We start from the raw sequence: 68513 nt of genomic DNA, 5'->3' as shown, positions 1-68513 counted from the left end.
ACATAACCCACAAAACGGAAGGAAACGGGAAATTTCTGTTTGGTGAAGAGGGAGCGCCAGCGAAGCAGAGGCCTGGAGGGAGAGAAATGGAGAAGCAGAGAGAGCTTTGCAAAGTGTCGCAGCTTTCGGGAGAATCACGTTTAGCAGCGCGTGGAGACCGGTGCAGCCGATGCACACGGGAACGCGCTGGTCTAATGAACGTCTGCTTTGCGGTTCCTTACCTTGGATTGACTTCTATACAGCCCAAATTCAGACTGGGAGAAGTAGGTAGGCACAGACCTGAGGCAGAGCTTTTTTTTTCTGAGGCTAGACCTCAAACAATATTTAATTTTAACCTGCTGTCTTGAAGTATTTTCTTTCTCTTCCTGCTGTTCTCTTAATGACCCTTCTTGAACTGCCTGATCTGACGCAATTTTCTAGGCTTGTTACCCTGAGAAGTGATATGGCAAGTGGTTGGGCCTCGAAATCTGCCTCAGGTCTTGCACGTCGGCAGTCTGCCTGTCTTGTACCAGAGGCGTGGGGCACCGTGGCCTCAGGAGAGGAAGGGTTGCTCAGCCTTCGACCCTCTTCAGAACACGCGATCCTTCCGTTGAATTTAGGAATCTGTCAAAATCAGCGTGCAAGGAACAGTTTTCTTTTAAAGGCGAGACCTGCAGTACGCTTCTGGGAGCTGGAGCTTTTACCCTACGTGTTTTATTACACAAAGGGACTGATTACTTCCCCCGATGCGGTCCTTCCGGTGTTTACTAATTGCTTTCTTGAGTATAATGGCCTGAAACTTGAGCAGAAGTCGCCTGCAAGGGGTTAACTTCCACATCAGTGGTTCTACTGAACCCGATTGATGAACATAGCTCCACATGAATCAACAACTGAAAGTTTTCAACGTCAGCGGCGTAAAGAGAGAGCAGAACTCTTCGTAGGATGTTAATACTGACTTAAACCATTTAGACATTATGTATATGAACTTCGCTGGTTCCTGAGACAGCCAAGGGTGATGGTGTAGATTAGCAGGATCGTCACAAAGAGCAGGGACTGTAGTTCTGGGCGATTTGTCAGTCCCAAGAGGATGAAGTAGGTCACTGTGGTGTGGTTGCTTACCACCGTGCTCACCTCTGTAACAGCTTACCTGCTGAGATGAGAGGTGCGGCGACTATAAAGACAAGAAAGGAAGAAAGGTTGTTCATTAATGTATTTCATGGGGTAATCTAGTGTGAAGCAAGACAAGGGCTGAGATTAAGTACCTGGGTCTTGCTTCCTTTTTGTGTGGGCTCCTCAAAAATGCTGATCAGATTTTTGCCAATCACTGTGGCCAAGCTTATCTCAGAACCAGCACAGCTGTACGCACAAGGTGCCCAGTGATGATTTGGGGGGTACAACAACGCACGTCTGTGACAGTGCGGCTACTTTTAGGTGATGCTAAGTCTGACATACGGGTGTCACTGGTGGCTTTGGAAACATATGCGAGGCACCGAATGAGTTCTACATCTTCCTTCATCTTTTCAGCTGGGTATTTCATGTTATTTACTCATTAGGAAAGAATTAACCTCAGCGGAGTTTATTTTGTCCAAAGTAGAGGTGTCTCGCCTAAACTCCTAGCTCTCACTTTGGTCTATGGAAGCGCACGTTCCTCCTCCGTCATGCAGAGAGGGAGCCTGGATGACGTGCTCAACGTTGTGCCTGAGGCTCCAGCAGCACGCGGTTGTCTGCAGAAGGCACTCTCGGTGGCTGCTTTCCTTCAATATGCTACTGAAAGAAAACATGGCATTTAACAGCAGCCAGCTTTTAAAACAGCGGCGGGTGTGCCCCTCCGACAGCCGTCTCCTGAGGGGGCCGCGCAGGGCCTGGCCTAAAGATGGGCCCGCTCAGCCCAGGCACAGCTCCTGGGAAGTGCCTCCCAACCTTCTTGCCTGTGCATCTCTTCAAGATACCCACACTTTTCCCTTATCTGTAAACAAGTATTTAAAATTTTTAGGTTGGAAGGGTTTTTGTCTTGGGGTATTTTTTTTGTGTGATTATGACACAACTGAAACGGTCACCAGGGTAGAATTAGAATCATGGAATGGTTTGGGTGGGAAGGGACCTTAAAGGCCACCCAGTGGCACCCCCTGCCCTGGGCAGGGACACCTCCCACCAGCCCAGGTTGCTCCAAGCCCCGTCCGACCTGGCCTTGAACCCCTCCAGGGATGGGGCAGCCACAGCTTCTCTGGGCAACCTGGGCCAGGGGCTCACCACCCTCACAGCACAGAATTTCTTCCTCAGATCTAACCTAAATCTCCCCTCTTGCAGTGGAAACCCCTTCCCCCTCGTCCCATGGCTCCCCTCCCTGATCCAGAGTCCCTCCTCAGCTTTCCTGGAGCCCCTTGAGGGCCTGGAAAGGGCTGGAAGGTCTCCCCGGAGCCTTCTCTTCTCCAGGCTGAACCCCCCCAGCTCTCTCAGCCTGTCCCCACAGCAGAGGGGCTCCAGCCCTCCCAGCATCTCCGGGGCCTCCTCTGGCCCCGCTCCAACAGCTCCGTGTCCTTCTGCTGTTGGTGCCCCAGCGCTGGGGGCAGCACTGCAGGGGGGTCTCCCAGAGGGGAGCAGAGGGGCAGAATCCCCCCCTCGCCCTGCTGCCCACGCTGCTGGGGATGCAGCTGGTTTCCACTCGGACATCGAGCCATTGACCGCAGCTCTTTGAGGGTGACCATCCAGCCAATTCCTTATCCACCGCGTGGTCCACCTGATCTGCTACGTGTTGGGCTTTCGCATGTGACCAAGAGCCACACGTACAGTCCGAGAGAGCACAAAACCAGGACTGATTTGGAGCAATGAGTGGAGATGGAGGAAGGGCTTTGTGGAGGAGTCTCCCTCGCACTGCCCTCCACAGAGAGACAGCCGCGAGACCTTGAGGCCCTGAGCATGAACAGCCCCCACAGAGAACCTCAGCTCGCCCTCTCCTCCTTCCCCGTCCTTTCCTTTGCCCTTGTGCCCCGGTTTCCACCAGGCCCCTCCGCTCCTGCAGTCCCTTCTCAGCACTATCCGATGAGAGGAGAAGAGGCAACGGGCACAAACTGAAATACAGGGCCTTCTAGCTAATGACTATACAAAACTTGTTTATTTGGAGGGTGGTCAAGCGCTGGAAGACGTTTCCCAGAGGGGTTGCCACGAGAGGAGAGGACGGGCGGGCTTTCTGCCGTGGATTTCCTTCCTCAGCAGGAGCAGTGGGGCTGGCTCGATCCTGTTGGCTGCCACTGCCAGAGTCGGCGGCAACCCAGATTGTGACTGTCCCACTGCCACCATCCGCATGCCCCTCAGCAGGCGCACAACCACCACCTCGAGGGCCTATTGCGTCCCTGGGCTGGATGCGCAGCCTGGGGGGCATTGGTCAGGCGGCGAGCGTTGCGTTCCCCTTGTTGGTAGGGTGTGCTACCAGATCCTGCGCCGGGATCGTCTCCTTGCTGCACGCCCTCCTCTGGAGGAATTGCGGCCTCTCCGCGGACGGTGTTCTCTTCTCCTGGAAGAAGCTGGGACTCCCCACTGGTCCCCATCCCTCCTCCTTTGCCGCTCCGGCTGGGCTCGTGGTCGGCCCCCAGTGCTGCGGAACCTCCGCCGGGATCGGCTCCTCCCCGAGTAGTCCCGGATGTCCCGTTGAGGACGTGGAGCTCGTCCCTCGTCCCAGTCCCTGCTCCTCCACCACCTCCATCTTGCAGAGGAGCCATCGGCTGCTGCGCCCAGGTCCCTGCTGTGGCCTCTCCTGCGGAACCTGCTCCGTCGCCTGTCCCAGGCACCGGGACGCTCCCCGTCCCCGTCCCTGCCCCACCACCACCATCTGCCGCGGTGGCCCCGGGAGTGCTCCCTCCCAGCTTGGCCTTGCGTGCTGCGGGACCTCCGCCGGGATCGGCTCCTTGTGGCGTGCCGGCCCCAGGAAGAATCCTCGTCTGCCCGCTGGCGGCGCTGGCTCCTCCAGGAGGAGGCCGGGATGTCCCGTTCGTGCCTTTGGGGTCGGCTCTCACGACGACCAGTGTCCCGAGACCTGCCCCTGCTTCTCGAGTGGTTGTAGCCCCGGGCGTGCTGAGCCCTGCTGTGGCCACCTTGGTGCCAGCTCAGGGACCTGCTTTGTCCCCTCCCTGCGGCCCTGGCGCGGCCGTCGCCGTGGTCTCTGCTGGAAGACGTGCGGTGCTGGCGGCCGGGGGCCTGATGTCTCCTCCTTTCTGCAGAGCGGCGTCGAGATCTCCCTCCGGGCATGATGTCCTGCACCTCATCGTTGTGGGTTCCCTGTGTGGGGAAGAGGTGCCGAACAGACTGGTGGCAGTTGGGGCACGTGTCTTGCCTGCGGGCCCACTCCTGTATGCAGGAAAAACAGAAGCAGTGCCTGCACGAGCTCGCGCAGGCTTCGTTGCTGCTGTTGTCCTCGGAGACAGGGTGGTTTGCGTCCTCAGAGGCCTCCGGCGGCGCGGCCTGGGTCCCCTGGCTGGTGCTGGCAGCAGGGGAAGAGGGGCCATCTTCTGCCAAGTCCTCCTCCTCCTCCTCTGGTTCCATCTCGCGCTGCAAACGAAAGGGATACAAAGCTCATGACCTGCCCCGGAGACGCAACTGCTGCTACAGAGGTGCGCGCTCAGCCACAGTGCTTGTGGTGCCACGAATGGCGGGGACATCCCAGGGCAGACGAGTGACACCAGGAGCGTCTTTGTGTGCTCCTGCTCTGCGGGCAGGAGGGTACCTGACCTCTCCGACACGTGGAGGCGGAACTGGGGAGGCAGGAGAGCGGTTCCTGGCCTCTGCGCAAGGGCAGCACAAGGCTGGGGGTGCAGCAGGTCGGGACTGGCACTCCGGGCCCTGCTGGTGTCCCCATCTGGCAGATCCTCTCTGTGCCCTTGGCAGGGAGCCCACGGGATGGGGGTCCTTCTCCCTGCTTGGAGACGACTAATCCAGGGTCTGGGGAGACCATCTCCAGGTGGCCCTGCTTGAGCAGGGGTGTTGGAGCAGATGACCTCCAGGCCAGTCCCAGCCGACGGGCGTTTGGGCGGTGACTGATGCAGCATTTCCGTGGATGGCTGCACTGCCACGGAAAGCCTTTGCAGCTCGTTCTCCAGGAATTCCCTTGCAGAATGCATCGAGAGTTTGCTGCGCTCCTCCTGGCTCGGCTCCAGCTTTGAGGTGACAACTGGGGCTGCAGCACAGGGCACGCCGTCTGCCCTCCACCTTGGAGGGCCCCACCATGTAGGCACCATCTCAACTCATTGCTCCACATGGGTCCCGTTTTTGGGCTCTCTTGGGCTGTAGCTGGGACTCTTAGTCATGGAATCATGGAACTGCCCAGGTTGGAAGGGACCTTTGACATCATCAAGTCCAAGCATCAACCCAACTCTGTCAAAACCCGTCACTAGACCATATCGCTGAGCACTGTGTCCACGGGTCTTTTAAATACCTCCAGGGATGGTGCCTCAACCACTTAAGTCACGTGCAAAAGCCCAACGCGTCACAGACCTGTGCACCCCCCACACCCCGCAGACACACGGGCATGGTGCCTGGCATGGTCCTGCTCTGCTCCTTGGTGGCAAGAAGCAGGGCAAGGGGCTGGCACATTGTCCCTCGTCCCGTACCTTTGACCTTGAAGAGCCGGGCTGTGCAGACATCGTTTCCACTCCTGGTACCTGGCGGCGGCGGGCAGCAGGACAGCCGCAGCAGCCAGGAGAAGGAAGCCAAGGATGAGCAGAGAGCTGCTGTCGCACGGTGCGCAGTCCGCCATGGACACGCTGAGACGTGCGGCGGGGTGGCCCGTGTTTTATAGGGACACTGCTGTGAGGTCACAGCCCGGTGGGTGGGGGCACGTCTGTGATGTCACAATGCCGCGGCTCCGCATCACAACAGGGACCGGCTGGGTCGGTGTGGGGCGGCCCCGGGCACAGACCCTTGCAAGGTCCCTTGCTGTGCAGGCAGCGCCATAGAATCCTAGAGCTGCCCAGGCTGGGAGGGACCTTTCAGACTGTCGGGTCCAACCACCAACCCAACGCTGCCAAACCCACCACGACCCCACGTCCCTCAGCACCGCGTCTGCCCGGCTTTGAAATCCCACCAGGGATGGCGACCCCACCACTGCCCTGGGCAGCCTCTTCCAATGCTCGACAACCCTTTCGGTGTCAAAATTGTTCCTAACATCCGTCCTAAACCTCCCCTGGCGCAACTTGAGGCCGTCTCCTCTTGTCCCATGGCCTGTTCCTTGGGAGAAGAGCCCGACCCGTTCTGGCTACCCGCTCCTTTCAGGGAGCTGTAGAGAGCGAGAAGGTCTCCCCTCAGCCTCCTCTTCTCCAGGCTGAACACCCCCAGCTCCGTCAGCCGCCATGAGGATAGGGCATGTCCGAGCCCAAGCCAAGGGTCAGGACTGGGTCCAGGGATTGCCGGGCAGGTTCGGAGTGACAAGGCCCGGCCAAGGGCAAGGCCCAGCTCAAGAGGCTCCCCGGCCGGGCAGGGACCAGCACTCCTGCGACAGAGCTGCGGAAGGAAGTCAAGGCCCAGGGCTGAGCTTAAATAGAGCTCCTGGGCCCATGAGTGTGGGTGGAAGTCCCAGGTGAGGCCGGTCAGGGTCATTAAGGCTTATTAATGCACTCAGGGGCCTGACAGGGCCCCTTACGGCCAGCAGCGGGTCTGGTAGCTCCTGCAGCCCCTTTTGGATCTGAGATGTTAGTCAAGACAGTGCTCGGTTGTCCTTGTGTTCCTTGCATCGTGCAGGCGGCAGGAGGAGAGGCTGAGGAACCTGAGAGCGAGCAGACAGGAGGAGATACTCCAGGCTTCGGGGACCAAACTAGAGCTAGGCAGCAACACCCGAAACCAAGGGCTGCGTGCTGCTCCGGCGCATGTTTAGCCCCAGGGAGCGTTCTTTGCGGGAGCTGCTGTGCCACTTTACTGCATGGGCTGGGAGGAGGGAGACTGTTGTTCAGCAATTCCTGTGGCTTGTTAGTGACACCGAGGGATAACACAGGCTGGATCCTCACGCGGGGGAAAACCAGCCCATAGGAATTCCTCGGGCTTTTCTTAGGACAAGACCTTCACTGCAGTGTGAAGCCACGTCGCCATCCGAGTCTATCTGGATATGGGCTATGGGCTTGTGAGGAATACTCTCTCTGTTCTGTGTCTGTAGAGAGCTTCTCCGATCGGGTCTGTCTCCCCAGTTGGAATGGACGAATCCACCTCGTCTTAGACATGTCCGTGTTGGGTCGGACAAAGCACACCTTCTCTTTGCCTTTTCAAAAAACGTGATTCTTTTTTCCGTTCAAAATCCAAACGCTTTTGGGGGTTCTTCACTTGTGTTTCAGTATTGAACTCTGACATTTTTCAGAGGAAGTTTGTCCTCGTTAGCTTTTGTCTTCAAAGGGATAGGAAACCCTGCTGCTGCTGCGCGACCGTGAGAGGTTGCTCTTGCTCACTCCAGCATGCAGAGGACTCCAGGATAAAGCTGTCACAATCTTCTCCAGCTGAGCTTATTTCTGAATTTAACAGGACCGATTTTGTTGCATGGTGGTCTCTACAAACGCTCTCCCAAAGTGTCACAGAGTCTCTGTGTAAGTCTCAGGTACCTACGGCCCTGGGGGCTCAGGGTCCGAGTTAAACACGGACCAGGAGGGCAGTGAAGAGCTGTGCCTGGAGAGGAAGGTCTAGGGAGATATTTTCCCTAATCTTTTTGAGGAAGTTGGTTTTTTTTAAAGAAATTATCTGATCATAATAGTTACGATTTTAGCTATGGCTATGGAGCCTCTTAAGCGCCCTGAAAATCATTAATCTTCCGCAAAACAGACACGCTTACACAGCCAACTCTTTAATAGTGACGTTTCAGCCCCCCCTTTACAAGAACTTGTATCTTTTACAAATATGGCTTGCTTTAAAAGGATTGGTAAGTGTCTCACATACAGGATACCCGGACACAGTTTTGAAGTGTGAAATATTATCAGTGCTGTATTTTGGACGGTTCCTGGGGAAGAGATTAAGCTAAAGATAAGGGGGGGTAGAAAAAGGACATGAGTGATTATATGTATTTCATATCAGTGGCTTTTGAATTTGAGGCAAAAGCTAAACATTTCATGCGTAGGCGGGAGCTAACTGGGTGTAAGCCCAATAACAAATGTGTTTATCACCTGATATGGGATAAAGAAACAATAACGATCATGCGAGTCATTCCCACATTCCTTAAGAGCGTCATTAAGCTTCACTTCTATTTACAGTGACAGTGCACGATGCCGTGAGGTGAGAACACCAGTTGAGCTGCTTTGGGACACTTGCTCCTGCCTGCAAAGAGGCTGCTCGGGACACTCTGCTTTGGAAAAGAGAGTGAGACCTTCATGCTGTCCCAACGTAGTGCCATAAGAGGCAATCGAACTCGATAGCACCACGCGTGCTCTTTACTAAAAAGAAATTATGAAGACACTTCTAAATTTTGCTATTTGGAACCGTACCCCCAAACCGTTCTCCCTCAGCTTTGCGTGCGTTCTTTGCAAGGTGCCGCGCGCGTTAGTGGAAAAGCTGCTTTGCCCTAAGAGTCCTCCTGAAGCTGTTCCTCACTTCCTTGTTCCTCAGGCTGTAGATCAGGGGGTTCAGCATGGGGATCACCAGGGTGTAGAAGACTGCTGAGACTTTCTCCTGCTCCATCGAGTAGCTGGAGCTGGGTTGGATGTAGCTAAATGAAATGGAGCCATAGAAAATGGTGACGGCAGTCAGGTGAGAGGCACAGGTGTGGAAGGTTTTCTTCCTGCTGTTGTCCGACCGGATCCTCAGGATGGCCGAGAGGATGCGCACGTAGGAAACGACGATGACCAGGAGGGTCAGGAGAGCGAGAACTGCAGAGAAAACTAATAGCAAAGTCTGATTACGCCGGGTGTCCAAGCACGCCAGTTGCAGCAGGGGAGGTACGTCACAAAAGTAATGATTGATGACATTGGGCCCGCAGAATGGCAGCCCCAGCAAGCCACAAGTGTGCGTCAACGAGTTCAGGAGCCCCCCCACGTACGATCCCACCACTAGCTGCGTACAGACTCTCCTGGTCATAACAGTACTGTAGAGCAGCGGACTACAGATGGCCACGTAGCGGTCATATGCCATTGCAGATAGTAAGAACCCCTCCGCCGTGGCAAAAAGCGCAAAAAAGAAGCTCTGGGAAAGGCATGCGGAGTAGGAAATGGTTTTGCTCTCCACTAGGAAGCTCACCAGCAACCTCGGAGCAAAGACAGTGGAATAGCAGAGGTCGATCACGGACAAGTTACTGAGGAAGAAATACATGGGAGTGTGAAGCTGGAGATGAGTCCGAATCAAAATGATCATGCCAAGGTTCCCCAACACAGTGATGACGTAAATCACTGCAAATACGAAGAACAGAGGGACCTGCAGCTGCCCATGGTCTGTCAGTCCTAGGAGGATGAAATGGGTTACCATGCTGTCATTCCTTCCAGCCATTTGACTCAAGGGATACAATGGGAGATCTGCCGAGGTACAAAGAGTGGTCAGGATGAAGGAAGCAGTTATTCGTTACACAAAGCAAGTTGGACTGGCGGTTTTGGCTTATTCTGAAATCGTAGCCTGGTCATGCTGTAAGCCTTCTGCTTGATGCAAGGGGAGGTACAACAAAAATTTGGAGTTGAAATTTTATTTGATTCCAGGCCAGGTGGAGCATGTGAATCTAGCAAAATACTGCAGCAAGCAATGGAACCTTGAATTTGAGTCTCCATAAGCTTATATATAACTGGGTGAACTCTAAAAGCGAGTACACGGCATTCTTTCCACCTAGATAATTTTAATCTGGGGTTCTTGTCCCTTTCCTTTACTTGCCCACATTTTATGTAGCCAAAACATTCAATCCTCTAGGTGTCCTGTAACAACAAAAAGCCCCCCACAAAGCACCCAAACCAAAAAAGAACCGCCCCAAATCAGGACCTTTTGAGAGGGATCTCTTCCAGTTCTACCACCATTTGAGTTGCAGCTGGGGTTGCTTCTTTCAGCTGGTTGTTTCCTCCTCATCAGCGTCAACACAGATGCTGGAACTCACTGCTGTCAGATGCCAGGTGTTTGAATTCCTGCCACACATCCCAAATGGAAGCCCACACAGACATATCTAAGGAGGGGAAGACTTGGAGAAACGTTGCTGAACACTATTTTCACAGAGAACAATGATGGGAAGTTCAGGGTCGTTTTACCTAACTCCAGAAGGGTATAGCTACCCGGCTGGTGGCGTTTTCTGGTGTTCTTAGAGTTGTAAAGATTAACCCCAGTGCCTGGGCTTGTGCGTAGCTGTCTTTAGAACAGAGTTCTCTGTGACCCGGGAGCATCCTAAACTCTAAGGGAGAGCCCAGAGCTCCGCACTGACATAACCCACAAAACGGAAGGAAACGGGAAATTTCTGTTTGGTGAAGAGGGAGCGCCAGCGAAGCAGAGGCCTGGAGGGAGAGAAATGGAGAAGCAGAGAGAGCTTTGCAAAGTGTCGCAGCTTTCGGGAGAATCACGTTTAGCAGCGCGTGGAGACCGGTGCAGCCGATGCACACGGGAACGCGCTGGTCTAATGAACGTCTGCTTTGCGGTTCCTTACCTTGGATTGACTTCTATACAGCCCAAATTCAGACTGGGAGAAGTAGGTAGGCACAGACCTGAGGCAGAGCTTTTTTTTTCTGAGGCTAGACCTCAAACAGTATTTAATTTTAACCTGCTGTCTTGAAGTATTTTCTTTCTCTTCCTGCTGTTCTCTTAATGACCCTTCTTGAACTGCCTGATCTGACGCAATTTTCTAGGCTTGTTACCCTGAGAAGTGATATGGCAAGTGGTTGGGCCTCGAAATCTGCCTCAGGTCTTGCACGTCGGCAGTCTGCCTGTCTTGTACCAGAGGCGTGGGGCACCGTGGCCTCAGGAGAGGAAGGGTTGCTCAGCCTTCGACCCTCTTCAGAACACGCGATCCTTCCGTTGAATTTAGGAATCTGTCAAAATCAGCGTGCAAGGAACAGTTTTCTTTTAAAGGCGAGACCTGCAGTACGCTTCTGGGAGCTGGAGCTTTTACCCTACGTGTTTTATTACACAAAGGGACTGATTACTTCCCCCGATGCGGTCCTTCCGGTGTTTACTAATTGCTTTCTTGAGTATAATGGCCTGAAACTTGAGCAGAAGTCGCCTGCAAGGGGTTAACTTCCACATCAGTGGTTCTGCTGAACCCGATTGATGAACATAGCTCCACATAAATCAACAACTGAAAGTTTTCAACGTCAGCGGCGTAAAGAGAGAGCAGAACTCTTCGTAGGATGTTAATACTGACTTAAACCATTTAGACATTATGTATATGAACTTCGCTGGTTCCTGAGACAGCCAAGGGTGATGGTGTAGATTAGCAGGATCGTCACGAAGAGCAGGGACTGTAGTTCTGGGCGATTTGTCAGTCCCAAGAGGATGAAGTAGGTCACTGTGGTGTGGTTGCTTACCACCATGCTCACCTCTGTAACAGCTTACCTGCTGAGATGAGAGGTGCGGCGACTATAAAGACAAGAAAGGAAGAAAGGTTGTTCATTAATGTATTTCATGGGGTAATCTAGTGTGAAGCAAGACAAGGGCTGAGATTAAGTACCTGGGTCTTGCTTCCTTTTTGTGTGGGCTCCTCAAAAATGCTGATCAGATTTTTGCCAATCACTGTGGCCAAGCTTATCTCAGAACCAGCACAGCTGTACGCACAAGGTGCCCAGTGATGATTTGGGGGGTACAACAACGCACGTCTGCGACAGTGCGGCTACTTTTAGGTGATGCTAAGTCTGACATACGGGTGTCACTGGTGGCTTTGGAAACATATGCTAGGCACCGAATGAGTTCTACATCTTCCTTCATCTTTTCAGCTGGGTATTTCATGTTATTTACTCATTAGGAAAGAATTAACCTCAGCGGAGTTTATTTTGTCCAAAGTAGAGGTGTCTCGCCTAAACTCCTAGCTCTCACTTTGGTCTATGGAAGCGCACGTTCCTCCTCCGTCATGCAGAGAGGGAGCCTGGATGACGTGCTCAACGTTGTGCCTGAGGCTCCGGCAGCACGCGGTTGTCTGCAGAAGGCACTCTCGGTGGCTGCTTTCCTTCAATATGCTACTGAAAGAAAACATGGCATTTAACAGCAGCCAGCTTTTAAAACAGCGGCGGGTGTGCCCCTCCGACAGCCGTCTCCTGAGGGGGCCGCGCAGGGCCTGGCCTAAAGATGGGCCCGCTCAGCCCAGGCAGGGCTCCTGGGAAGTGCCTCCCAACCTTCTTGCCTGTGCATCTCTTCAAGATACCCACACTTTTCCCTTATCTGTAAACAAGTATTTAAAATTTTTAGGTTGGAAGGGTTTTTGTCTTGGGGTATTTTTTTTGTGTGATTATGACACAACTGAAACGGTCACCAGGGTAGAATTAGAATCATGGAATGGTTTGGGTGGGAAGGGACCTTAGAGATCATCCAGTGCCACCCCCTGCCCTGGGCAGGGACACCTCCCACCAGCCCAGGTTGCTCCAAGCCCCGTCCAACCTGGCCTTGAACCCCTCCAGGGATGGGGCAGCCACAGCTTCTCTGGGCAACCTGGGCCAGGGGCTCACCACCCTCACAGCACAGAATTTCTTCCTCAGATCTCATCCAAATCTCCCCTCTTGCAGTGGAAACCCCTTCCCCCTCGTCCCATGGCTCCCCTCCCTGATCCAGAGTCCCTCCCCAGCTTTCCTGGAGCCCCTTGAGGGCCTGGAAAGGGCTGGAAGGTCTCCCCGGAGCCTTCTCTTCTCCAGGCTGAACCCCCCCAGCTCTCTCAGCCTGTCCTCCCAGCAGAGGGGCTCCAGCCCTCCCAGCATCTCCGGGGCCTCCTCTGGCCCCGCTCCAACAGCTCCGTGTCCTTCTGCTTTGGTGCCCCAGCGCTGGGGGCAGCACTGCAGGGGGGTCTCCCAGAGGGGAGCAGAGGGGCAGAATCCCCCCCTCGCCCTGCTGCCCACGCTGCTGGGGATGCAGCTGGTTTCCACTCGGACATCGAGCCATTGACCGCAGCTCTTTGAGGGTGACCATCCAGCCAATTCCTTATCCACCGCGTGGTCCACCTGATCTGCTACGTGTTGGGCTTTCGCATGTGACCAAGAGCCACACGTACAGTCCGAGAGAGCACAAAACCAGGACTGATTTGGAGCAATGAGTGGAGATGGAGGAAGGGCTTTGTGGAGGAGTCTCCCTCGCACTGCCCTCCACAGAGAGACAGCCGCGAGACCTTGAGGCCCTGAGCATGAACAGCCCCAACAGAGAACCTCAGCTCGCCCTCTCCTCCTTCCCTGTCCTTTCCTTTGCCCTTGTGCCCCGGTTTCCACCAGGCCCCTCCGCTCCTGCAGTCCCTTCTCAGCACTATCCGATGAGAGGAGAAGAGGCAACGGGCACAAACTGAAATACAGGGCCTTCTAGCTAATGACTATACAAAACTTGTTTATTTGGAGGGTGGTCAAGCGCTGGAAGACGTTTCCCAGAGGGGTTGCCACGAGAGGAGAGGACGGGCGGGCTTTCTGCCGTGGATTTCCTTCCTCAGCAGGAGCAGTGGGGCTGGCTCGATCCTGTTGGCTGCCACTGCCAGAGTCGGCGGCAACCCAGATTGTGACTGTCCCACTGCCACCATCCGCATGCCCCTCAGCAGGCGCACAACCACCACCTCGAGGGCCTATTGCGTCCCTGGGCTGGATGCGCAGCCTGGGGGGCATTGGTCAGGCGGCGAGCGTTGCGTTCCCCTTGTTGGTAGGGTGTGCTACCAGATCCTGCGCCGGGATCGTCTCCTTGCTGCACGCCCTCCTCTGGAGGAATTGCGGCCTCTCCGCGGACGGTGTTCTCTTCTCCTGGAAGAAGCTGGGACTCCCCACTGGTCCCCATCCCTCCTCCTTTGCCGCTCCGGCTGGGCTCGTGGTCGGCCCCCAGTGCTGCGGAACCTCCGCCGGGATCGGCTCCTCCCCGAGTAGTCCCGGATGTCCCGTTGAGGACGTGGAGCTCGTCCCTCGTCCCAGTCCCTGCTCCTCCACCACCTCCATCTTGCAGAGGAGCCATCGGCTGCTGCGCCCAGGTCCCTGCTGTGGCCTCTCCTGTGGAACCTGCTCCGTCGCCTGTCCCAGGCACCGGGACGCTCCCCGTCCCCGTCCCTGCCCCACCACCACCATCTGCCGCGGTGGCCCCGGGAGTGCTCCCTCCCAGCTTGGCCTTGCGTGCTGCGGGACCTCCGCCGGGATCGGCTCCTTGTGGCGTGCCGGCCCCAGGAAGAATCCTCGTCTGCCCGCTGGCGGCGCTGGCTCCTCCAGGAGGAGGCCGGGATGTCCCGTTCGTGCCTTTGGGGTCGGCTCTCACGACGACCAGTGTCCCGAGACCTGCCCCTTCTTCTCGAGTGGTTGTAGCCCCGGGCGTGCTGAGCCCTGCTGTGGCCACCTTGGTGCCAGCTCAGGGACCTGCTTTGTCCCCTCCCTGCGGCCCTGGCGCGGCCGTCGCCGTGGTCTCTGCTGGAAGACGTGCGGTGCTGGCGGCCGGGGGCCTGATGTCTCCTCCTTTCTGCAGAGCGGCGTCGAGATCTCCCTCCGGGCATGATGTCCTGCACCTCATCGTTGTGGGTTCCCTGTGTGGGGAAGAGGTGCCGAACAGACTGGTGGCAGTTGGGGCACGTGTCTTGCCTGCGGGCCCACTCCTGTATGCAGGAAAAACAGAAGCAGTGCCTGCACGAGCTCGCGCAGGCTTCGTTGCTGCTGTTGTCCTCGGAGACAGGGTGGTTTGCGTCCTCAGAGGCCTCCGGCGGCGCGGCCTGGGTCCCCTGGCTGGTGCTGGCAGCAGGGGAAGAGGGGCCATCTTCTGCCAAGTCCTCCTCCTCCTCCTCCTCTGGTTCCATCTCGCGCTGCAAACGAAAGGAATACAAAGCTCATGACCTGCCCCGGAGACGCAACTGCTGCTACAGAGGTGCGCGCTCAGCCACAGTGCTTGTGGTGCCACGAATGGCGGGGACATCCCAGGGCAGACGAGTGACACCAGGAGCGTCTTTGTGTGCTCCTGCTCTGCGGGCAGGAGGGTACCTGACCTCTCCGACACGTGGAGGCGGAACTGGGGAGGCAGGAGAGCGGTTCCTGGCCTCTGCGCAAGGGCAGCACAAGGCTGGGGGTGCAGCAGGTCGGGACTGGCACTCCGGGCCCTGCTGGTGTCCCCATCTGGCAGATCCTCTCTGTGCCCTCGGCAGGGAGCCCACGGGATGGGGGTCCTTCTCCCTGCTTGGAGACGACTAATCCAGGGTCTGGGGAGACCATCTCCAGGTGGCCCTGCTTGAGCAGGGGTGTTGGAGCAGATGACCTCCAGGCCAGTCCCAGCCGACGGGCGTTTGGGCGGTGACTGATGCAGCATTTCCGTGGATGGCTGCACTGCCACGGAAAGCCTTTGCAGCTCGTTCTCCAGGAATTCCCTTGCAGAATGCATCGAGAGTTTGCTGCGCTCCTCCTGGCTCGGCTCCAGCTTTGAGGTGACAACTGGGGCTGCAGCACAGGGCACGCCGTCTGCCCTCCACCTTGGAGGGCCCCACCATGTAGGCACCATCTCAACTCATTGCTCCACATGGGTCCCGTTTTTGGGCTCTCTTGGGCTGTAGCTGGGACTCTTAGTCATGGAATCATGGAACTGCCCAGGTTGGAAGGGACCTTTGACATCATCAAGTCCAAGCATCAACCCAACTCTGTCAAAACCCGTCACTAGACCATATCGCTGAGCACTGTGTCCACGGGTCTTTTAAATACCTCCAGGGATGGTGCCTCAACCACTTAAGTCACGTGCAAAAGCCCAACGCGTCACAGACCTGTGCACCCCCACACCCCGCAGACACACGGGCATGGTGCCTGGCATGGTCCTGCTCTGCTCCTTGGTGGCAAGAAGCAGGGCAAGGGGCTGGCACATTGTCCCTCGTCCCGTACCTTTGACCTTGAAGAGCCGGGCTGTGCAGACATCGTTTCCACTCCTGGTACCTGGCGGCGGCGGGCAGCAGGACAGCCGCAGCAGCCAGGAGAAGGAAGCCAAGGATGAGCAGAGAGCTGCTGTCGCACGGTGCGCAGTCCGCCATGGACACGCTGAGACGTGTGGCGGGGTGGCCCGTGTTTTATAGGGACACTGCTGTGAGGTCACAGCCCGGTGGGTGGGGGCACGTCTGTGATGTCACAATGCCGCGGCTCCGCATCACAACAGGGACCGGCTGGGTCGGTGTGGGGCGGCCCCGGGCACAGACCCTTGCAAGGTCCCTTGCTGTGCAGGCAGCGCCATAGAATCCTAGAGCTGCCCAGGCTGGGAGGGACCTTTCAGACCGTCGGGTCCAACCACCAACCCAACGCTGACAAACCCACCACGACCCCACGTCCCTCAGCACCGCGTCTGCCCGGCTTTGAAATCCCTCCAGGGATGGCGACCCCACCACTGCCCTGGGCAGCCTCTTCCAATGCTCGACAACCCTTTCGGTGTCAAAATTGTTCCTAACATCCGTCCTAAACCTCCCCTGGCGCAACTTGAGGCCGTCTCCTCTTGTCCCATGGCCTGTTCCTTGGGAGAAGAGCCCGACCCGTTCTGGCTACCCGCTCCTTTCAGGGAGCTGCAGAGAGCGAGAAGGTCTCCCCTCAGCCTCCTCTTCTCCAGGCTGAACACCCCCAGCTCCGTCAGCCGCCATGAGGATAGGGCATGTCCGAGCCCAAGCCAAGGGTCAGGACTGGGTCCAGGGATTGCCGGGCAGGTTCGGAGTGACAAGGCCCGGCCAAGGGCAAGGCCCAGCTCAAGAGGCTCCCCGGCCGGGCAGGGACCAGCACTCCTGCGACAGAGCTGCGGAAGGAAGTCAAGGCCCAGGGCTGAGCTTAAATAGAGCTCCTGGGCCCATGAGTGTGGGTGGAAGTCCCAGGTGAGGCCGGTCAGGGTCATTAAGGCTTATTAATGCACTCAGGGGCCTGACAGGGCCCCTTACGGCCAGCAGCGGGTCTGGTAGCTCCTGCAGCCCCTTTTGGATCTGAGATGTTAGTCAAGACAGTGCTCGGTTGTCCTTGTGTTCCTTGCATCGTGCAGGCGGCAGGAGGAGAGGCTGAGGAACCTGAGAGCGAGCAGACAGGAGGAGATACTCCAGGCTTCGGGGACCAAACTAGAGCTAGGCAGCAACACCCGAAACCAAGGGCTGCGTGCTGCTCCGGCGCATGTTTAGCCCCAGGGAGCGTTCTTTGCGGGAGCTGCTGTGCCACTTTACTGCATGGGCTGGGAGGAGGGAGACTGTTGTTCAGCAATTCCTGTGGCTTGTTAGTGACACCGAGGGATAACACAGGCTGGATCCTCACGTGGGGGAAAACCAGCCCATAGGAATTCCTCGGGCTTTTCTTAGGACAAGACCTTCACTGCAGTGTGAAGCCACGTCGCCATCCGAGTCTATCTGGATATGGGCTATGGGCTTGTGAGGAATACTCTCTCTGTTCTGTGTCTGTAGAGAGCTTCTCCGATCGGGTCTGTCTCCCCAGTTGGAATGGACGAATCCACCTCGTCTTAGACACGTCCGTGTTGGGTCAGACAAAGCACACCTTCTCTTTGCCTTTTCAAAAAACGTGATTCTTTTTTCCGTTCAAAATCCAAACGCTTTTGGGGGTTCTTCACTTGTGTTTCAGTATTGAACTCTGACATTTTTCAGAGGAAGTTTGTCCTCGTTAGCTTTTGTCTTCAAAGGGATAGGAAACCCTGCTGCTGCTGCGCGACCGTGAGAGGTTGCTCTTGCTCACTCCAGCATGCAGAGGACTCCAGGATAAAGCTGTCACAATCTTCTCCAGCTGAGCTTATTTCTGAATTTAACAGGACCGATTTTGTTGCATGGTGGTCTCTACAAACGCTCTCCCAAAGTGTCACAGAGTCTCTGTGTAAGTCTCAGGTACCTACGGCCCTGGGGGCTCAGGGTCCGAGTTAAACACGGACCAGGAGGGCAGTGAAGAGCTGTGCCTGGAGAGGAAGGTCTAGGGAGATATTTTCCCTAATCTTTTTGAGGAAGTTGGTTTTTTTTAAAGAAATTATCTGATCATAATAGTTACAATTTTAGCTATGGCTATGGAGCCTCTTAAGCGCCCTGAAAATCATTAATCTTCCGCAAAACAGACACGCTTACACAGCCAACTCTTTAATAGTGACGTTTCAGCCCCCCCTTTACAAGAACTTGTATCTTTTACAAATATGGCTTGCTTTAAAAGGATTGGTAAGTGTCTCACATACAGGATACCCGGACACAGTTTTGAAGTGTGAAATATTATCAGTGCTGTATTTTGGACGGTTCCTGGGGAAGAGATTAAGCTAAAGATAAGGCGGGGTAGAAAAAGGACATGAGTGATTATATGTATTTCATATCAGTGGCTTTTGAATTTGAGACAAAAGCTAAACATTTCATGCGTAGGCGGGAGCTAACTGGGTATAAGCCCAATAACAAATGTGTTTATCACCTGATATGGGATAAAGAAACAATAACGATCATGCGAGTCATTCCCACATTCCTTAAGAGCGTCATTAAGCTTCACTTCTATTTACAGTGACAGTGCACGATGCCGTGAGGTGAGAACACCAGTTGAGCTGCTTTGGGACACTTGCTCCTGCCTGCAAAGAGGCTGCTCGGGACACTCTGCTTTGGAAAAGAGAGTGAGACCTTCATGCTGTCCCAACGTAGTGCCATAAGAGGCAATCGAACTCGATAGCACCACGCGTGCTCTTTACTAAAAAGAAATTATGAAGACACTTCTAAATTTTGCTATTTGGAACCGTACCCCCAAACCGTTCTCCCTCAGCTTTGCGTGCGTTCTTTGCAAGGTGCCGCGCGCGTTAGTGGAAAAGCTGCTTTGCCCTAAGAGTCCTCCTGAAGCTGTTCCTCACTTCCTTGTTCCTCAGGCTGTAGATCAGGGGGTTCAGCATGGGGATCACCAGGGTGTAGAAGACTGCTGAGACTTTCTCCTGCTCCATCGAGTAGCTGGAGCTGGGTTGGATGTAGCTAAATGAAATGGAGCCATAGAAAATGGTGACGGCAGTCAGGTGAGAGGCACAGGTGTGGAAGGTTTTCTTCCTGCTGTTGTCCGACCGGATCCTCAGGATGGCCGAGAGGATGCGCACGTAGGAAACGACGATGACCAGGAGGGTCAGGAGAGCGAGAACCGCAGAGAAAACTAATAGCAAAGTCTGATTACGCCGGGTGTCCAAGCACGCCAGTTGCAGCAGGGGAGGTACGTCACAAAAGTAATGATTGATGACATTGGGCCCGCAGAATGGCAGCCCCAGCAAGCCACAAGTGTGCGTCAACGAGTTCAGGAGCCCCCCCACGTACGATCCCACCACTAGCTGCGTACAGACTCTCCTGGTCATAACAGTACTGTAGAGCAGCGGACTACAGATGGCCACGTAGCGGTCATATGCCATTGCAGATAGTAAGAACCCCTCCGCCGTGGCAAAAAGCGCAAAAAAGAAGCTCTGGGAAAGGCATGCGGAGTAGGAAATGGTTTTGCTCTCCACTAGGAAGCTCACCAGCAACCTCGGAGCAAAGACAGTGGAATAGCAGAGGTCGATCACGGACAAGTTACTGAGGAAGAAATACATGGGAGTGTGAAGCTGGAGATGAGTCCGAATCAAAATGATCATGCCAAGGTTCCCCAACACAGTGATGACGTAAATCACTGCAAATACGAAGAACAGAGGGACCTGCAGCTGCCCATGGTCTGTCAGTCCTAGGAGGATGAAATGGGTTACCATGCTGTCATTCCTTCCAGCCATTTGACTCAAGGGATACAATGGGAGATCTGCCGAGGTACAAAGAGTGGTCAGGATGAAGGAAGCAGTTATTCGTTACACAAAGCAAGTTGGACTGGCGGTTTTGGCTTATTCTGAAATCGTAGCCTGGTCATGCTGTAAGCCTTCTGCTTGATGCAAGGGGAGGTACAACAAAAATTTGGAGTTGAAATTTTATTTGATTCCAGGCCAGGTGGAGCATGTGAATCTAGCAAAATACTGCAGCAAGCAATGGAACCTTGAATTTGAGTCTCCATAAGCTTATATATAACTGGGTGAACTCTAAAAGCGAGTACACGGCATTCTTTCCACCTAGATAATTTTAATCTGGGGTTCTTGTCCCTTTCCTTTACTTGCCCACATTTTATGTAGCCAAAACATTCAGTCCTCTAGGTGTCCTGTAACAACAAAAAGCCCCCCACAAAGCACCCAAACCAAAAAAGAACCACCCCAAATCAGGACCTTTTGAGAGGGATCTCTTCCAGTTCTACCACCATTTGAGTTGCAGCTGGGGTTGCTTCTTTCAGCTGGTTGTTTCCTCCTCATCAGCGTCAACACAGATGCTGGAACTCACTGCTGTCAGATGCCAGGTGTTTGAATTCCTGCCACACATCCCAAATGGAAGCCCACACAGACATATCTAAGGAGGGGAAGACTTGGAGAAACGTTGCTGAACACTATTTTCACAGAGAACAATGATGGGAAGTTCAGGGTCGTTTTACCTAACTCCAGAAGGGTATAGCTACCCGGCTGGTGGCGTTTTCTGGTGTTCTTAGAGTTGTAAAGATTAACCCCAGTGCCTGGGCTTGTGCGTAGCTGTCTTTAGAACAGAGTTCTCTGTGACCCGGGAGCATCCTAAACTCTAAGGGAGAGCCCAGAGCTCCGCACTGACATAACCCACAAAACGGAAGGAAACGGGAAATTTCTGTTTGGTGAAGAGGGAGCGCCAGCGAAGCAGAGGCCTGGAGGGAGAGAAATGGAGAAGCAGAGAGAGCTTTGCAAAGTGTCGCAGCTTTCGGGAGAATCACGTTTAGCAGCGCGTGGAGAACGGTGCAGCCGATGCACACGGGAACGCGCTGGTCTAATGAACGTCTGCTTTGCGGTTCCTTACCTTGGATTGACTTCTATACAGCCCAAATTCAGACTGGGAGAAGTAGGTAGGCACAGACCTGAGGCAGAGCTTTTTTTTTCTGAGGCTAGACCTCAAACAATATTTAATTTTAACCTGCTGTCTTGAAGTATTTTCTTTCTCTTCCTGCTGTTCTCTTAATGACCCTTCTTGAACTGCCTGATCTGACGCAATTTTCTAGGCTTGTTACCCTGAGAAGTGATATGGCAAGTGGTTGGGCCTCGAAATCTGCCTCAGGTCTTGCACGTCGGCAGTCTGCCTGTCTTGTACCAGAGGCGTGGGGCACCGTGGCCTCAGGAGAGGAAGGGTTGCTCAGCCTTCGACCCTCTTCAGAACACGCGATCCTTCCGTTGAATTTAGGAATCTGTCAAAATCAGCGTGCAAGGAACAGTTTTCTTTTAAAGGCGAGACCTGCAGTACGCTTCTGGGAGCTGGAGCTTTTACCCTACGTGTTTTATTACACAAAGGGACTGATTACTTCCCCCGATGCGGTCCTTCCGGTGTTTACTAATTGCTTTCTTGAGTATAATGGCCTGAAACTTGAGCAGAAGTCGCCTGCAAGGGGTTAACTTCCACATCAGTGGTTCTGCTGAACCCGATTGATGAACATAGCTCCACATAAATCAACAACTGAAAGTTTTCAACGTCAGCGGCGTAAAGAGAGAGCAGAACTCTTCGTAGGATGTTAATACTGACTTAAACCATTTAGACATTATGTATATGAACTTCGCTGGTTCCTGAGACAGCCAAGGGTGATGGTGTAGATTAGCAGGATCGTCACGAAGAGCAGGGACTGTAGTTCTGGGCGATTTGTCAGTCCCAAGAGGATGAAGTAGGTCACTGTGGTGTGGTTGCTTACCACCATGCTCACCTCTGTAACAGCTTACCTGCTGAGATGAGAGGTGCGGCGACTATAAAGACAAGAAAGGAAGAAAGGTTGTTCATTAATGTATTTCATGGGGTAATCTAGTGTGAAGCAAGACAAGGGCTGAGATTAAGTACCTGGGTCTTGCTTCCTTTTTGTGTGGGCTCCTCAAAAATGCTGATCAGATTTTTGCCAATCACTGTGGCCAAGCTTATCTCAGAACCAGCACAGCTGTACGCACAAGGTGCCCAGTGATTTTTGGGGGGTACAACAACGCACGTCTGCGACAGTGCGGCTACTTTTAGGTGATGCTAAGTCTGACATACGGGTGTCACTGGTGGCTTTGGAAACATATGCTAGGCACCGAATGAGTTCTACATCTTCCTTCATCTTTTCAGCTGGGTATTTCATGTTATTTACTCATTAGGAAAGAATTAACCTCAGCGGAGTTTATTTTGTCCAAAGTAGAGGTGTCTCGCCTAAACTCCTAGCTCTCACTTTGGTCTATGGAAGCGCACGTTCCTCCTCCGTCATGCAGAGAGGGAGCCTGGATGACGTGCTCAACGTTGTGCCTGAGGCTCCAGCAGCACGCGGTTGTCTGCAGAAGGCACTCTCGGTGGCTGCTTTCCTTCAATATGCTACTGAAAGAAAACATGGCATTTAACAGCAGCCAGCTTTTAAAACAGCGGCGGGTGTGCCCCTCCGACAGCCGTCTCCTGAGGGGGCCGCGCAGGGCCTGGCCTAAAGATGGGCCCGCTCAGCCCAGGCAGGGCTCCTGGGAAGTGCCTCCCAACCTTCTTGCCTGTGCATCTCTTCAAGATACCCACACTTTTCCCTTATCTGTAAACAAGTATTTAAAATTTTTAGGTTGGAAGGGTTTTTGTCTTGGGGTATTTTTGTTGTGTGATTATGACACAACTGAAACGGTCACCAGGGTAGAATTAGAATCATGGAATGGTTTGGGTGGGAAGGGACCTTAGAGATCATCCAGTGCCACCCCCTGCCCTGGGCAGGGACACCTCCCACCAGCCCAGGTTGCTCCAAGCCCCGTCCAACCTGGCCTTGAACCCCTCCAGGGATGGGGCAGCCACAGCTTCTCTGGGCAACCTGGGCCAGGGGCTCACCACCCTCACAGCACAGAATTTCTTCCTCAGATCTAACCTAAATCTCCCCTCTTTCAGTGGAAACCCCTTCCCCCTCGTCCCATGGCTCCCCTCCCTGATCCAGAGTCCCTCCCCAGCTTTCCTGGAGCCCCTTGAGGGACTGGAAGGGGCTGGAAGGTCTCCCCGGAGCCTTCTCTTCTCCAGGCTGAACCCCCCCAGCTCTCTCAGCCTGTCCTCCCAGCAGAGGGGCTCCAGCCCTCCCAGCATCTCCGGGCCCTCCTCTGGCCCCGCTCCAACAGCTCCGTGTCCTTCTGCTGTTGGTGCCCCAGCGCTGGGGGCAGCACTGCAGGGGGGTCTCCCAGAGCGGAGCAGAGGGGCAGAATCCCCCCCTCGCCCTGCTGCCCACGCTGCTGGGGATGCAGCTGGTTTCCACTCGGACATCGAGCCATTGACCGCAGCTCTTTGAGGGTGACCATCCAGCCAATTCCTTATCCACCGCGTGGTCCACCTGATCTGCTACGTGTTGGGCTTTCGCATGTGACCAAGAGCCACACGTACAGTCCGAGAGAGCACAAAACCAGGACTGATTTGGAGCAATGAGTGGAGATGGAGGAAGGGCTTTGTGGAGGAGTCTCCCTCGCACTGCCCTCCACAGAGAGACAGCCGCGAGACCTTGAGGCCCTGAGCATGAACAGCCCCAACAGAGAACCTCAGCTCGCCCTCTCCTCCTTGCCCGTCCTTTCCTTTGCCCTTGTGCCCCGGTTTCCACCAGGCCCCTCCGCTCCTGCAGTCCCTTCTCAGCACTATCCGATGAGAGGAGAAGAGGCAACGGGCACAAACTGAAATACAGGGCCTTCTAGCTAATGACTATACAAAACTTGTTTATTTGGAGGGTGGTCAAGCGCTGGAAGACGTTTCCCAGAGGGGTTGCCACGAGAGGAGAGGACGGGCGGGCTTTCTGCCGTGGATTTCCTTCCTCAGCAGGAGCAGTGGGGCTGGCTCGATCCTGTTGGCTGCCACTGCCAGAGTCGGCGGCAACCCAGATTGTGACTGTCCCACTGCCACCATCCGCATGCCCCTCAGCAGGCGCACAACCACCACCTCGAGGGCCTATTGCGTCCCTGGGCTGGATGCGCAGCCTGGGGGGCATTGGTCAGGCGGCGAGCGTTGCGTTCCCCTTGTTGGTAGGGTGTGCTACCAGATCCTGCGCCGGGATCGTCTCCTTGCTGCACGCCCTCCTCTGGAGGAATTGCGGCCTCTCCGCGGACGGTGTTCTCTTCTCCTGGAAGAAGCTGGGACTCCCCATTGGTCCCCATCCCTCCTCCTTTGCCGCTCCAGCTGGGCTCGTGGTCGGCCCCCAGTGCTGCGGAACCTCCGCCGGGATCGGCTCCTCCCCGAGTAGTCCCGGATGTCCCGTTGAGGACGTGGAGCTCGTCCCTCGTCCCAGTCCCTGCTCCTCCACCACCTCCATCTTGCAGAGGAGCCATCGGCTGCTGCGCCCAGGTCCCTGCTGTGGCCTCTCCTGCGGAACCTGCTCTGTCGCCTGTCCCAGGCACCGGGACGCTCCCCGTCCCCGTCCCTGCCCCACCACCACCATCTGCCACGGTGGCCCCGGGAGTGCTCCCTCCCAGCTTGGCCTTGCGTGCTGCGGGACCTCCGCCGGGATCGGCTCCTTGTGGCGTGCCGGCCCCAGGAAGAATCCTCGTCTGCCCGCTGGCGGCGCTGGCTCCTCCAGGAGGAGGCCGGGATGTCCCGTTCGTGCCTTTGGGGTCGGCTCTCACGACGACCAGTGTCCCGAGACCTGCCCCTGCTTCTCGAGTGGTTGTAGCCCCGGGCGTGCTGAGCCCTGCTGTGGCCACCTTGGTGCCAGCTCAGGGACCTGCTTTGTCCCCTCCCTGCGGCCCTGGCGCGGCCGTCGCCGTGGTCTCTGCTGGAAGACGTGCGGTGCTGGCGGCCGGGGGCCTGATGTCTCCTCCTTTCTGCAGAGCGGCGTCGAGATCTCCCTCCGGGCATGATGTCCTGCACCTCATCGTTGTGGGTTCCCTGTGTGGGGAAGAGGTGCCGAACAGACTGGTGGCAGTTGGGGCACGTGTCTTGCCTGCGGGCCCACTCCTGTATGCAGGAAAAACAGAAGCAGTGCCTGCACGAGCTCGCGCAGGCTTCGTTGCTGCTGTTGTCCTCGGAGACAGGGTGGTTTGCGTCCTCAGAGGCCTCCGGCGGCGCGGCCTGGGTCCCCTGGCTGGTGCTGGCAGCAGGGGAAGAGGGGCCATCTTCTGCCAAGTCCTCCTCCTCTGGTTCCATCTCGCGCTGCAAACGAAAGGGATACAAAGCTCATGACCTGCCCCGGAGACGCAACTGCTGCTACAGAGGTGCGCGCTCAGCCACAGTGCTTGTGGTGCCACGAATGGCGGGGACATCCCAGGGCAGACGAGTGACACCAGGAGCGTCTTTGTGTGCTCCTGCTCTGCGGGCAGGAGGGTACCTGACCTCTCCGACACGTGGAGGCGGAACTGGGGAGGCAGGAGAGCGGTTCCTGGCCTCTGCGCAAGGGCAGCACAAGGCTGGGGGTGCAGCAGGTCGGGACTGGCACTCCGGGCCCTGCTGGTGTCCCCATCTGGCAGATCCTCTCTGTGCCCTCGGCAGGGAGCCCACAGGATGGGGGTCCTTCTCCCTGCTTGGAGACGACTAATCCAGGGTCTGGGGAGACCATCTCCAGGTGGCCCTGCTTGAGCAGGGGTGTTGGAGCAGATGACCTCCAGGCCAGTCCCAGCCGACGGGCGTTTGGGCGGTGACTGATGCAGCATTTCCGTGGATGGCTGCACTGCCACGGAAAGCCTTTGCAGCTCGTTCTCCAGGAATTCCCTTGCAGAATGCATCGAGAGTTTGCTGCGCTCCTCCTGGCTCGGCTCCAGCTTTGAGGTGACAACTGGGGCTGCAGCACAGGGCACGCCGTCTGCCCTCCACCTTGGAGGGCCCCACCATGTAGGCACCATCTCAACTCATTGCTCCACATGGGTCCCGTTTTTGGGCTCTCTTGGGCTGTAGCTGGGACTCTTAGTCATGGAATCATGGAACTGCCCAGGTTGGAAGGGACCTTTGACATCATCAAGTCCAAGCATCAACCCAACTCTGTCAAAACCCGTCACTAGACCATATCGCTGAGCACTGTGTCCACGGGTCTTTTAAATACCTCCAGGGATGGTGCCTCAACCACTTAAGTCACGTGCAAAAGCCCAACGCGTCACAGACCTGTGCACCCCCCACACCCCGCAGACACACGGGCATGGTGCCTGGCATGGTCCTGCTCTGCTCCTTGGTGGCAAGAAGCAGGGCAAGGGGCTGGCACATTGTCCCTCGTCCCGTACCTTTGACCTTGAAGAGCCGGGCTGTGCAGACATCGTTTCCACTCCTGGTACCTGGCGGCGGCGGGCAGCAGGACAGCCGCAGCAGCCAGGAGAAGGAAGCCAAGGATGAGCAGAGAGCTGCTGTCGCACGGTGCGCAGTCCGCCATGGACACGCTGAGACGTGCGGCGGGGTGGCCCGTGTTTTATAGGGACACTGCTGTGAGGTCACAGCCCGGTGGGTGGGGGCACGTCTGTGATGTCACAATGCCGCGGCTCCGCATCACAACAGGGACCGGCTGGGTCGGTGTGGGGCGGCCCCGGGCACAGACCCTTGCAAGGTCCCTTGCTGTGCAGGCAGCGCCATAGAATCCTAGAGCTGCCCAGGCTGGGAGGGACCTTTCAGACCGTCGGGTCCAACCACCAACCCAACGCTGACAAACCCACCACGACCCCACGTCCCTCAGCACCGCGTCTGCCCGGCTTTGAAATCCCTCCAGGGATGGCGACCCCACCACTGCCCTGGGCAGCCTCTTCCAATGCTCGACAACCCTTTCGGTGTCAAAATTGTTCCCAATATCCATCCTAAACCTCCCCTGGCGCAACTTGAGGCCGTCTCCTCTTGTCCCATGGCCTGTTCCTTGGGAGAAGAGCCCGACCCCCCCTGGCTGCCCCCTCCTCTCAGGGAGCTGTAGAGAGCGAGAAGGTCTCCCCTCAGCCTCCTCCAGGCTGAACACCCCCAGCTCCGTCAGCTGCCATGAGGATAGGGCATGTCCGAGCCCAAGCCAAGGGTCAGGACTGGGTCCAGGGATTGCCGGGCAGGTTCGGAGTGACAAGGCCCGGCCAAGGGCAAGGCCCAGCTCAAGAGGCTCCCCGGCCGGGCAGGGACCAGCACTCCTGCGACAGAGCTGCGGAAGGAAGTCAAGGCCCAGGGCTGAGCTTAAATAGAGCTCCTGGGCCCATGAGTGTGGGTGGAGGTCCCAGGTGAGGCCGGTCAGGGTCATTAAGGCTTATTAATGCACTCAGGGGCCTGACAGGGCCCCTTACGGCCAGCAGCGGGTCTGGTAGCTCCTGCAGCCCCTTTTGGATCTGAGATGTTAGTCAAGACAGTGCTCGGTTGTCCTTGTGTTCCTTGCATCGTGCAGGCGGCAGGAGGAGAGGCTGAGGAACCTGAGAGCGAGCAGACAGGAGGAGATGCTCCAGGCTTCGGGGACCAAACTAGAGCTAGGCAGCAACACCCGAAACCAAGGGCTGCGTGCTGCTCCGGCGCATGTTTAGCCCCAGGGAGCGTTCTTTGCGGGAGCTGCTGTGCCACTTTACTGCATGGGCTGGGAGGAGGGAGACTGTTGTTCAGCAATTCCTGTGGCTTGTTAGTGACACCGAGGGATAACACAGGCTGGATCCTCACGCGGGGGAAAACCAGCCCATAGGAATTCCTCGGGCTTTTCTTAGGACAAGACCTTCACTGCAGTGTGAAGCCACGTCGCCATCCGAGTCTATCTGGATATGGGCTATGGGCTTGTGAGGAATACTCTCTCTGTTCTGTGTCTGTAGAGAGCTTCTCCGATCGGGTCTGTCTCCCCAGTTGGAATGGACGAATCCACCTCGTCTTAGACACGTCCGTGTTGGGTCAGACAAAGCACACCTTCTCTTTGCCTTTTCAAAAAACGTGATTCTTTTTTCCGTTCAAAATCCAAACGCTTTTGGGGGTTCTTCACTTGTGTTTCAGTATTGAACTCTGACATTTTTCAGAGGAAGTTTGTCCTCGTTAGCTTCTGTCTTCAAAGGGATAGGAAACCCTGCTGCTGCTGCGCGACCGTGAGAGGTTGCTCTTGCTCACTCCAGCATGCAGAGGACTCCAGGATAAAGCTGTCACAATCTTCTCCAGCTGAGCTTATTTCTGAATTTAACAGGACCGATTTTGTTGCATGGTGGTCTCTACAAACGCTCTCCCAAAGTGTCACAGAGTCTCTGTGTAAGTCTCAGGTACCTACGGCCCTGGGGGCTCAGGGTCCGAGTTAAACACGGACCAGGAGGGCAGTGAAGAGCTGTGCCTGGAGAGGAAGGTCTAGGGAGATATTTTCCCTAATCTTTTTGAGGAAGTTGGTTTTTTTTAAAGAAATTATCTGATCATAATAGTTACGATTTTAGCTATGGCTATGGAGCCTCTTAAGCGCCCTGAGAATCATTAATCTTCCGCAAAACAGACACGCTTACACAGCCAACTCTTTAATAGTGACGTTTCAGCCCCCCCTTTACAAGAACTTGTATCTTTTACAAATATGGCTTGCTTTAAAAGGATTGGTAAGTGTCTCACATACAGGATACCCGGACACAGTTTTGAAGTGTGAAATATTATCAGTGCTGTATTTTGGACGGTTCCTGGGGAAGAGATTAAGCTAAAGATAAGGCGGGGTAGAAAAAGGACATGAGTGATTATATGTATTTCATATCAGTGGCTTTTGAATTTGAGGCAAAAGCTAAACATTTCATGCGTAGGCGGGAGCTAACTGGGTATAAGCCCAATAACAAATGTGTTTATCACCTGATATGGGATAAAGAAACAATAACGATCATGCGAGTCATTCCCACATTCCTTAAGAGCGTCATTAAGCTTCACTTCTATTTACAGTGACAGTGCATGATGCCGTGAGGTGAGAACACCAGTTGAGCTGCTTTGGGACACTTGCTCCTGCCTGCAAAGAGGCTGCTCGGGACACTCTGCTTTGGAAAAGAGAGTGAGACCTTCATGCTGTCCCAACGTAGTGCCATAAGAGGCAATCGAACTCGATAGCACCACGCGTGCTCTTTACTAAAAAGAAATTATGAAGACACTTCTAAATTTTGCTATTTGGAACCGTACCCCCAAACCGTTCTCCCTCAGCTTTGCGTGCGTTCTTTGCAAGGTGCCGCGCTCGTTAGTGGAAAAGCTGCTTTGCCCTAAGAGTCCTCCTGAAGCTGTTCCTCACTTCCTTGTTCCTCAGGCTGTAGATCAGGGGGTTCAGCATGGGGATCACCAGGGTGTAGAAGACTGCTGAGACTTTCTCCTGCTCCATCGAGTAGCTGGAGCTGGGTTGGATGTAGCTAAATGAAATGGAGCCATAGAAAATGGTGACGGCAGTCAGGTGAGAGGCACAGGTGTGGAAGGTTTTCTTCCTGCTGTTGTCCGACCGGATCCTCAGGATGGCCGAGAGGATGCGCACGTAGGAAACGACGATGACCAGGAGGGTCAGGAGAGCGAGAACCGCAGAGAAAACTAATAGCAAAGTCTGATTACGCCGGGTGTCCAAGCACGCCAGTTGCAGCAGGGGAGGTACGTCACAAAAGTAATGATTGATGACATTGGGCCCGCAGAATGGCAGCCCCAGCAAGCCACAAGTGTGCGTCAACGAGTTCAGGAGCCCCCCACATTCAATCAGCCAAAACATTCAGTCCTCTAGGTGTCCTGTAACAACAAAAAGCCCCCCACAAAGCACCCAAACCAAAAAAGAACCACCCCAAATCAGGACCTTTTGAGAGGGATCTCTTCCAGTTCTACCACCATTTGAGTTGCAGCTGGGGTTGCTTCTTTCAGCTGGTTGTTTCCTCCTCATCAGCGTCAACACAGATGCTGGAACTCACTGCTGTCAGATGCCAGGTGTTTGAATTCCTGCCACACATCCCAAATGGAAGCCCACACAGACATATCTAAGGAGGGGAAGACTTGGAGAAACGTTGCTGAACACTATTTTCACAGAGAACAATGATGGGAAGTTCAGGGTCGTTTTACCTAACTCCAGAAGGGTATAGCTACCCGGCTGGTGGCGTTTTCTGGTGTTCTTAGAGTTGTAAAGATTAACCCCAGTGCCTGGGCTTGTGCGTAGCTGTCTTTAGAACAGAGTTCTCTGTGACCCGGGAGCATCCTAAACTCTAAGGGAGAGCCCAGAGCTCCGCACTGACATAACCCACAAAACGGAAGGAAACGGGAAATTTCTGTTTGGTGAAGAGGGAGCGCCAGCGAAGCAGAGGCCTGGAGGGAGAGAAATGGAGAAGCAGAGAGAGCTTTGCAAAGTGTCGCAGCTTTCGGGAGAATCACGTTTAGCAGCGCGTGGAGAACGGTGCAGCCGATGCACACGGGAACGCGCTGGTCTAATGAACGTCTGCTTTGCGGTTCCTTACCTTGGATTGACTTCTATACAGCCCAAATTCAGACTGGGAGAAGTAGGTAGGCACAGACCTGAGGCAGAGCTTTTTTTTTCTGAGGCTAGACCTCAAACAATATTTAATTTTAACCTGCTGTCTTGAAGTATTTTCTTTCTCTTCCTGCTGTTCTCTTAATGACCCTTCTTGAACTGCCTGATCTGACGCAATTTTCTAGGCTTGTTACCCTGAGAAGTGATATGGCAAGTGGTTGGGCCTCAAAATCTGCCTCAGGTCTTGCACGTCGGCAGTCTGCCTGTCTTGTACCAGAGGCGTGGGGCACCGTGGCCTCAGGAGAGGAAGGGTTGCTCAGCCTTCGACCCTCTTCAGAACACGCGATCCTTCCGTTGAATTTAGGAATCTGTCAAAATCAGCGTGCAAGGAACAGTTTTCTTTTAAAGGCGAGACCTGCAGTACGCTTCTGGGAGCTGGAGCTTTTACCCTACGTGTTTTATTACACAAAGGGACTGATTACTTCCCCCGATGCGGTCCTTCCGGTGTTTACTAATTGCTTTCTTGAGTATAATGGCCTGAAACTTGAGCAGAAGTCGCCTGCAAGGGGTTAACTTCCACATCAGTGGTTCTGCTGAACCCGATTGATGAACATAGCTCCACATAAATCAACAACTGAAAGTTTTCAACGTCAGCGGCGTAAAGAGAGAGCAGAACTCTTCGTAGGATGTTAATACTGACTTAAACCATTTAGACATTATGTATATGAACTTCGCTGGTTCCTGAGACAGCCAGGATAACGATGGCAGTCCTCCAGATGGAGAGCCAAACCCCTCACCCGTGGTCATTGGTTGAAATAAGCCAGCAGAGGGAACTCCAGGGTAGGCCGTAAACTTTCCGATGGGAAAATGAGTAGGTAGAAAGAAGAATGGCATCCCAGGGCTCCCAAAGCAAGCAGCAGAGGAAAGCTGGCTCGATAAATGTTTTGTGATTGCCCTCCTTCCCAGCCGTACTCCAAGCAGCAGACACCCACAGGTACGGGCACTGGCCGTCTCGCTCTGCTAAACGTTTGTCCAGCTGCTGGTTTTAGTGGGGCTAATGTCTTCTTCCCGCGTTATGGGTGGACATTAGAACTCAGATATGTCAAGATCCAGAATCTTAAAGACAAATTAAGTGAGATTCATCGTTTAAGTCCTAAAGATAGCAATGGGAGGCCAAGCTACTATGCTGAACACCATCTAAGCCAAGGGAGAGAAGTAAACTTTATGGAGAATCATACATCTTAGTGACGTTTCTTAGGATAGGGTGATTTTTCTTGTGATGCCTACAACTCTCTCTTATTTGGACAGGCAAGTTAATGAACAGCATTTTCTCCTTTCCGTCACCCTTCTGAGTGCATTTTTCACCTCCTTGTTCCTGAGGCTGTAGATCAGGGGATTCAGCATGGGAACGACCAGGGTGTAAAACACTGCAGAAATTTTCTCCCGTTCCAGTGAGTATTTTGAACTGGGCTGCACGTGGCTCAAACTGACGGGCCCGTAGAAGAGGGTTACGGCTGTCAGGTGGGAGGCGCAGGTGGAGAAGGCTCTGTGCCTGCTTGTGGAGCTCATGCTCAGCATCGAGAAGATGATGCAGAGGTAGGAGACGACGACAAATAGGAGAGTTGACAGAGCGATGAGCCCCGAGAGGGTTACAAGCAATATCTCGTTGATACGCTTGTCAGAGCAAGTTAGTTGCAGCAGTGGGTTTGTGTCACAGAAGTAGTGGTTGATGGTATTAGGGCCGCAGAATGACAACTTCAGTAAGCCACAAGTATGTACTGATGAGTTAAGGAGCCCCCCTAGGTATGATCCAGCTACCAGCCAAATACAGACCTTCCTGGGCATAAGAGTGGTGTAAAGCAGTGGGCTGCAAATGGCTATGTAGCGGTCGTAAGCCATGACAGCCAGCAGGAATCCCTCTGCGGTCACAAACACAACAAACGAGAAATGCTGGGCAACACATGCTGAGTAAGAAAGAGTCTTGTTCTCCACTAAGAAGTTTACCAGCATCCTTGGAGCAAAAACTGAGGAATAACAGAGATCCACAAGTGACAAATTAACGAGGAAGAAATACATGGGCGTTTGCAGCTGGGAGTCAATGGTGATCAAGGCAATCATGCCAAGGTTGCCCACAAGGGTGATGGTGTAGATTAGCAGGATCGTCACAAAGAGCAGGGACTGTAGTTCTGGGCGATTTGTCAGTCCCAAGAGGATGAAGTAGGTCACTGTGGTGTGGTTGCTTACCACCATGCTCACCTCTGTAACAGCTTACCTGCTGAGATGAGAGGTGCGGCGACTATAAAGACAAGAAAGGAAGAAAGGTTGTTCATTAATGTATTTCATGGGGTAATCTAGTGTGAAGCAAGACAAGGGCTGAGATTAAGTACCTGGGTCTTGCTTCCTTTTTGTGTGGGCTCCTCAAAAATGCTGATCAGATTTTTGCCAATCACTGTGGCCAAGCTTATCTCAGAACCAGCACAGCTGTACGCACAAGGTGCCCAGTGATGATTTGGGGGGTACAACAACGCACGTCTGCGACAGTGCGGCTACTTTTAGGTGATGCTAAGTCTGACATACGGGTGTCACTGGTGGCTTTGGAAACATATGCTAGGCACCGAATGAGTTCTACATCTTCCTTCATCTTTTCAGCTGGGTATTTCATGTTATTTACTCATTAGGAAAGAATTAACCTCAGCGGAGTTTATTTTGTCCAAAGTAGAGGAGTCTCGCCTAAACTCTTAACTCTCACTTTGGTCTATGGAAGCGCACGTTCCTCCTCCGTCATGCAGAGAGGGAGCCTGGATGACGTGCTCAACGTTGTGCCTGAGGCTCCGGCAGCACGCGGTTGTCTGCAGAAGGCACTCTCGGTGGCTGCTTTCCTTCAATATGCTACTGAAAGAAAACATGGCATTTAACAGCAGCCAGCTTTTAAAAACACCGAAGTAGGAAGGGAGAGAGTTACAGGTTTGAGTCTGTTTTATGACTTAATTGATGCAGATCCAAACCTTCTGCTTTGTAGAGGAGAGTCCATGACTGGCGTGGGGTAGGAGGTGAGATCTAGTCCCTTGTCTCATGACTGGTTCTGTATTTTATCCAGAAATAACTCGTACAAAACACAGAAACAACACAGGAATGGGCATCAACTTAATTTTTAGGTGCCCGGGTCTCTTGCTAGATTTTGAGTCAAGATCAGGGGACGTTTAGATGTTTTCAGACAATCACACAATTACTCTTTCCATGTCTAAATTCAATCCAAACTTCTCTATCCATTAGGGTGCTTCCGTGATCAGTGCGCGATTAATAACAACGTAGTCATCTATTCATTCTGGTTATTTCACCTCCTCATGTGAAAGGAGCCTGTAAGCCTGTCAGTGGAGGGAATTACCCTTGGAGACGTCATGTCTCCTTCAGTTAACCATAAAAGCAGCTGAGCTGTTTAATTTGGAACGTAAGTGGTTAATGGAGAAATCTGAAGTTCAGTGAAATCGATCCCACAGAGGCTGTACACATTTATGGTTTTACGGTTGAAGTTACCTGATTGTCCTGCTGATGCTGCAACTCACAGCCTGATACTACACAAAACAAAAGAGAACTTGAGTTCTTTGGGTGTAAAACAGAGAGAGCAATATTGCTTTTCCCATTCTGCTCTTTCTTGTGTATTCAGATCCTGAATTTTTTAAAACAGTCTATTGGGACGTGTTTGCCAAATCCTGAGAGCACTGTAACCGTCAAGGCTAAGCTGAGAGGTCAGCGCTAAAACTACCATGGACATACCTGGATTTTACAGTCGGATGCTTCTTTCTCCAGTCCTGAACTTCCAAACACTCCAACGCTGCAGAAGTCTGGATTTCACTCCCCGGGATGCCATCCCCACATATCTCTATCCATACGGATGTCCCTTTGGGCTGGGTATTCCAGGCTCTTTCACGGTCTTGTCTGATGGCTGTGATCTGTAATTCCTCCATAGAGAAAACATGCAACCAAATGAAACGTGTGTGGCTGGCTCACTACATTGACACAATAGTGAGAAGTGTATGAAGACGTCAGGGAAGACGTAAAATAACCCTCTTTGCTCCACAGAAAAGAAATAATGTTTCGTGCTTGAATGCAGCACAGAACAGCAGCTCATCCCTCAAACCTGAGAGATCATGTCAGAACCTTCTGCTGCAAATATTTGCTGCTTTGGCTATTAGGAACTGAACACTCACAAACAACTGAGTCCTCCGTTAATATTTTTCAGATCAGACACAAAGGACATCATTAAATTGTTCTCCCGGGAGCCTTTAAGCAGGCAAACGGAGGGCTGTTCTCCCACAGCAACATGCACGAAACAAGTATGTTCACAGTCCTCAATTGCCCCGTTTACGGCAAATCCCGTCTGCTTTACTGAGACTCAGGAAAGGGAAAGAAGCCTCAGGAATATTCTGTGTCTGTAGCACACTGAAAAAATCAGGGTTGAAATTAAATCTACAGGGAACACAGACATCCTACAGTATAAAAGACCCCTTCAGGACTATTCAACTGCTTGCAATAGTTTTTGAGTCCATCTCCTCTCTCATGCCATCGTTTGAGCTGTTGTGAGCCTTGTAGGGCATGGGCAGGATGACACTGTCCCATCTTTTCTGGCTGGCACGTCCGTTGAGTGGGCACCGAGCTCACTGGTGTCAAGAAGCTGCGTTAGGTACCCCGAAACGCAGGGTGTGCCAGCCCAGCTCAGGGGCTCCCCACTCTGGCTACTCGTTTTTCAGAGAGGATGTGCGTTTGGGTGGCCGAAAGAAAATGTGTGACTGTTCAATGTCCAGTTGTGCAACTCAACCCATCCTAAATCCAGGTCTTTAACTGATGAGGAATCCATTAGGATTGAAGGTGAATATTATATTTGATTGATGACATATGCTACTGAAATAAAGAAAAAATTTTAAAATCCCTGTTTTGTTGCCTGACAACATAATAGAAAAGGTGTCGTCTCTTAGGAAATAATCAATAGGACCCTTAGCATATTTTGATGGCCATTCTTCATCTAGAAAGTGAGCTAACTGCTCACATTGGCCATGTGCATGTGTACACCTGAGTTAGGGACCTACAGATGACCGCAGGAAAAAAGAGAGAAAGAGTGAGTGTGAAACAGACCACCAGAATTCTCATATAGGATCAGGCTCTTGCTCAGATGGCAGGAGGAGAAGTTGAACTGCTAGTTTGTGTTACTTTCACATTATGTTTCTCTTGTTCCAGTAAGATCTCATTGCGTCTTTAAACACCGAGAGCCAGAGGCACAGTAAAGACGTTGTAAATAGATTTTTGAAGAGTTCTCCGGGGCCTTTGCTCAGATCTAGGCCAGAGATCTGTATCATCAAGATTCACAAGTCCCAAGAAACAATCTCATTGGAAAAAATTATTGTATATAACACCAAGAAATGGGATTGTACTAAAGGCTGGGATAATGTTTGCACACAGTGTCCCGTGTCCCATAAAGGGCAGGCTGCAACACCAAGAACCACATCCATAAAAGAAAAAAAAAATTGGAATTCCATATAAAAGCACTGCAGTAATTATATTTCTATTTTTTCTTAACCTCTTTTCAACAATCTTCAGAAGCAAACTCTCTTTGTTCCGCATGCAATCGCTAGATGCAGCATTTGAGAAGAAAGAGAGAATGTTTCTAGGAAACTTCAATCATGGAAATGTCCTTTAATTCGTAGGGCTCCAGTGGTGGGGAACGGAATGGGGGGCTGTCACTCTTGGGTGTCTGCAAGACACCTCACATGGATACGTGCTGGAGACCCCAGGCTTACAGACCGTGGATAAAATAGGCAGCTTCAGGGAGAAACGCATCTAACCTGTCTTAGACACCTTTCTTGGGAGGACTACTCAAATTTTGGTGTGTCTGCGTCTCTTCATTGGTTACAAAAAGTGAGTATGTTTGAGCTAGATATCCAAATGGAAATATTTAAATCAGGCAGATTAATCCCACATTTGGTGTCCAAAGACTTCAAAGAACTCACAGGTGGCTTAAGCCCTCTGTGATGAAGATCCAGTCTGTTACAGTGACCAGGAATTTGCTGAAATAAGGCTTAACAGGACTAATAGCTCCGTATTTCCCCATTGCACATCCTTCAATTAGCAATCTTCATGAGATGTCGTAGTAAGTTTATGTAAAGGATTCAGGATCTGATAATCCATATCCAAGAGAATGGAGGTTTTATGGAGTTACCCCACATGCCCTTCTGGAAGGCTTTCCGCAGGGAAGGACCTTTCTCTTCAACAGTTTCCCTGCAGCGCATTTCACGTCGTTGTTTCTCAAGCTGTAGATCAAGGGGTTGAGCAGAGGAATGACCACTGTGTAGAACACAGAAATGGTTTTATCAGTGCTCAGCGAGTAGCTGGAACGGGGGTGGAAATACATGAACAGGATTGTGCCGTGAAATGTGAAAACGGCTGTGAGGTGGGAGGCACAGGTGGAGAACGTTTTCTGCCTGCCCTTGGCAGAGTGGATCCTCAGCACCATGGCAATGATGAAAAAGTAAGAAATCATGACGACTGTAAAAGTGGTTGCCTCAATTAAAGCGCCAAATATGGAAACGAGGAGCTTGTTGCGATGGGTGTCACTGCAAGAGAGTTTTAAGAGAGGGAGGAGGTCACAGAAAAAGTGATCGATGACATTTGAGTTGCAAAAGGACAACCTCAGCAAGCCATAGGTGTGTATCAGAGAATTTGCAGCTCCCCCCAAATACGAGCCAGCTATTAACAGTACACAGACCTTTTTGGTCACAACGACAGTGTACAGCAGTGGGTTACCAATGGCCACATAGCGGTCGTATGCCATTGCAGCCAGGAGAAACATCTCAGTGGTGGCAAAAAGTGTGAAGAAGCTATACTGCATAAGGCAGCCATTGTACGAAACTCCCTTTGATGCCGCTAAGAAGTTGAGCAGCATGTTGGGAGTGACGGTGGAAGAATAGCAGACGTCTAAGAAGGACAAGTTGCTGAGGAGAAAGTACATAGGGGTGTGCAGGTGTGGGTCAAACCTGATGATCAGTATCATTCCCACATTACCCAGCAACGTCAGCCCATAGATCAGGGAAAAGACAACGAACAGGGGAAGCTGCAGGTCCGGTCTATCAGTTAATCCTGTGAAAATGAAGTTAGTCACAGGGGTGTGATTGGCTTGGGCCGTCATTGTCATTTAACTGTTGCCTGCTAGAATAGAGAAGGACAACCAGATACCAGTGCCTGGGAGGGATCGTCAGCGTCCCTCGCGCCAGTCCCTGCGCCACTCGTCCACTCCACTGCTGGCTTTTCCATCTGAAGCAATAACCAGCTATTTCACTTCTTTCTCCCTTCTGTCAGCCTCTTTTCTTCCATCCATTGAGCTAGATTCATGGTGAGGAAAAATAATCTCACATAAATATTTGTGACACAATCTAGAGAGCTGTAACCGGCACTATTAGGAATAAGAAGCGTATCTTATATGCTTTATTTGCACATATGAAAAGCACCAGGGTTTATGTTAAAGGAGCCGTGTGTGATTAACCCCTCTATATCCCTGCGTTTTCATCACTGGGATATTGAACAGTTCAGTTCCGAAACCCTACACCGCCTTTCCTGTGATCCATTATGTGGTTAAAATACCTGCCATGTTACTAGTTTTACATGATAAAAAAGACCAGAATAAAGACAGTGAAAAGTTTAATAATTTCCTAAGGCTTACCATTCTGATCCTCTCATTCAAGGTTCCACGAGAAGATTAACCTTCCATATCCTTTCCTTAAAACCAAATGTCCTGTAGAAGAAATGTATTTCACATTAGAAACCAACACTGGCAGAATGTCTCTGAAAAACACAGAAAAGGATTGGGTTTTCTTTTGCCAGTTTAGTTTCATTCTAGGACTGGTTCTACATCTATATTGGAGAAAACAAGCTTATTGGACAAAAGTATGCTGATATTAGAAGAGAGTTTTGAGAGACAGAGAGAGTGAGGGAGAGAGGAATGACTGGTAGAGTTTAAATTTGATGCTAATTTACATTTCCCAAAGACTTACGACACCTCTTCCTTCTCTTCAGTCCAGTTGAGGACAAGGATTATCAGGAAACTCCAAGTTTTGTAACTCCATCTGTAATTTAAGCTTACTGCTGTAAAACCTTCTTGCTGGAAGAAGGGAACCAGTCACATTGTGCCTTCAGAAAATCCCGCTCTCCGAGCTGAAAAAAGCGGTGAGACAGAAATGGACTCATACCCACATTTATATTCTTGTCTTTCCAGATACCTGGAACAGCTGGCCAGTACTAATTAATATTGCTATTTTAAAACATGCATTCAGTGTAGAATAATTGCTCCCAGTTGAATTGCCCCGTGAGAAGAGCAAATGATGTTTACGGCTGGTTCCATCGCTTTATTGCCAAGTGAGTTGAGTCTCTTTGCGCAGGCTGGAGCCAGTGGGTGCCACCTGGAGAGCATTGATACCCGCCGCCAGCTGCCAGGCGGGTTGCTCTACAGCGTTGTATCGGTCAGTCTCCCGGGAGTACCAGATCCGGGATGCCTTGGTCGCACACAGACACCTACGTGTCCAACCCAACACAGGTTTATTCTGTGAGCTGGGTCGCGCCCAAGGGCCAGATTGTTTCCTGAACAGGCATCCAGCATGGATGTTCTGGCATTGCAAATGCCATGGCATTACAGCAGAAAGGAATTAATTAGTACACCATCCATGGGGATGAATCCTTTTCTTGCTTTGCTCTATATCTCAAGCAGGAGGTCTCTGTTTTTCACCTCCCTTTTCAGATAAGCTGGGTTTTAAGCGGATGGGCTCACCTCTCGTTTGTGGGACTCTGCTGAGACAAATTTATTTAAGATCTTAATGTCTCTAATTCTCTTCACAGCAGGGGGGTGTGGAGGGCAGAGACAGATTTCCCACAGGAAAGGGGGCTCACTGATAAGAGTCTTCACCAAGGCTTTCTTACTACGGACAAAGTAGGAAGCTTTGTAGTAGGAGAAAGTTCTTACCTGTGTGCAGAGAGCTGGGCACGTACTCTTCTACCTGCCTAAAGATACAGACAATTTGAAGTTTTAAAATAGAAAGAATGCCTTGAAATGTGTCTGAAGGCAAGCACGATGCGATGTTGAGGAATACTCAGTTCACAATAGCTAAATGTGGAAATGCTCCCATAAGAAATATCTTCCAAAACTGTAATAAAGCAATTACTATTCAGTTCTTCTGGCTGGAAAACTCTGGCTTATACATGGCTCAGGGCATCCATTCTTCTTTTTAGATGGAACAGACTTAGGCTATTGTTTCATGCTTCTGCTAGAGGAAAAGATTGGCAATGGCTCTGGAGCATCGGGCGAGAGGATCAGCCCAAAGGAGACTGCTTCCAGAGTTGTTAACGTGCTGCTTGAGATGGGTTTTTTTTACTAAGTCAGGCAAATCTTTGTTCCTCACCTGTCTGCTTTTATTCTTTCCAGTTAAATCACTTGACTCACTAGAAGTTGGCCTCTTAGGTGTCTTTCACCATCCCTATTAGTCTGTATCCTTGGAAATACATGCAAGAGTCCGTAGAAGCTTCTGTTCCAGCAGCTTGTGGTGCTCAGGACGCAGTTTTGGCACTGCAAGTTGTTGTGAGTCTACGACCTTCTTGGGCAAAGTGGCAAACACCATTTCCCAAGCCTCCCTCAGCCTGAAATCTGGTGACAAGCACCGTTATTCTGGGGAAGAGGCGTAAGTAAATTGTGCTGATTTCCCTTTTTTACCGCATTTACTGTATGGGAACAAATACAAAGTTAATTACACAAAGCCCCCAAGCTAAACCAAGCAAACGAGAAAAGCAGCTCTGCTAATGCTGTAGGGCAAACACAAAACTACAGTCCCAGCTCCATCCCTCTTCGTGTTTAATTTTCTACAAACACAATTGCAATCGATCCACTCATGATATTTTCATCTTAGAAGTAAATGACCAGGCACCTTATTAAAAATGAAGAACACAAAGCATATCTCTTATCTCTCTTGAAATAAACAGTTATTTCTTTTTATGGCTTATCCCTGATTGCAGCATAACTTTTCTGTATTCGTCTCTGCTATTTTAGGCATCGTTGAAATCTTGGTAACATTTTGAAAGCCCTGTTCCACCGTACACTGAAACTGCCCCTGTATTCTGGCACCGTTTCAGGAAAATGAATGCTGTTCCGTGTGCAATGAACTTCAGGTCAAGAAATATGCTCTTCAAAATAGTGCTTAAATACACATAAAACATATTTTATATGCACGGGCAATGGAAATTTAAAACTAAACATGTCCTTAAGTCGCTTTCTAATTTAGACTCATCTGTGGATCATCCTCTAAGATTCAATCCGGGATCTCAGTGGACAACCGAAGGGCCAGTGAAGCAAAACTTTGGTGGCTGTGACTCTCCATAGGGCCTCCTTTACCTCCTTGTTCCTCCAGCTGTAAATGAGGGGATTCAGCACAGGGATGGCCACTGTGTAGAACAAGGACACGACTTTGTCTGTGTCCAGTGAGTAGCTGGTGGCTGGTCGGAAGTACATGAAGGCTATTGTTCCGTGGAACAAGGTGACAGTCATCAGGTGCGAGGCACAAGTGGAGAAGGCTTTGAATTTTCTTTCCTTGGAGCGGATCCTCAGCACAGTTTGAATAATTAAAACATATGAGATGGAGATGGCAGTGATGCTGCTCATCTCAATCAAGCTGCCGAACGTGAAAACCAGCAGCTCGTTGACCGCAGTACCAGAAGAGGAAATCTGGAAGAGTGGACTGATGTCACAAAAGAAATGGTTTACCATGTTGGAAGAACAAAAGGTGAGTTTGAGCAGCCCACCGGTGTGTATCACGGAGTTGAGGAACCCCCATAGGTATGACCCTTTCACCAGGCTCCAGCAGGTCGTCTTGGACATGACGACAGTGTAAAGCAGAGGTTTACAGATGGCCACATAGCGGTCGTACGCCATCACGGCCAGCAGCAAGCACTCGGAGATTATCAACAAAATGAAGCTAAAACATTGTGTAATGCAAGCTGCGTATGAAATTGCTTTCATTTCTACCAAAAACGTCATTAACATTCTAGGAGCGATGACTGTGGAATAAATGGCATCCATGAGAGCCAAATTTTGGAGAAAAAAATACATAGGGGTATGAAGCTGGAGATCGATATTGATTAATGCAACCATGCCCAGATTCGTTAGCAAAGAGGTGATGTACATGGCTAAAAACAGCACAAAGAGTGGGATTTGCAGCTGTGGGTCGTCGGTCAGTCCAGAGAGGATGAAGGTGATGGGTGCTGTGCAGTTCCCCGCAGCCATTGGGGTTGGCGGAGCTGATGCTGTCTGCCAGCAGTGGCGGGAGGAAGGAGGATAAAGGGGTTGTTAGGACTTGGAAAATCAGAAGAAAACACGGAATGCTCATATACATTGTCCATAATCATATAAAAGAGAATTTAGAACATCCCAAATTCCTAAAATGCCTGTAGCTGATAAATCAGACTGTCTAGCTGTCAAAGTGTCATTTACCCGTTCATTTATTCCATCCAAACCACCATTTAAAGCTCAGTATCCAACAGGAGACGGGGGCATCGGCTCTGCTGAGTGTAGGAACAGGCCTCGGACGAGTCACGGTCTTGGGAGAAGCCGAAAGCTTTTTCACTGACAACAGCAGAACCTAAACGCAGTGTAATTTTAGATACATAAAAACAGTCTTGAAAAACCCACTCTGTGAATGGGAACCGAACTTTAAGTGTCCACAGAGCCCTCTCCACTCTTTGTATTCAGTGGAGAGGAATAAGGCACTGGTAAGGCGAGATGCATCGGATCTACTCCAGATACATGCCTCAGGATGAGAGCTATTACAGCCTAAAGGTATTAAACCTAAAATAGTTAGCTCTGAATCTCAACCTAAGGTAGGTGAGAGAAATCCTAAATCTGAGCAGAAGCGTGATTTGTAGTAGCTCTGCTTGTTCCTTGTAGCTGCGCGTGAGAAGCATTCCAGCAATCCAGGCTGGCAGTTAACAAGATCCAGAAGGTTTGCAGTTATAGAAGAAAATCTACATAAAAAATAAAATCAGACAAATCCCCTTCAATCTTTTCTACACTGTGTTATCCCAGTTAATGCAGAGACATTCCTTTATAACTAAGGCTTAATTCAGGCACAGATATGATTGTTTGACTCTACAAAACTATCTGCATCCAACTTTCAGCGAATACTTATTTCTCAGCAAAGGAAACTTAAGTAAGGACTAATTTTTACAGAAACTAACAAGAGTTATCTGGCTTATTTATGCCTCACCAGTCTCACCTCATTTCTTATTCTTGTTTCCAAAAAGCAGGCTTTTAGATGGAGCTGTGTGTTCATACACTCAGGAAAATATGAAGCAATTATATATTTGACAGCCAGGACACTCACAGTGGCAATTCTACTGTGCTGAGCCTCTTGAAGGACAGAAGCTAGTTATATCGCAATGTCACCTTGAGCAGATACGCAATATCTCTGACGCTTCATGTTGCCTGCTTAAGACGTGTTATTGGCCTAATTGGTGAGATAAATAATTGCTACCTTTGGAAACCAGACTTGATCAAAGGTAATCTGCTAGGCCGTTCTTTTAAACTGATACCAGATGAGATAATGTCGGTTTTTGGAAGAGGGCGGCATAACTGAAGAAGTCCGGTCACCCAGATCTCTCTTTGGTTTCTGTCTTCAACTGGACTTTGCAACAGCTTCTCAGGTGGGATCACAGTTGGCTTTCTGTGTGTAAGTGAGAGCTGGACCCTGCGCCCAGCGCAACGCTCACTGGTGTGTGTGTGTGCGCGTGCGTGTGTGTCCCAGCGTCCACGCAGCGTACTACAGAGGCGTCTGAAGCCCATTGGAGATCCCTGGGGGAGGCTGAATTTGGCCATATCCTCCCTCAACTCTCTTTTTGTAAAGGCGAGGTAGTGCCACTGCCAGGCCTGAGTCGTATAGATCTGGGACACGTGAAACCAGTAGTCGGTTGTGAGCGTGTGATTCAGCACCTTTCAATGGCTGAGAGGAGCAGAGCAGTAGGAGTCACCCACCCTCCCTCCTTTGGTCCCCACCGCTCTGCATGAGGTCACTGTCCCTGGCCTGGGTCACGTCACCATTAAAGAACACATCCTTTGCAGTCATTTAGGGAGGTCTTCGCATGAAAATAAGAAAAAGCCTAAAGCCTCTGCGTAAAATTCAAAGAGAAAATCCTGTTCCCGCTGAAGTGAAGGCCAGAGTTAACCATCCCCTAATCAGGACCAGGATTTCCACCATGGACTCCACCCCATGAAGCCGAGACGGGCAGATAGAGCTAGAAAGACAGAGGGAGAGATATTCTTATAGAGCCTCATTAAACTATCTTAGAAGTTATTTGCACTGCTTAATCAGCACCTGAGCCTTCCTGCTCTGTGTCTGCAGACAGGGAGATGCCTCCAGGGGATGGCTGAGGATACCTAAAGCTCCCTGCCTAAATCCAACTGGGATTCTCCAGTGCTGTATGGGAACCCAGGGTGCCGTCTGGGCTAGCACCAGCTAAACGGTGCAGCTGAGTCACTCAAACCATGAAAAGCTGATGGTTTTCAGCCACCTGTAGCTGCGCTGACACAGAGACTACGAGGCCCTTCCAGAGCGGATACCGAGTTTGAAATCTCGAGCGGGGTTTGTCTCGTTATAGGTCTGCAATACATATATCTGCGTGTGTATTAGTCACCACTGCACTAACTTTCCAAGCCATGGAGAAAAACAGGCACTTTAAAAGAGCGATACCTGTATGTGTGACATGTCCATACCAGGTACAGATGAGTCTTCTCACTCTTCACCCAAAGTCAGGGGAAGGAAGCATCCCCAGACGTTAATTCATCCAGGATATCTCAGGCATTTGTCTCGGTTTCTTTCACATTCAGCACAAGAAAATCCATTCTTCGTTTGTCCAACCATTCAAATAGAGACAATGTCTCCCTTCTACCGGGATTTGAGATACGCTAATGAAACGCTCCCCGTTTTCTTGTTATTACGGTTTTTTACTTCAACCATATACAACCCCCAGCAAAGGCTGCACAGGTACCAATCTCTAATGCCAGTCTCAGTTTGACCAAGCCATTCTCATCACCCTACCACGTATCACCTGTATAGTGCAGTCTGTGAAGCCAAAGCTCTTGGCTAATATTTTTTTCATGTGATGTGTGGTCTAATGGTTTCCTGGGTATTTGGGGAGATTTCTTAGGAGCAATAGTAAGAACAAGATCAGAAGTAATTATTCGCAGCTGTTAGTGAATGAGAGACTCTCTCTGTTTGAGTTTTGGCTGGAGGAAATAGATAAAAAAGGGGACGCCATGACTTGAGAAAAAATACATGGTCCTCACCAACCCTCATTTCCCTCACCTGCCCCCATTTCCGTCCATAGCTTGACCTAGCTAGTCATTTTAAAAGAAACATTATGGAAACTTCATCCACACTTAGCAAAATGTATTAAGACTTTTCATTGAAAGGGACCTCAATGGTATCAAGAATTGGCAATAAGAAATATTTTTGCCAGTATCTGAAGGAACCAGTCACTGAAGCCTGAAACAACACCACAGTCACACACCGATATTTATTCTTCGCTGTTTATGGCCACCCCAAAATCAGACCTACCTGCAAAGGTGTGGAGGGGTGAGGACCATCACGTGCAGAAGCTGGTTTTGTGGTGATGGGAAGGTTTTATCACAGCACCAGTGTGACACCAGGGACATGGTCCCTGTTGCCTCTTGGATTAGCTCATGGAGGAAGGACAGCCAAGCCGCTCATGCCCTCTCCTTCCTTCAGCACTGGATTCACACACTGCGCGGCTCTGTGAAAGGGGCTCCTCATTTCTGTTAAGAGGGTGGCAGCTGTAACATGGAAGTCCAGCTGCCTGAAATTGAGTGTTAAATCACTTGGGTTTGTATTTAGCAGGAATTTTAATTGCATTATCTATTTCAGGGGTTTTCCCCATGGATTACTGGGTAGGAAGGGGCTTTGTCTTGGTTTTTCTGTGTGTTTATGACACAACTGAAATGGTCACTAGAGCAGAATTACCCTAAGGTATCCTTTGTCCCTGTGAAAGTTACCTGTCCACGTCTTATGGAGCTGTTTACCCTCTTTCTGCAGTCCCTGGGGAACTGGGGTCCCCGGGGAAGGTTAGAGGGACATTCACTTTACCTGCGTGGAGGACGACTCTCTGAAGACACTGTTTTCTGCTCGCTGACTTAAAAGGGAGCCAAGATACCAACTTTTAACCACCTAAACTTCAGTGAGAGCTATCTGCGCTCAAAATCACTTCCAAGGCAAGGGCCAGTAAATTAATAGCCGCGCTCAAAAATTTGTGGGAGTCAGAAGACAGGGTCTGTGGTGCCGTATCTCCCCAGCTGACGGCTGTATCCCCCTCGAAAGGCTGATGCTTGTTACTGCGCTCCCCAGCAGCCAGCTCTCAAACAGGAATTCCCAAGGGAAAAGATCCATTTGCAGCGGGCCCAGCTCCCATCCTTACCATATACAACCCTACTACCACCGTCCTTTACGCTTGGAAATTGTTCTTTCCTAAAGATTAGATGAGACAAATAACAAAACATGAGCTAGACCTTGTTTAATGTGTTTGCGGGGAGGCAGTTGTCTAGAATGGTGAAGAGGATCCTGCCGGAATCCCTACAGAGCTGTCACGTACACAAAATATCACTCAGAAGTGGACGAAGACAGAAAAATGAGGCCGCCACCTCTTATTGTTTTTACATCATTTAGTGTTAGTTATTATTATTATTTTCCTAAAGATTCACCATGAACAAGCATGGGCTTGTTGTCTTTTTTTAATCTTCAGCCAGTGGTTAAACCTGGGTTAAAGTTAGAGACTTCTGGAAGCCAAGAACAGCAAAACCTGCTCCTGCCATCGGTCTGACTTCAGGGAGGAGCGGGAGGAAAACGCCAGCACCGTGCGGGATTTGGAGCGGTTTAATCTCTCCAGGCAGAGTCATCGCTCCGTCTCCTCTGTGCCCAGCCGAAGACAGCAGGATTTGGGGGTTTACTCTAAATCGAGATCCAGCTCCCGGGGATTCCTTTCAGGCCAAGTGAGCGAATCGAAGCAGAGCCTTTGGCTCCCAAGGAGTGTGATTTATCTACCAAGACAAACCTCAAATGCCAGCCTTTGAAATCAGCCCATTAGTGAACAGGTCAGCGTCCCATTAATCCACATCTGAGTAGCTAATATAACTTCCCTAAATGGGAATTCAGCATGTGGGACGTCTGTGTTGCCCATGGATACATTTTTGGCTGGATGGAGGAAGGACTGGTCACACTGGATCCCACTTGTAGTGCAAGAAAGAATTGGAAAAAAAAAAGATGAAGTTCAACAAATGGTGAAAAGCACTGGCTGGGGCACGCCGGAGTTGGGGAAGGGATGCTGAGCTCTGGAGTTTTTGTCCCAAGGTGGGCAATCACCCTGTCTGTCCACATCACGCGCTGTTAGAGCCACTCCTTTCTTGATCGAGTTGTTTTTCTTCCACAGAAACCCACTTCCAACAGACCTGGAATTCACCCAGTTTTCCCATTACCCTCAAAGTCAGTCCCTTACCCCCACGGACTCTCCTGGGGGAGCACACACGCAGCATCAGATGGGAGAAGCAGGTAGCACTTAGCACGTGTGATGTCCATGCACACGAATAGAGCTATCACATATTTCAGTTTCCCTGTATGGACTTTTTTTTTTAGTTTAAATGCAAAAAAATCCCATCCGAGCAGAAGCTGATGTTCGTTCATCTCCTGTTCTGGAAAATCCACACTCTGGACAAGGCAGCACCTTTGAGCAGGGTGTCAGGGACCTGGAGATGCTGGATGTGCCACCTGAACACACGCACGCTAACATTTCGCTGGGAAAACCTGGAAGGATGGAGGTCGACGTTCTGCGTGGATGGATATTTGTACCAAAGCTACATTTCCTCTATTGTAGAATAACAACAAATGATAAAAGATTCAAACAGTTTCTGCTGGGAAAAAAAAAAAAATTCTTGGGAAAGTGCAAATAGGCTGAAATAGCCTCAAGGAAGAGCAACCGCATTTGGCCAGTGCTGGTCTGAAAGAGGTCAACTGTCCCAAAGCTGCGGCAGGCTGTGAATTTAGGAGGTTTTTACAAAAACCGGCACCTCTGCAAGGCTGGCAGAGTAGTTCCTGAGGACGGTGCCCCCGTCAAACACGCGGGCGCTGTTGGTGTCCAGCCACAGCTGCCCTTCCCCGGGCAGGTAGATATCTCTCCACGTTTGCCCTTTTTCTGTTATGGGGGCAACCAGGACCTGCAGTGTGGGAAAACAGAGAAAAAAAAAGACATTTAGCACACGGAGGATTAGCCAGGATGTACCCCTGGCTGCCCCAAGGAAGCCACGAGGCTGAAGGGAGACACGAGCAACCCCAGAGCTCAGGAAGCTCATGAGCGTCCATCCACGCAAGCTGCAGGGGCCAAAGTTGGTAAGTTCAAGATTTCCTGAATTGCAGCGAGGAAAAAATGATGCAAAGGCATTCATTTGACCGGGATTGGGATCATTCCTGCCTGAGGTAGCCCCTCGAGTCTATCTAACTCCTATTTTGGAAGACCTGCACTAAGAAAATCCATCAGAAATGCATGTTTCCTACAAAGCAAAGCTCCTCCTCCTAGGCTGGGCAGGAGCTCAGGCTGGCCAGTCGCTCCCGGCCGCCGCGGGTGGGTTCAGGCTCACCCAAAGCAGCTTCTGAGGAGGGAACTGATGGCACAGAGTCATGGCGAGAGACATCCCTGTGCCACGTGGCAGATTTTGGGATTTGTGGAGGAATTGGGAATTTCTCCTTCCTCCCACGACCCTGTGCTTGGGAGGGCCGGGTTCAGGCAGACCCTTTGATACAACTTAATCAACGAAGTCAAATATGATCCAGTCTAAAACCAAGCCGAAACTTGTATTTCAATTGGAAATGAAGATGTTACAGGAGTGGGAGAAGAGTTTTAGCTCCAGGCTGCCCTGGGGAACTCTCCAGGGGACTCAACCCCCTTCACCCCACAAATCGTAGGAGAAAGATTGTATTTTAGCCTCTCGGACTAATTCAGTGTTGCAGGTGATGTAAACTCTAGGAAAAGCTCAAGTTTAAACTCTACAAGATGATGTATACGTTCTCAAGCAACATATTCACATTTATCATTCTACAGACTCAAGGCTCCTTTGGAGATTCAAGGGATTTAGCTGCCCAGTGCCCTCCAGTCTTCATGGAAATCTCAGCTGGTGGCCTTGGCATATGAGTAATTGCATTTTTTTAAAGAGCATATAAAAATAAAAGCACAAAAAAACTTGCTTTTTGGTCAAAACTCAGTGAGCCCCATTTGGACATGGGGCATGAGGAGAAGTGTGTTCTGCTCGCTCCTCCCCAGCAACTCAGCCAAGGTAATCCAGTCTCCAAAGAACGTTAGAGATATTTTTTTTTTTCTTGGTTTATGGGAAAAGCAGCCTTTTACATTACTGAGGTCCTCTGCCTGGTGATGGTGGGGTGAGGAGAGGGGTCCCTGAGGTCTTTTCTCACCTGACTAAAAAGAAAAAGCAGTTTCCAGTATTCCGAGAATATTTATTCCTAATAAATTATTTAACTTGAGAAAATGAAAGAGGTTTTCAGAGCCCTAAATTAAGAGTTTTACAAGGAAAGCAGAGATTTGCTGAAAAGGAAAAGAAAAACCCAAACCACAAACCCAGCTGCTTTGGCTTAAATTTAAATCTGCTTGAACGCTGAGGCTTTGATTTGTGTGTGTGCAGAACAGGGTTCACACGATGAAGAAAGAGGAGACGATAGGAAAATAAATTAAAACTCTAGAAAGGCCACTAAAGCCAAAAAAAAAAGGCTAAACAGCAAAACCGGAGTATGAAGTTTATGAATCAGTCACGCCTAAAGCTCACTTTTGGAGGTCCTGTGACAGCAAAGAGCAAGTGCTTGGGACTCATCCTCCCATCCCCGAGCGATGCTCCTTGGGCCACCCGGCAGCGTTGTCACGGGGGACAGCGTGGTGTCCCGCACAACCCGGGGGACACTTCCAGACCCTCCTGGCCTTTATGAATGTATTCGGCAGCAGGTCCTGGCTCCCCTGCCCCTTCCAGCATCCGCGCTCGCCAGGCGGTCGGCAGTGACAAGCAGTGACGCTGCGTCACCGTCACAAAACAGCACACGCCAGTATGTTTTGCTGAATCACTGCAACTTGTCTCTTCGCTCTTCTATTTCGGCACGCTTTGCTGGAAGGAGCCAATAGTGGCCAGCTCCACTTCCCTTGCCCCGGAGTGGAAATTTGCTCATAATGCTGGAATACGGTCGTGCAGCGTCAAATCCAGTTTCAAGACCTCTAGTAAGGGATCAGAAACTCTTTGGCTTCCCTTTGTAGCCAAAAATCTGACAAAAACCCACTTACTGAGCCCTCCTGCTAATTTGACGGATATGTCATCCGTCTGGATTCAGGTCACGGAATCTTCAGAGTTGGAAGGGACCTCTAGAGATCATCTAGTCCCACTCCCCTGCTAGAGCAGGGTTGCCTAAAGCACATCCCTCAGGGCTGCATCCAGGCGGGTCTTGAAAATCTCCAGAGAAGGGGACTCCACAACCTCCCTGGGCAGCCTGTTCCAGTGCTCTGTCACCCTCACCGTAAAGAAGTTTTTCCGTGTATTTGAACGGAACTTCCTATGTTCCAGCTTGTGCCCATTGCCCCTTGTCCTGTCGCTGGGAACCATTGAAAAGAGCCTGGCTCCGTCCTCCTTAAACCCACCCTTTAGATACTTGTAAAGATTAATCAGGTCCCCCCTCAGCCTTCTCTTCTCCAGGCTAAAGAGTCCCAGCTCTTTCAGCCTTTCCTCATAAGGGAGGTGCTCCAGTCCCACAATCATCTTTGTTGCCCTTCGCTGGACTCGCTCCAGTAGTTCCCTGTCCCTCTTGAACTGGGGAGCCCAGAACTGGACACAGTACTCCAGTTGTGGCCTCACCAGTGCAGAGTAGAGGGGGAGAATGACCTCCCTCGACCTACTGGCCACAGTCTTCCCTATGCAGCCCAGGATGCCATTGGCCTTCTTGGCGACAAGGGCACACTGCTGGCTCATGGATAATTTGCTGTCTACTGCCAAGGTCGAATGTCTGCTGCCAAGAGATCTGGGTTAAGGAGATCTGGGAGTAATGGGTGTACAAACGACAGCCTGAAAAGTCATGTTCCAAAGCAGGGCTATCCTCCCAGCCCAGAGTTTACCCCCCAAAAAAGCCTGGGGCACAACTCAGGGGTGGAGAGGCTTCAGCCGTGGCCCAAAGCACGTTCACTGCACCCCACAGCCCCTGCTTGCGCTGGGGGAGGAGGCTCAAAAGGTCTAGCCCAGTGTCCTCGGATCATACTGGGGCAGAATCGCCCTGTGTATTTTCCAGTAATTTCGTATTAATGACGCTCCAAATTGCACCAAAACCATTTTTGGAGTGTGTTTCTATTCGACCAGCTTCCAAAAGCCAGCTTGGAACTCAGAACTTCCCCTGTCTGGGCTCTCCCGCCACAAGCTCAGGCACTTTTGGCGGCGGGGGAGGATTAAAAAAAACACGTCAGACAAGCTTTTGGCCAGCCTCATATCATGCTTTATCAGAAATGCTTGGCCCTGACAAGTTTATGGAGCAGACGCCACATTTTACCCTATTTTAGGAGCTTTCAGCCAAGCCATGAGTTCACACCTCCTGGAAGATGGGATTGAAGCTGCTCCGGCCTTTTTTTTTCCCCCCTCCGAGTTTGCAATATCTTACTGGGAAGCTGGTCTCACTAACGCAGACCACATTTCTGCCTTGGCCGATACAACTACATCGGGGATTTTTCAGCTCGAGTGATTTTGGGGGAAAAAAGTAAGTTTTAGCTTGCTTGCAGTAACAGCCGAGTCCCAATTCCCACCATTCCTGCTGGAACGGGGGCTCTGCAGTGCATTGGGACAGGGGAAACCCCGCAGCTCCCTCCAGCCTCTGCGCTTGCACAACATCCCTCTAAAATCCATTTGTGCCGAGGATCTGTATTTTTAAAAACATCCCACCTGGTTATTTGAGCTCTTTGCCTTTTAAGAAGCAGCAGAAGGACATTTTATTTTAGCAATTGTCTGCAGTGAAAGTATCCTCTAAAAAAATAAACCAACCTATTCCTTAGTTTGAGGAGGAGGAGGCTGAGGGGAGACCTCATCACTCTCTACAACCACTTGAAAGGACACTGTAGAGAGGTTGGTGCTGGTCTCTTCTCACAGGTAATTAGCGATAGAACGAGAGGGAATGGGTTCAAGCTGCAGCAGGGGAGGTTTAGGCTGGACATTAGGAACAAATTCTTCCCAGAAAGAGTGGTCAGACACTGGAAGAGGCTGCCCAGGGAGGTGGTGGAGTCACCGTCCCTGGATGTGTTTAAGACTCGTTCAGATGTGGTGTTGGGGGATATGGTGTAGGGGAGAACTCTGTAGAGTGGGGTTGGTGGTTGGACTCCATGATCCCAAGGGATTTTTCCAACCTAAATGATTCTATGAGTCTATAAATTGAAACTGCAGAATTTGTGGTAAGAAACTCAAGCTTGGAAGTCAGGTATTGCAGCATCTCTTGGAGGGCACAAGCAGAGCCCGAATAGATAATTCTGAGCACAAGATGCTTTTTTATTAAAACAAGAAAAACTCCCACTGAGCTTTGCTTTTGGGTTTTGGATGTTTTTTAGGATGATGCTGTCCTTATTATTAGGCAGCATCCCCACGTGGAGACAGCCCGACGTGTTGCTGCAAAGTGAACGCAGTAGTATGAACAGAGGATTATGCTTTTAATAAAAAAAACAAAACAAAACAAAACACCCTGTAGGAACTGCCAAGATCTTGAGCTGCTGGGATGCTGCACCCAGGCTAAGTAGGAGGGACAAAGATGAAGTGATGCCACCACGAAAAATAAAAACCCTCCTTACAAAAATGGGAGGATGAGACACGATTTGTTTTAAGAAAGGTCTTTTTCAGAAGACCCAAGTTGTCTTTCCAAGACCTTTTTGATTTAAAGCAGCCATAAATCACGTGATATGTCATGCCACGTACGTGCCAAAGGAACACTTCCCAAGCTGTAATGGGAGGAGGGGGATGTGTTTGCAATGAGGGCGACAAGAGACTCCCCCCTACACAAACCACAACCAAAGCATGAAAACGCCAGACTTGCAAGGAGTATTTACAGCATGAAACACTGAAATCTGAAGGAGGAGGAGAAAAGAAAACTGCAGGGAAAGAGATGCCAGCCATGTTTAAATGTCTACTCGGAAAATGGTTAAAAACATCAATCCATCTTAAACAAGCCACAGGTGTCTTGATAATATTCACCTAACTTGCGGTGGCCTTGTAAATTTGCTGGGCTCCATTCAAAACACTCATATGGGCGGAATAAACCCTGACTATAACTGCCGGGGGGGTAAAGTAGAGATTCAAGTCAATAAATCCTGTAGGCGATACATGGATGGGCAAACGCAACCAGGACATTGATGCCAGCCTGAATTTGGGCCCAAGGTTCTGTCGTCTCCAATGCTTTGTATCTGTTGCAGTTGATTAGGATTGAAAAACCCAAAAAGTGGCTGGAGGAGCTCCCCGAGAGGGCCGGGGAGCTGCACGTTGGGCTGCCCCTTGGCTAATGCAGGTGGGCAACCTTGGATGAAGAACCAGGCTGTAGCTCCAAGGAGCGGGATTAACACCGTGAAAAGAGGGCAAAATTGAGCAATATTGGCCATCAGGAGGCATCCTCTGGCAGAAAGGACTGAAAAATACCCCAAAAGTAAAAAAGAAAGGAAAAGAAGGCTTGTCGACTCTTCATTTTGAATAAATCATCAACCTGAAGGAACCAACAGGGTCCATCCACCCTTTGGTTTCAAGCAGCCTTTGAGCTGTGTATTCAGGTAGGATGCAGAGAGGTGGGTGAGTGAGCGCAGGGGGCACCTTATTGCCCCCAATTACCCTTTGAGGGAGTTCAGCCTCTGCATTTCCTACCTCATCTCCAATGAGAAATTCGTCCTCTATGGTGAAAGCGGTTGGATCTGTGGGACTGAGCCACCACGCTGGCCGGAAGATGGGGTACCCCAACCGAAGCCATTCCTCGCTGTATTTTATGATGAGTGGCACAACGAAGTCCCGGTGCCTCTGTATGCATTGCCGGGTAAGATTCAAGACCTGCGGGGGCGGAAGGAAAAAAAACCCATGACAAGGCCTTCATCCAATAAACCGCAAAGCAAGACGAAATATAAAATAAAAATAAACGTATATATTCCCTTGGGAAGAGAGAGCACTGAATTGCGATGTCCTGGTCAAGTCATGGCAGCCAACAAGGCAGAAACAGGGTTGATAGAATGGCTTTATTCCCATTTAGATGTGGAAGCTGGGGATCGCAGCTGGCAGGTGATACCACCTGGGGTGCTAACGTCTCTAACCACAGCAACGAACGCTTTTGCTGCGTTTTTAATTTAATGACTTCTCCCCCCATTCCCCAGTTTTAAGAATTACTCTCCCCTCTATTGCCCTAAAGGTGACATCCCTGGGAAAATGCCTCCAACTGTTTAAAAAGATCTTGAATGTGAATCTGAGCCTTCACTCTACTGTAGATATTAACTATTTGATCACACTGTAATTAAACAACTCCGGCAGCAAAAGGGAGGGGGAGAGACATGGCAGTTGCTGTCATTTCCACAGGCGTTGTGGACACCAGCCCCACGGATGCTCGTAGCTGAAGAATAAAGCCAGGGAAACTCACGTTAATTTTGCAGCAAAACCACTGCTGCGAGCCCGCGGCGGTCTGGTGGCTGGGGCAGAGGGCAGGGTTTGTGGGCAGCAAGAAGAGGACAGTGATTTTTAGGCTCAGCTTTCCCCAGTAGGGACCTCCGTGGCTTTTGGGGGTGTTTGTCACGTAAGGGCCGGGGGTACGCACCCAGGCGTCACAGCAGAGCCAGGGCGGCGTGCTGAAGGCCATCACGGGGAGGAACGTCACCAGCTGCAGCCACCGCACATAGAGCTCCGGGTCCCCTGGGGTGTCACCGGCCAGGCTCCCTCCTGCCGGGGACAAGTGATGGCGGGATGAGTCCCAAAGGACCCACTCTCCATGTGGACAGGGCACGGTACCCCATTGCAAAAGGAGCCCCGTTCTCCCCTCCCATGTTTTTCTTCATAGAATCACGGAATGGTTTGGGTGGGAAGGGACCTTAGAGATCATCCAGTGCCACCCCCTGCCCTGGGCAGGGACACCTCCCACCAGCCCAGGTTGCTCCAAGCCCCGTCCAACCTGGCCTTGAACCCCTCCAGGGATGGGGCAGCCACAGCTTCTCTGGGCAACCTGGGCCAGGGGCTCACCACCCTCACAGCCAAGAATTTCTTCCTCACATCTCATCTCAATCTCCCCTCTTTCAGTGTAAAACCCTTCCCCCTCGTCCCATGGCTCCCCTCCCTGATCCAGAGTCCCTCCCCAGCTTTCCTGGAGCCCCTTGAGGGCCTGGAAGGGGCTGGAAGGTCTCCCTGGAGCCATCAAACATCAATCAGCCATCCCTCTCCGGCCCTTTTAGGACCGGGCGTACTGGGGGTAATGTCTCAGGAGTTCTTAAATTTTAGCAGAACATCGTAAAAAGGGATTTCTCTCCTGCAAAGAAAAGCATTGGGAAAACACTGGACTTTCCTGCCACTTTGATGGGCAAAGACGAAGCATTACGGGGAAAATACTCCTGTAATTTGGATCCCTCTAAATTCATAGAGAAAAAATTGGTGGAGAAGAAGAGTATTGCTAATTAACCAGAAACATGGACTGGAAGGGGATTCCAGTTCCCCTCCAAAACACCACAGAGGGGCTTGGGAAGGACAGGAGAGGATGGGATGGGACAGGGAAAGGGAAACGAAGCCCCCAGGGCTGGAGCGTCCCCAGGACCCATCGCTCTGAGAATCTGGCAGAGCTTCCCCTAGAAACGGCACAGAACACCCCAACGCCGAGGGCTCACCCAAACCATCCACGAAACCCCGTTTCCCCCAGAGGCTTTTCCCCTCCCTTGTGTCTCCAAAGCTGTGGTGACACAACCCGATGGACCACAACTCGATGGACCACACGTCCCAGCAGCACATCCCACAACCCGCCCCACGCAGGGGATCTGCTCCCTCATCCGGCCCCGCTGCAACAAGCCCATGGGTTCAACATCTCCTCGGGGAGGGAACTGGCAGGCTGTGGTTGCCTAAGCCTTGTTTTCTAGGAAAAACTGGCTAAAAAGAGAGTCCAAATTGAAAAATTGCTCAACGACCCCCTTTTTCAGGGCTGTCTTTGCAGCTCTGCTCTCTGGGTCTGATGCCTCATGTGCAGCCTCTGCCGGCTCGGGGCACGTTTTAAACACAAAGAACCCGGTCACCTCCAAGAAGAGGGGAAAAACGAGCTGCTTGGCCCCCGTTAAAGGATTGTTTCTCGACTTTTATCATTTTTTTTTTTTTTTTTTTTTTTTTTTTTTTAAGGATTTCTCAAGCCATTGTTCTTTGGAGCAGAAAAGCAAACTTGGAGCAGGGCTGCTGGTGTTTTAGGAATATCCGTTTCCCAGCCAGGAGCCCGGACAGGCGGTTTCCCAGCCGCGGGCTCCCTCCCTGCCTTCGCCGGGTGGGATTTGGCTCAGGCAGAGCCGCGGGAGGCGGCCGCTGCCCTCCACCTGCAGGCAACCAGCTCTGCCAAGGGCATCCCCAGCGACCCGGCTGCCTACTAAAATTTAAAACATCTTTTTTTTTTGTTTGTTTTCAATTCCTCAGCCGATGCCCTAGTGACATTCAACCCAGTCAAGTCGACACGGCAAAAATTTGGGTACCGGGAACGAAGTGCTTCATGCCTCCCTACAGCACAGCCGAGCCGGAGCATGCACACACCTCCCGCGCTCCTCCCGCCCGAGCGGCCGCTGCCAAAGTCTCTGCAGAAAAGCCGGAGGTAGTGGAAAAAGCAGGAAAGAAGGTATTACCTACTGCGTCGGGGATGAAGAAGTTGTAGCCCAAGAGGCTGTAGTGCAGCACGGAGGGAATGACCCCCTTCAGCCCCGCGTGGCTCCAGTCGGAGCGCAGGGGGCTCATCTGGACGAAGAGCGGGAGGTGACTGGATCTGGGGGAGACAAGCACAAACCCAGCGTCTTCAGATGGCTCGCAGGAGCCAGAGCTCCCCGGCTGTGGTCAGATGGGGGTTTCTCCAACCACTTGGCATCTCCCTTGGAGGGGGATCGGTGCTCCTCAACAGCACTCCCACCCTATCGAGTTTGGCACCCCCAGTCCTCCTCCCTCTCCCCAGATGCCCTACTCAAAGCTTTCCTTCTCCTGGCCTGATCCCACGAGGGTCACAATTCAGTGGCAGCACAGCCACGCTCTGGGTTGTCGCCACACTGACCCTGATGGGAAAACGCTCACAGAAAACACACCCGCGGCACCGGCTGGGGTGTCCCAACGGCACCCTCAGCCCCGGGTCCACGCGGTTCCCCAGACCCAAAGCACGAACCTCCTTGTGACAGGGGTGGCCTGGGGGACGAGTCCTGCGGGGAGGCTTTCTCCTCCTGGCTTTCATTTGTGCTCATCTGTTTCACACTGAGCAGCTCTTATTCCTGACAGCGGTTCTATCCGGAGGAAAACATTATTTTCCCCGTGTTTTTTTTTTTTTTTTAATTTTTTTTCCCTGTAGCATTTCTATGCCTTGGGTTTACTCGGGAGGGCAGGGGGTCATGTCATCAAGCAGCCTGGTGCTGGAGACAGTGTTTCTGGTGGCCAAAAATGGTCAAATCTGGACCTTCGTGATGAGCTTTGGCTTGAAAAATGGTCTGGAGCTCATCTAACTGAGGGGGGTTTTTGGTCCGAGTCTTCTTACTCCTGGAGTTTGGGTTCCTCCTCAACTTCCCACCCATCCGCTGACTCCCCAAAGGTCTCCCAGGGACACTTCTTCATCTCAGGAGGTGCTAAGGCCAATGCGTTGTTTATGAAATACTTCTGGCATGGAAACTGCCCACCAGGAAAGGTATGATCCCAGACAGACTGAAAAATGGTCAGAAAAGGGGCTATTTCCAGTACTCTGGTTTTGCAGATGGCTGAGTAAGAGCCCGTCACCGCCTCGGCATGCGAAACTTTGCTTTTTCTTTGGAAATGAACTATTTTGAAGTTGCTTTCTCATGCAATTTACCATCAGTGCCTCATCCACAACATGAAATAAGTCATTTTGGAAACAGCCCGCGTATCGCTTTGCATCTGCCAGGCATAAGAATAATGGGGGAAAAAGAACAGTAATAGTTTTTGGTGCCTTGAACCAAAGGGTTTCGAGGCACGTTACAACTCTAATTAGCGTTAACCCTGTTGTGGGCTATGCAAGCATGAAAGGTCAGAACACTGCAGTCGTCTGACACTACGAGCAACTACGGGCACAGGGGTTTGGCCAGGGCTCCAGGGCTGACCCTCTCCCTTCTGCAGAAGGAGCAGCGACCCCAAGCTTGAATGGCCGTAAGTGACAAGATGCATTTTTACTGCACCTGGCGTTAACGCATTTAGGCATTTTTATGCTCCGAGACATTAAAAAAAAAATATTAAAATGCTCCGAGAGAGGAAGAGGAGATGCGAGAGTGACCCCTCCTTACATATCCCCCCAGACCACCTCCGCGCTGCTCCCCTGGGTGCTGAGCATCCCAAGGGCACGGTTAAAGCATCACCTCAACCACAGAATCACAGAATGGCAGGGGTTGGAAGTGACCTCTGGAGATCATTACGTCCGCCCCCGGCCAGAGCAGGGTATCTCAGGTTATCAACCATCTCCTGCAGCCGTCGGCGCCAGCGCAGCGTCTCCTCCGCGGTACCCACCTGGCGCCGGCGCTGATGATGGTGGTGTTCCCCAGTGTCGCCAGTGCCGCCGCCAGCGCCGCGGTGTACCGGTCGCCCACCAGCTCCGCGGGAGGCGGCACGGCTCGATCCAGGAGGGCATTGCCCTCGGCGCCCTCGAACACCACGTACGCGGCCCCCAGCGCCTGCCGCAGCCGCCGGGCACGTGCCAGGAACCAGCCCAGCGCCGCCTCGCTGGTGACGTTCAGGCGGGCACAAAGCTGCCCCTTCCACATGGTCAGCAGAGGGATCTGCAGCAGGAGGGGGGAAAAACAGCTGTTAGACCCAAAAAACATCCCCCAGCGCTGGTGCGTGAGGCCGGAGGATGCCTGCGCGGCTCAAATCCCGCCGTACCGCGATTTGCAGCATCACGGTACAGCGCATAAAGGTGTAAGCCCTCTCTCACCCCCCTCAAAACCCCCCAGCCGAAGGCAGACTGGCACAGAACCATAGAACTGCCCGGTTGGAAGAGAAGGGACCTTCTGATCATCGAGTCCGACCATCAACCCAACACTGAGAAAACCCATCGCTAAACCATATCTCTAAGCACTGTGTCTACCCGCCTTTTAAATATCATCGAAATGATTGCGAAAAAGGGAATTGGGGGGGACTTTCTGAATAACAGCAGCTTTTAAGAATATCTTTTAGAAGTGGAAATTCGAAAGCTGCTTCTTTATGGAACGGGAGAAAAGCGGCTCCCCCAGGCATCACTTTGCCCCCAGGGCAGGAGGACCGGGCTGTCCCTCTCTGCGGGCATTTGTTCAGCTTTAATTTTGGTTTTGGGTGGAGCAGGAGGCCCGGGGGGTGGAGGGGGGTGCGGTACCGGGGGCTGCAGGCTCAGCCAGTAGCCGTCCGTCTGCCCGTGCCGCAGGGAGCGCAGGAAGAGCGGGGAGGCGATGCTGGTGTACGGCGACAGCGTGATGGAGAGCTGCAGCGGCGCGACCAGGGACGGGTCCCAGGTGCCGGCCGAGTCCTGCCGCTTCCTCGGCTCCGGGGGGACGTGGTCCTGCAGGGGAGGGACGGGCAGGAGAAGGGGTTTGGTGTGAGCGGCAAAGCCACCGCGCACTCGGTGTCACCGCCTGCGCGGGGTGACACTCCGAACCGAGCGTCCCTCCTCGGGGAGGGGAGCACAAGCGGGCGCGTTCGCATTTCACACGGAGGGGTGTCGCGGGCCGATGGCAGCTCTCCGTCCGCCTCTCCAGCCCGAGGCCGGCAGGACGGGACGTACCGCGGCGGCGAGAACGGCGGTGCAGCGCTCGCCCAGGGCCAGGACCCCCTCCTGAAGGCGATGCCGCTTCAGTCTCTTGGCCAGTGACCTCAAACCTCGCTTTATTTTGGCGGCCGAACCCTCCGGGCCGTGGTACCGCCAGATGGGAGACCTGTGGGGGGGAAAGAGCCCGGAGCGGGGGTCGTACCTTGTGCCGGCACAAGATGCTCAGGGAAGTGACCGGGACGAGGAGCAGAGGGAAGGGACATCTCACCCCAGGAGGGCCGTGTCCGGCATGGCCCGCGCCGTCCCCGCCAGCTGGGTGCCCACATGCCGGTGGGCAGCTGCCATGTCGGGGCTGAGGCAGAGCCGGTAGCCCAGCGGCACTGCCGGTCTCCCCGCCGGCGACTCCAGGCAGAAATGCCGATTGCTCTCCAGCGAGAGGAAGAGGGGCACGTCGGGCGCCGCCGTCACCGTCACCCCTTTGGGGAGAGAAGAGGAAAACGTGTCTCAGCAAAGCGCCTGGCTCCTCTCGGTCCTCGCGCCGGTGGCCGTGGGGACAGGGGTGCACGGGGCAGAGCCTAACTGGTACTGGGACCTCCCGGAATGATCCCGGCACACAAGCAAATCTCCACTCTCTACCTCCACTCTTCCCTTTTAACCTCCAAAATGCCTTTCAAGGGCTGGATTTGGTCCATTTCTTGCCTTTTTGCTCTGCATTCAGCTTAGGCAGCGGCTTCAGCTTCCTCAGTGCAGGGTGGCTGCAGGTCAACTGATTAATTTGGGGGAAGAAGTTTGGCGTTCTGCAGAATAATCCAAATATCCACCCAAAAATGGCAGCGGCAGCTGAATTCGCAGCCACATCCAGCATCCCATGGGAGTGCTGGGGACCTGGGAGCTCGGGGTGAAGCCACCCGAGCGGCGCTGGAGGATGTGGCGCTGGACACGGATCTCTGCTTAAAAAAGAGAGAACCAGACACACCAAGAGCGTGGGATTTCCCTGGGGGGACTCGGGCCACCCCCATCCTCTCGGGCACTGACTCGTAAACACAGCTGAGGTTTAATGTCACGGCCTTTTCCACAGGGATGGGGCAGCGTGGGACCCGTCCCTCCTCCCCCGCTGCCAGGTGTCACAGCATTTGTGGGATATTTCAATCTCGGAGGCGCCCGCCCTGCTCTTTGTTTTATAGACGAGGGGAGGGATGGAGAGCCACGGGGCTAAAGCAGAAGGGCGTTGGACGGGGAAGGTTGCAGTTAGTTACCTGTGGAGCCTAAGAAGTACCTCTCCAGGACTGGCCCGTAGCCGTGGGGGCTCTCGCCGAAGTCGCCGCTGACGAAGGGCTGCGCCGGGCTCTCGGCACCGTTGAGCGGCCAGCGCTGGGCACGGACGCTCGCCCCTCCGTACCAGGAGACGTTGGCCATGGAGAAGCAGTCCTGCAGCCAAGAGAGCGGCATCAGGTGACGAGAAACGCCTCGGGGGAGGATGGACGCGCGAATAATTGCATTCGGAGAGGGGAAAACCCCCGCCTGTTGCTCCAGTGTTGTCAGAGCGGTCACAGGACGGGTCTTTTCCCAGGGAGAAGAATCCCAACCCCATGAGATTTGGGGGTTTTCTGCAGAAAGTGGGCGCTCGCTCTTTGCTTTCCGCATCTAAACTGGTAGAAGGTGCTTGGGTTTAAAACTTTTCCTCCACCAGAACAAGAGCTGGACTTCCAGGTACCAAAAAATGCAGAAATTCTGCCCAATGGCTTGATTTCTCAGCCTGCGGTTTAGTAAAGTTGTCAAACGGTGTAAGAGTAGGAAGAGAAAAAAAATAAATTGCAGCAAGAGTCAGTGGTGCAAGTTATACACTTTGTTTACCTCGAATAACAAAAAAAGAGTCTTAACTTGCTAATTAAAGTCAAAGACAACATTTTTTCTTCCTTTTCCCCTTAAGCCCCTGAGTTCAACATGGGGGTGGAGGAATATGAAAATCCCACCGCAGGAATGAAAACTCTGTGGCTTAAAAATCACAGTTTCCTTTAAAATTTAAAAAAAAAACAAAAACAAAACAACAAAACCAACCCAAAAAAAAGGGGGAAAAAAAAGGAAAAAGGGGGAAAAAGGGGGAAAAAGGGGGAAAAAGGGGGAAAAAGCTCTCCTAGCTGCCTTCCGCAGCGTTCCTGGGTGACCGTGCTGCCCTCCCCAGTTGCGTGCACGCAGGGAGGTGTTTACCCTCCATGAGGACCCATCTCCACGGCACCGCAGCCTCCCCGGGGTAAACGGTGGGTTTCCCGCTGTCTCCCAAGGCAAAGCCCTGCTGTTCCCGCAGGGCGGATAATGAAAAGTATTTCCCTCGTGAGGCCCAAAGCAATTTGGGGGGGGCTGACGGGGGCAGCGGAGCAACGAGCCGTCTCTGAAAGCCACCGGTCCCGGGGCACATCCCCGTCCTTCACCCGCCTCCGTCGGGAAACCATCCCTTCTCGCTTCCAGGCCTCCGAGGCTTTCCCCTTTCTGCCAGCGCGGGGGATCAGCAGGGTTTAGCCTCCCGCGTGACTCCACGGCCGGGGACGGGCCTCTCCGAAAGCCCGGGGGCTCGGGCCTGGGGGGACGGACCCCGGCACCCCCAGCTCAGCCGAGTCCAACGGATCCCCGAGCCCCATCCCGCCACGGGGGCAGCGAGAGGCTCCGTCTCACTGGGATGGGGAGAGGAGACGTAAATTATTGAAGTGGAAACCCTGGAGGCTGAGAAGAGCTGTACCAGGTGTCAGCTGAGCGAGTTACACCAGCTGGGAAAGGGGGGCGGAATAAAACCCCATTCTTAACTCTTAAATTTCACTGGGTCATATTTTCCAATAGTTTGGTTTAGGGCTTTTTTTTGTTTTGGGTTTTGGTTTTTTTTTTTTTGAAAAGTGGGAAAAGCTCTATTCTAGCTTGCGCATCCTCCCAACCGCCCCAAACCGACGCCAGCGAAGGAAACCAGCCCCACGCGCAGCGCTTGAGTTCAGGCAACAGCTTCCACCGGCCCAACGCGATGCCAACAGGCGATTTACGGCTAATGGGGAAAATTCCCCATCCCCGCAGGATCCCACCCCGCTGCCTCGCCTGTCCCGAGGGCTCCCAGACCACGCTCCGGCGGGGTTTTTCCTTCCCCTCCCCAAGGCTGGTTTTCAGAGTCTGCTTTTATTTAACCGAGGGAGAAAACCGGGAAGGATACACAAAAAGAAAAAAGCCACCATAAATTTTTGCAGCCGCAGACGTGGCTGAGGCCCGTCCCGAGAGAGCTGCCACATTGTGCCTGTGGTCGGAAGGGACCTTTCCGAGCTCCTCGCGTCCCTCGCCAGCATTGTGATCTTAAGCCGTTATTTATTCGGTCTCTATATAAACAGGGCTCTGCCACCCCGGGGTCACCACTGCGGCACCGGCAGGCAGCGGCCGCGGCCCCTCGGTGTTTTGGGGGCTCAGCATCACGGCATGAGGCTTCCAAGGGGGCTTTTCCCACCCGGGACCTTCCGGGTACCGGAGGCTTTGGAAGACCCCGAGCATGGTGCGACCCCACAACCCTGTGGGGACATTGTGTGTTCAGGCCAGATCCTCCCCCCGCTTTGGCTGGTTTTACCCCAAAGGCCGCGGTGCGGAGCAGGGCGCGGGGGTCCCCGTTACCTTCAGCGCCACGTCGGGGCGCAGCGGGGTCCAGCGGACGCCGTAGCACTCGGTGCCGGGGGCCGGCGGGGGCTCGAGGGAGACCCGCAGCTCGGCGTCCTCCTCCCAGGCGTAGCAGAACTGCCCGCCGTCGTGCCAGCAGCGGTCCCGCGGCGGAGGGGGCTCGGCGGCCGGCACGCCGCCCACCGCCACCACCGCCGCCGTCCGCCCCGCTGGCAGCGCCCGCAGCAGCAGGGCCCCCCGCCGGCGCTCCCACAGCACCCCCCCGGCGCGGCCCCGCAGCACCCACTCCTCCGGGGGCTGCTCCAGCGCCTGCCAGGAGATGATGCCGATGGTCATGGCGAAGAAGACGGCCACGCCGAGGCAGCCCAGGGCACCTTTCCAGGGCTCCGTCATCTCCCTGAAGCCCAAGGTCCAGGTGGCTTCGGGGATCTGGCCGGTGGGGCGGGCGAGGGGCATGGTGCGATGGCGGGGGGATGCTCCGGCTCCTCTCCCTCTCCCCTCCTGCAGCAGCACAAGGAAGAAAGCCCTCCTCTTGGACTGCTCCGAAAGAATATTAAGAAAAAAAAAAAAAAAAAAAGAAGAGGTTAAAAAAAAAAAAAAAACAAGAAGAGGTTAAAAAAAAAAAAAATGAAGCCTCAGCTCTTTTCTCCTCGCAGTAACCCGAAGGTAAGAGAACTCCCTTTCGCAGCCTCCCTCTGCTCACAGCCGCCGGCAAATCCCGCTGTCGGGCTCGGCGCTGGCTGCGGCAACAAAGCCCCCACGGCGGGGGTCAGCTCAACCCCGGGCACGGCCGGTGACACCCGGTCAGTGTCACCAAACACCGACCCGACAGGGACGAACACGCGCGGCCAAAGGCCAGGGAGGGGAGAGGGGGCAGCGCCGGAGCCTCCGCGGCGCTTTGGGATGTTCCTTCTCGGTTTGCAGAGCAGCAGTGAGTAGCCGGGGGGGGCAGAGAAAATATCGCAGGGGCGGTTAGAGAAAGGCAGGGGGTTAATCAGCGCCGGGTTTCCATCCCCCTTCCTTCTCGCCTGTAGAAGTGTTTGATAACGCCCAGAGCAGGGAGAAGGAGCCACCCGTGTGCCACCTCTCCCCGGCCCAGCGCGGCCACCCATCGCGTTCCCCTGCCACCCCCTCCCACCACCCCGCGGCTGTTACCTAAAGGCAGGTGAAGAGATGCTTCAGCAGCCCCCAAAAGTGGTCGTCGGTGGCCGAGCACTCACGCCCCGATTTTTTCCGCCCTCGCGTCGGGTTTTTCCTCCTCTTTCCCCGGGAGTCGTTTTTCCTCCCGGCCGCGTCCGAGACCTGCCCAGCCGAGGCAACCTGATCCACACCAACCCAGCAGCGTCACCCGAGAGGAGACACGGCCTGCTCCCTCCCACCCTGCGCCTATCCTCAGGTAGGCACATCAGCAACAGAGGCAGGAAATTAAAAAAAAATCATTTTAAGAAGCATGTATTTATATGGGAATAATTTTAAAGGGAGTTTTTGCAAAGCTAGTGAGTTGGCTCCGGCTGAGCCCTTACTACACACCTGCGAATCCACACACGAGAGCGCCGTGGCAGTGCTAAGCCTCCCCATTCCGCCGCTTTGGCTGTTTTGGTTTGTTATTATTGCATTCTGGGGGATTTTCTCGCTCCCAATGAGCTGCGGGGGCTCCCTGTGGGTCACCCCCAGGGCTGCGGGACAGGGTGCTGCCCGCACCCGGGGGCTGAGCTCCCGTGCAGGGGCAAGCGGCTCCCTGGGGCTGTTGCCATCCCTAACGGAGCGGAAAACTCTGGAAATCTGGGATTTCCACCCCCTTTCTATGCCCCACGCACTCATCGCGCCAGTCCTTCCCCCTGCCTGCGGGTGACTGGGGAAGACCCACATTGTGCGACCAATGCCACAACCCGACGGCTGCCAGGCTGTAAAAAAATAATAATAATAGAGATTTTAATGAGTTTCCCCATCCTGCATCCGGGTGAAACCCCGACAAGCCCAAGCCCTGAACCCAAAGACAAAAGCACTACTCACCCCAGGAGATGCTGCTCTTTGGGAGGGTCTTGGCGCGGACGAATCCACCCGGAAAATCCTTGGCCGTGGCCCAAATAAGCCCCTGGAGGGGCCTTTCCCACAGGCGCCTCCAGGATTAATTTCTCATTTCAGCTGGGGCAGCATCCAGTATGGGGTGGAGGGGGAAAAATAGGTCGGTCCTATCGGGACAGGCATCGCCCAGCTGCTGGTGGGGGGGAAAGGTGGGATGCGGGATGAGGAGAGAGGAGGTGGCAGGATTCACCGAAAGGCGAAGGATGAGGCGGGGGCAGCGCCGTCCGTCCCCAAAGGGAGCGGGGATCACCCGGGAAAACGCTCCCAGCTGCCAGGCCAGAGGAGACGGCAGCGAACAGCAGGGGATGGAGACAGGGCCGGGGGCAAAGCGCTGCAGAAAGAGGGGGCACAACTCCCGCAGGACCCCCCAAAAAGGCTGTCAGGGCTACGGACCGAAGGCTAGTCAAAATAAAGGGAAAACCATTAAGGAAGAAGGAAGAAGGGGTGCTTCTGCCACCCGAGATTCACGGGCAAGGCCACGGGACCCGCGCTGCTCCGTGCACCCCACGACCTGGAAAAAGGCAACAAGTGGAAGTTAATAAAATCCCACAGGGATTCAAAGCTCTTCAGCTACGACACAAACCCGACCAAACTACTGGGATCATTTATAACGTATATATAATATATTATAATATATAATAATAGTGGGATTTGCCACTTTTTAAAATGGGGCTTTATAAACCTATCTGCCCTAGCAAAAGCACAGTTTGGCTAAAACCCACGCAGAAACAGGGCAGAGGAGATGAGAAAACCGATCCTTGGGATGGGGCTGCGGTGCCCGGCGCACCAGGAGGCTTTAACCCTCCGGTCCAGGGTGGGGAGGGATGGACGGGAGTGCAGGGGTAGCCCTAAACAGTCAGAAAAGCTGCACAGGGATCAGCAATTCCCCGTTTCTCACCCCAAAACGGGCCGGGGAGGGGGGCAGACGATGGGATTCTTTGGCAGCTGCTCCAGGCAAAGCCCTGTCACACGGCGCAGGATTAAACCCCAGCTGCGGGATGGCCGAGGGGCCGCCAGTCGCTCCGGGACGGGATTAGAGAAACCCCAGGATGGCGAGTCCGAACGATGCTATTATCACGGGCTGGGGGGGGGGTGTGAGGGGGGGGCTGCCCCCGGGTGGGATCCCAGGGAAACGGGGGGATTTTTTTCAAAGCTTTTCTTAAAAAGCAGCTCAAATCTCTTCCTCGCACTCCGGGGAAAAATCCTGCCGCAGGTTTCAGCAACTCAATATTTTGCCGAATTAGCTCCCGCTCCCCACCAGCGCTGCAGAGAGGCGGCCGCTGCGCGGGGGGGTCTGGGCTGAACCCCCTCCCCAGCTCCTTTGCTTTTTGGGGGTGGAGGAATAGTTTTACCATTTTTCCTGCCCATCACAAATCGTAGCTCGACCCGGCTCCCACGAAGAGCTCGAAGCCCCTCTTCCCCCCGGCTGGGCTTCCTCAAACCGCCAACAGCCACCACTTCTCCCGACCTGTCGCAGGAGAAAAAAAACCGTTTTGGTGTGGTTTGCCTGGTTCCCGGCGAGCCGACCCGCCCCTCTTCTTCCAGAGGGGTTTTTAATGGTTTCAAGTCTCCTCCTCTGCAAAACGGGGCATCTTTTCCCCCTTCCTGACTTTGCCGGTCTGAGAAGACCCTGAGTTTCCCATTTTACGCCCGCAGGGGCTTTCCGAGCCTGATGGATGCCGAGGGGTGTTTGTGCCACCTCCGAAGGGCTCCGGGTTACAAACCCCAGAGGGGTTTCGCTGGGATGGGTGGGATGGAGCTGCTGGGGCCGCTGGTGCCCAGAACAGGGCTGGGCTGGGCGGCTGGAAATACGCGTAACCCACCAGCACCAATGAGCAGAGATGGAGAACCAAAGCTTTTTGGTGAAACACCCAGAAAACAGGGGCTAAGGCTTCATCCCGTCGGGATTTCGGATCGCGAGAGAAGCTGTGTTCGCAGTACGCCCCGTACATCGCACACCGCATCCTTATGAAAATCCGGTCGTTACCTTTTGGGCTGGCTGGAAAAACAGAGAGCACAAGGAGCCGCAGGGATTTTCCACGAGAGGCGAGGAGCGGGGGCCGCGCTGGGAGGGGACCAGCCCCGACCATCAATATTTTTCTACGGCCTCAAAGCGCCAGCGATCAGAGCCGCAGCTTCCCAGCGGTACGCCCGGGCTGTACTGGGGACGCTTGTTTACTTTATTTTTAATATTATTATTAAATTAAACAAAAAGAAAAGAAAGAAAGAAAGAAAAAAAAAAAAAAAAAGAAAAGAGCGATGTGTGGGTTGGCCAAGAACAAAAGGAACCGGGTGGGAGCAGCGAAGCGCCTCCAGGACTTGGCGTCTCTCCTCAATTTTCCCCCGAGGGGGAGCAGCCTCATCCCCCGGGCTCTGGCCAAGCTCTCACCGGGGCGACGGGTCCTTCGACACCTTAAAAGCCTACACCCAAAACCCCCGTTTTTTCCGTTATATACAATACCCAGGAGATTGAGTGACGGGCCAAAGCAGATTGCCCGAAGCCTGCCAGCAGGGACGTACCCGTCCTGCCATCCCCTCCACCGCGGGACCTACCCCTGCTTTATCTGCTCTTTCCTGACCTGTAGGGGATGCCTGAAAAAAAAAGAAAAAAAAAAAAAGAAAAAAAAAATCCAAGCCGGGCAGAAGCCAGCTGATGCTCCACGGGGCTGTTTGCCCTGTGCTTGTCTCCCCGTTGCAGTTCCCAGCCTTTCCATTCAGGGCCAGCAAATGCCTTCGGCTTGGGCTGGGATCCTCCGTGCCTCAGGGAGCCTTGTGCTCGCTAGCAGAGCTGAGCCCCCAAAAGAAAAAGGGGAAAAAAAAAATAAAGAAAAAAGGACAATATAGCTCCTGAAATCTCAGCCCCCAGACTCCCCCCTGGAAAGCAATCCCGAATTTCCATGAACTCCCAGGCAACTTCGCAGCTATTTATAACGGCAGTAAACCGAGCAGCGGGACTCGCATTGAGGACGTGGGCATATAAATAGTAGCGGCATTTGGAAACGACCGCACAGGACTATTGTCTCTTCCCCCCCCCCGCTCCCCGCACCGTGTCCGCCTGGGCCAGGAGCCCCCAGATGCCAGAAGGTCTCCACCTCTCGCCCCAGGCAAAGCCCCACAGCCAGGGGACACCCAGGGTGGCGGGGACCGAGCCCGTGACCCCAGCACACTCGTGGCACAGGACTCGCCTAAAATTGCTGATGTGGGAGAGAGGAGCCCGCCGTGCCGGGGGTAGCCCCCTGTATGGGGCTTGCCCTCCCGCACCCCCAGGCCCAGACGCCCCCGGGTCGGGCATCGTAAAGCCAGGAAACTTGGCAACACCCGCAGAATCTCCGTGTTTCTGCTCTGGGCTCGCAGCAAA

At 52.7% G+C, this 68513-nt stretch overlaps 6 protein-coding genes across 6 annotated transcripts; all 6 read right to left on the bottom strand.

The window, feature by feature from the left end:
• Positions 1-8478: 8478 nt before the first annotated feature.
• On the bottom strand, positions 8479-9420 carry LOC128908312 (olfactory receptor 1052-like). The gene has a single exon (XM_054198255.1). It carries the CDS (start codon positions 9415-9417, stop codon positions 8479-8481), a length of 939 nt encoding a protein of 312 aa, XP_054054230.1. The 5' UTR covers positions 9418-9420.
• A 9381-nt stretch (positions 9421-18801) lies between these two features.
• On the bottom strand, positions 18802-19743 carry LOC128908310 (olfactory receptor 1052-like). Its single transcript, XM_054198253.1, has one exon. The coding sequence runs from the start codon at positions 19738-19740 to the stop codon at positions 18802-18804; it is 939 nt and encodes a 312-aa protein (XP_054054228.1). The 5' UTR covers positions 19741-19743.
• A 9368-nt stretch (positions 19744-29111) lies between these two features.
• Positions 29112-32615, bottom strand: LOC128908309 (olfactory receptor 1052-like). The gene is made up of 2 exons (XM_054198251.1): positions 32167-32615; positions 29112-29601 (listed from the first exon to the last, which is right to left on the bottom strand). The coding sequence occupies exons 1-2, from the start codon at positions 32613-32615 to the stop codon at positions 29112-29114; spliced, it is 939 nt and encodes a 312-aa protein (XP_054054226.1).
• Positions 32616-36564: 3949 nt separating this feature from the next.
• Positions 36565-37566, bottom strand: LOC128908124 (olfactory receptor 1052-like). The gene has a single exon (XM_054197716.1). It carries the CDS (start codon positions 37546-37548, stop codon positions 36565-36567), a length of 984 nt encoding a protein of 327 aa, XP_054053691.1. The 5' UTR covers positions 37549-37566.
• Positions 37567-40695: 3129 nt separating this feature from the next.
• Positions 40696-41673, bottom strand: LOC128908123 (olfactory receptor-like protein COR6). Its single transcript, XM_054197715.1, has one exon. It carries the CDS (start codon positions 41671-41673, stop codon positions 40696-40698), a length of 978 nt encoding a protein of 325 aa, XP_054053690.1.
• Positions 41674-46663: 4990 nt separating this feature from the next.
• On the bottom strand, positions 46664-64362 carry LOC128908316 (SITS-binding protein-like). The gene is made up of 11 exons (XM_054198258.1): positions 64226-64362; positions 63068-63607; positions 60688-60859; positions 59700-59907; positions 59447-59597; positions 59042-59224; positions 58201-58469; positions 56337-56473; positions 54296-54417; positions 53365-53544; positions 46664-47661 (listed from the first exon to the last, which is right to left on the bottom strand). The coding sequence occupies exons 2-11, from the start codon at positions 63524-63526 to the stop codon at positions 47488-47490; spliced, it is 2055 nt and encodes a 684-aa protein (XP_054054233.1). The 5' UTR covers positions 63527-63607; positions 64226-64362; the 3' UTR covers positions 46664-47487.
• Between the last annotated feature and the right edge of the window lie 4151 nt (positions 64363-68513).

This window comes from Rissa tridactyla, chromosome 4 (assembly GCF_028500815.1).
Source record: "Rissa tridactyla isolate bRisTri1 chromosome 4, bRisTri1.patW.cur.20221130, whole genome shotgun sequence".
Classification (NCBI taxonomy): Eukaryota; Metazoa; Chordata; class Aves; order Charadriiformes; family Laridae; genus Rissa; species Rissa tridactyla.
The sequence above is the reverse complement of the archived record's forward strand: the minus strand, read 5'-3'. Positions and strand labels throughout refer to the sequence as shown.

Excerpts from the sequence above, each read along its gene's own strand:
- LOC128908312 (XM_054198255.1), bottom strand. The coding sequence starts at position 9,417 with ATGGCTGGAAGGAATGACAGCATGGTAACCCATTTCATCCTCCTAGGA.
- LOC128908310 (XM_054198253.1), bottom strand. The coding sequence starts at position 19,740 with ATGGCTGGAAGGAATGACAGCATGGTAACCCATTTCATCCTCCTAGGA.
- LOC128908309 (XM_054198251.1), bottom strand. The coding sequence starts at position 32,615 with ATGGTGGTAAGCAACCACACCACAGTGACCTACTTCATCCTCTTGGGA. Across the intron at positions 29,602-32,166 it reads CTGGTAGCTGGATCATACCT|TGGGGGGCTCCTGAACTCGT; the intron begins AGGGGGGCTCCT and ends GCTGATTGAATG.
- LOC128908124 (XM_054197716.1), bottom strand. The coding sequence starts at position 37,548 with ATGACAATGACGGCCCAAGCCAATCACACCCCTGTGACTAACTTCATT.
- LOC128908123 (XM_054197715.1), bottom strand. The coding sequence starts at position 41,673 with ATGGCTGCGGGGAACTGCACAGCACCCATCACCTTCATCCTCTCTGGA.
- LOC128908316 (XM_054198258.1), bottom strand. The coding sequence starts at position 63,526 with ATGCCCCTCGCCCGCCCCACCGGCCAGATCCCCGAAGCCACCTGGACC. Across the intron at positions 59,225-59,446 it reads CCGCCGTTCTCGCCGCCGCG|GACCACGTCCCCCCGGAGCC; the intron begins GTACGTCCCGTC and ends CCTCCCCTGCAG. Across the intron at positions 58,470-59,041 it reads GGCTGAGCCTGCAGCCCCCG|ATCCCTCTGCTGACCATGTG; the intron begins GTACCGCACCCC and ends CTCCTGCTGCAG.